This window comes from Hetaerina americana, unplaced genomic scaffold, assembly GCF_022747635.1.
Source record: "Hetaerina americana unplaced genomic scaffold, ioHetAmer1.1.p SCAF_1, whole genome shotgun sequence".
Taxonomy (NCBI): Eukaryota; Metazoa; Arthropoda; class Insecta; order Odonata; family Calopterygidae; genus Hetaerina; species Hetaerina americana.
The window spans coordinates 11,921,306-11,974,461 of NW_027286069.1; the positions used below are offsets into that span (position 1 = coordinate 11,921,306).

Here is a 53,156-nt window from a genome sequence, read left to right on the forward strand (position 1 = left end):
AAAGCCTACGTAACGGCGTAAGAATAAATTATTCCTTCAACTTTTTGTGGAGACAAAATATAGTGAACATTTTTTATGTACTTGATTTGAGTTTGGGTGAAAGCCGAAGAAACGTAATTGGAGATGCCATAATATTATTTCTGAAATATCAGGGACATGGGTTTGGTCAAACCAAAGGAGTTGGCAGAAAGTTCCTTTTGCAGCATTGTTTAAGAAGAAATTAGACTAATAGTTGACATTTTTGTATCCTATAATTTTAAAGTTAATAAAATTTTTGAATATATTCGTGCATTAATGATTCTTGTGAATGATTAAAATGTTAACTAAGACTGCAGTAACAAAGACTATGAAAAGGCAAGTGGATGGAATTGCATTGATACACTGCACCATTGAAACCGTCCAAGGTCTTGAGAAATTTTTGGAAAATGCTGTTATTAACTTTTTTTTTGGATCAATAGACTCCTCTGGCCGATTTCTTTAAAATAAAAATTACTTAAATTACTGAATATGAACTAGAAGAAATTGCAACAGAGTAGGATTGTCGCCCCATTTTTAATTTTTTCATTACATAATGTTTAACTCGCTCACGTTTAAATTGCTAATATTTGAATACATTATGAAGTTCCGGTGCATTCTGTAAGAATGTGCAGGAAGTAATCGGATGGGGGCGTCATATTTTATTAACCATGTCCCAAGTGCGAACGTATCCTATTTAGCAAAATACGAACTACCCAACGCGTTTTACATGGTCATGTAAAAATTTAATTTCGAAATTATACGTTGGTGCCTCTAGTGGGAAAAGGATGTATTAGGATGTGCTGGTATTTGAGGAGGTTTCAACTACTGAAGGCATGCGCCATCTGTTGGCTAAATCCTCAACTAATCTGTTAATTAAATTTTTTGTTCACTAATTTTCAGTAAATTGTCATCAGAGATTTTGACGGTAGGTACAGGATGCCAGGGAAGATCAGGAAAACAATTAAATATTAAATATTTTTCTGAAAAGGACTGCCATTTTTTCCGGCGCCCCGCCGCCCGGCTGGAAAAAATGGCAGCCCTCCTCACAATAATATTCAATATTTAATTGTTTTCCTGATCTCCCGCAGCATCCTGAACCTACCATCAAAATGCCTGGTGACAATTTGGTGCATATTAGTGAATCGAAAATATTTTGCAAAAAAAAAATTTCGGCCGCAAAAGGTAATCGAAGTTACATTCTCTGCAGTCTTGCCACCTCAATCCACCTCTTATCCCTCAGGCTACCGGGATTCTTGTTAATACTTGGTTCAAAACTGTTATTTCTTATACAAAACCACGGACTTAACCGATTTTTTCTCAAAATCAACTCGAAGAACTCGGCTAGGCTCTCACCTGACGAATCCGAGGCATCTGGCTGCCTCGACGCCTCTCTCGCCTGGCACGGGGCTCTGGACTTAGAATATTTTTCGCTGGGTGGACTTGGGACATAACACGTACATTTTCTCGGGGAGGTTCGGGTACCTCACCTTGGGCCTCACGGTACTGCGAAACGGCTCGTGAGCGGTTGCCCGTCGATTGAGCTACTCTTTTTTGAAGCGTGAGCCGGTTCTTGGAAAATATTCGATACAATGCTTTTTCGCATGTGATAGACCAATTAACTCTAATTATTGGACTTTGTTCAGTTCGGTGCATGACGTACTTTTTGACCCGGTGTGAACAAATGTAGCTCGAATGTTTATTGTGATCACTAATTACACCCAAGTAATGCCTCTTTCACGGTTTTTTGGCTTTTAAACAATCAATTCGATGACATCCTGTTTCAAGTAGATATTACCAAGAAATACCGAAATTCTATTCAAGTTGAACACTCTTCTTGGAATTCTTTCAATTCATGACCAATTAAATAACCCGAATTGCCGAATGCGAGTATGGTAGAGTGTAATAATATTCAGACTGCCATTTTTGTAGTTTATCAGAATATTTATTTACAGTTATCTGTACTTAGTTAACAATTCAAATCAATATTTTCATAAAGTGTTAACTTCTGAAAAAAGATTTTTTTATTTTAGAATTCCCATATTTATCTTTTTAATTCTTAAGCAGCACATTAATGCGAAATTAGTCATTCAAAAGTAACTCGAAGAGGACGATTAAAAAATTAGACCACATTCAGTGTTTCTTTAATCTTTATTATTCATAAATACATTGGTTGAGATACATATGTATTGGAAATTGCATCAGAATTCCAAATATCCTTTTTTGACCAAAACTTGTTACTGAAATACCCTTGTACCCACTATCCACAAAGTTAGTGATGGAGAAGTTGCAGTCTATTCAGATGCCTCATTTAAGGCTGACACCCACTAGAAGTGCACTTCTTTTTTAATTTGTTGATGCTGACGGTACTGTCCAACTTGGCACCAGCAAGGCAATGTACAGTCATTCCTTATTCCCTTCGGTGAGATAGCTTGCTGATCAACCTTGATTCCTATGGAAGCTCCTCTTCTCACCTAGGATAAGCATCCAATGGAAGACCTGAGGGAATGCAATTGAAATATGATAATCAGTTTTCATTTATGTGGTTTTTTAAACTACTTGAAGGATGTTGAATCAAAAATATTAATACTTGGGTGTTCCAAAGGTCTAAAAAAATGTTTACTGGTTTAAGATTGAAAGATTGGTTCCCCTGTAAAAATAAAGAAATGGAAACTTTCACTTTAAATCTATACATATAACCACATTGAAAATCAGAAATATTAAGCTTTAATTAAAATGGAAACGAATTTCATACACATGGAATTTTAGTGAAACTGATGTAATTCATCCATGACTATTTATTGGAAATTATTTCATTAACAACTGGTGCTACTTCACTCAATTCCAACATTTTATTCATTTGTGTAAAAATAATGCGTATACATCCTTTAAATGAATATATCTATGATAGAAATGGTTAAGAATGACTAGCTGAAATGAATAACTTCAGCTCATTACTCAAATACCATAAAAACCATAAACACAGTAATTAAACTGCAGGTCGGTTTGGTAAGCGATAGTAGAGAGTTCACCCATTACCAAGCCCGACGACATGTGAAATCAGCACACATCAGGGCAGGGGGCCAGTACCTTTCCCTGCACCGGTTATGGTTTCCGAGGAAGATCTGATACTCGAAAAAAAAAACAGCTTGAGTGGAGCTTCAGGTGCCCAGACTGCTTTGCCCGGGAATCGAACCCAGGCCCCTCCAGTCAGCAGTCCAACGCTCTACCCCTTTGACTACTGTGACCTCATACTCAAATACCATGTAAGAAATTTGAATCTAAAATACGTTAATATGCTTGTGCATGTTGATCAAATGAATTTTTTGAAATCATTCATATTTCCAAGTTTTCAAAATTTATAAATATTGTCATGTGAATGTGGAAATTATAAGATTAAGTTAAAATAACAATGGAATCTCTTTCCTTCCAAGAAAGGGGAGATGAGGTACAAACGGAACATGGAGTAGTAGTAGTTTTGAGGGGAGGCGACCGACAGCTAAGGTCATTTGCGCCATAGGGGATGGATAGGAAAGGATGAAGGGTGGAGAGAAACCCGGCGTCGGCATTAGCCTACTCTTAACGAAAGGCGCCAAGGGGTCCGCAGTTTAACGTCCCATCCGACGGACGGCGTACTCACTCAAAGTGCCCTCCACAAAGCACCTCAAGTAGGGATCGAGATACCTCTGAAAAATATTCAACACCGCCGGGATTTGAACCCGCGCCCTCATGGTGGGAAGCCAGTACGTTAGCCCCCGCACCATCTCGATCCCCACGGAACATGGAAGATACATATATATTTTACTGCATCAAATGTTTATTTAATGGCAAAATCACCTGGGCCAATAATTAAGTTCACTACGTTTTTAAAGACTTATTGATGGTTTCATCATTTTTTCTCAAGGAGCTCCAACAACTGCTTAGCCTCCCCTTCCACCCTCCTCACTTGCCCATGTGAGCTATGAGGAGGGTATGAAAAGTTTCTGACCTAACAAATATAAAGGACATTTTTTCTGAAATTTTCCGAGTCTGAAACTTTTCAGACCACCCATGTATAAATCCCAAAAAAGTGACCAAATATGAACCGAGGAATGAAGAAGATTGGGATGTGAGAATAAGGGTGGAATGGAAGTAGAGGAAGGTGTGTTCAGTGAGTTCAAGGTAGGAGAGGTGGGAAAACAGTGAGGGTAAACTAGGCAATGTCGTGCCAGTTATCAATCATAACATCTGCCTTGCTTAATACCCTTTAACAGAGGAAAGTAGCACTTATTTAAACAAATTATGTTGTTATATCATCGCTTAAAACAGTTGCTGATGCCAGTGGATAAGCATATACCTTAAGCTCGTGAAATGGTATGGAAATGGGAAAAAATCAAATGGGAATGAAACAAACAATTTTGTAGCATGGTAGGGGAGGGGGGAATAGTTTTTGGGAATAGTTTGAAGAAAGCGGAAATTGTTGCAGGGCATATTGACTGGACAAATAAAATTCAATGCGCATGATAGAAGGGAGATTTCTGGGTGTGTGAGGTAGAAGGATGTAAGTTAGTTTCATGTTTTAGGTGTGGGTCAACACTTAAAGTCATATTACACCATTGTTGATCAATTTAAGAAAATAATTCTTACATGTAAATTTAAAGGAATTTTAGATTAAAAGGCAGAATGAAGGGAAAGAGTTGACAACTCTGACGGAAGTGACATAATTGCCATCACAGGAGGAAACCACTGGTAAACATCCAGACCAGAATGTCTCCATAACCAAAGAACATCAGTCACAGTAGAAATTTTTATACCATCTGATGAAATCACCTAAAAAACCGAAAAGAATAAATAAAAGAAATTGAACATACAGTAACTAAAGATATGAGTACCCAAATAATATTTTTATTGTCCACAGATCATATATATGACTTATAGGAGTCTTCACACAAATAAATTTACCAAATAATTATCCTAACTATAAACATGCTTTAAAAAGAGTGCATATGCGCATACAATAAAACTATGCATTAAAATTACTTCATGTGACGGTTTTCATGGCGTTGGATTGCTTGTCTTTGCATTTCCGGGTTCTCCATCCTGGTTAGTTATCATTTGGTAACGCCAGTCTCACTGGCCATCCTACCTGCGTCTACAGGGTAAAGGTATTTTTTGACGCTTTCTTGTCCAAGACCAAGGAATATCAACATAGATGATGGATATCCATTAACTAGCACGTGGAAAAGGACTATTCAATCAGAGTGCAGTACTTGACTACCAGCCCTATATAAAGCAAACAAAAAAGCTTCAAAAAAAAAATTCGACCTGAAGATGCAGGCATGATGGTCAGCCAAACTGTCGTCACCAAAACCAACCAACATGGATGGAGAACCCAGAAATGCAAAGAAGCATTACAATTATTTGCTATTTAAAAATTTATTCAATGAAAAATAACACTTCATCAGCAGAAATTTCCCCAGTTTCAATATGAAAGCACATAATTTATCACTCATCTTCAATCAGTTTGGTATTGTGTTATAAATTATTACACCCATTACCATTGAGGTTTTATAAGAAATTGCTGATTTAAGATAGCTTATGTGGCTGTTATTATTTCTAGTGGAATATGAGTGAATATAGCTGCTTGCACTAAAGATCTGGAAATTATATATGATTAAGGCAGACATGGCAAATGTATATTACATAGAAGGTATGGTAGGAATATTTAACTTTTTCAATAAGGGCCTTTATGGTTGAAGAAAACTTTGTCCAACATGCATACAGATGATCCCCTGAACACTATTCCATTTGTTTAGATGAAAGGACATGTGAATTTTGCAAAACTAGTATGCATAAGTATGCTGCCATTATGCTGGTTTCACCTAAAATGAAAGTGCTAAAAACTTGCATATTTGATTGGTGATTTGCGATTTAATTTATTTTTCTGAAGTCATTTTGTCAGAATGCACTTTATAAGAAGGAACTAGGCAAAAGGTAATTCTTATTTAAATAACTTTACAATACGAAGAGAAAAGATGAAAGAATGATAAGAGCAACTTTAACATGACACTTCCACATTATTTGGAGTAATTTAAATTTTCATTAGCTTTCATAATGATTTATCTCCTAGAGAAATTGATCAAGTTCTTGACATAACATTTACTGTGGGTAAAAATACTTCGGTTGAATGAAGGAGAGGAAATATATCTAATTCTGAATTTACTGAAATTATTTTAATTTGGTTTGACTTAACTCATTTCAAAATATATTACTCACAAACTCAGCAGGGGGTGTGGTAGTCCAATGGGTAGCGTGTTGGTTTACTACCCTGGGGGCCTGGATTTGATTCAGAGTGATGCCTCTTGAGATCCTCCTCTGCCCCTCATCCATGCTGCGGGAGTTTTTGGGTACCAGATCTTCCTGGTAAACCACAAAGTGACACAAGAAAAAGAACTGGCCTCCATTATTACCCTGTTGATTATTGAATGTAACATAAAATTCAGCTTATTAATAGGTGAGGTACATATGGCCAACGTGCGAGTTTATTAATGCTGTTGGATAAAATTAAAATAACATCTCAGTCAGCATAAGCTTAGTACGTACTATGGTTTTACCCAAATCCATGATACCTAAAATTAAACTAACAAAATGATCGAAGAGAGTAACCACAGTGCTCAGCACAAAGATGGATTTTTATAAATATGAGAGTGCAGCTCACCTCACAAAGGCCTAGGGCAAGCAGGATTAAAAAGTTGTACAGATTGCCTCTCACTCAGTTGCAAAAGTATGGCAAATCAGGACATCATGCCAAAATTAAGAAACTCTGATGTCCATGTCCAGTCCATTTCCTAGGGCTGCATGTGGTTCGCATGTTGGGCACCTTAAAAATAATAGAATTATGCTGAGGCTGGGTATTTTCCAAAGTCACCAGGTATCAAGCATGGCATGGCATGGCCCTGCAGAGTTAAACTGAATTATCTAATCCCCTGGCTACCACACCCCCCATAAGAAATAATGGCATGCTAAATTTCCATCATAAGATTGTCAATTTAATGATAAAATTTGAAAAATGGCTATTTTCAATAAATAGCAAGATATCAACAATCCTGCATCATTGGGATGATTACAAATTGGGCTTCCTTGGTTTCTTTTTTGAATTGTTTTCCAAAGATGCGATGCTTTCAACATGGGCTACTCTCCTCTAAAAACAAAAGCTAATTTCATTCTGTAAATGCACCTTAAGTGTCATAAATTTCCTTGTCATATTAATACAAAAAAATCTACATAAACTCACTTGATTTAGCCGATACTACATATTTAAGAAGTGGTCTCTCAAAATCATTTACCACCACGAGACTTTGGTGCCATATTTTACAAGCAGGTTTTCATTGTGGAATTAATATTTCATTTGGTCAGATATTTCACAATAAAAGGTAAAATATACTTTTAACTAATATTACTCAATAACAAAACTGAAAGTATAAAGTTTGTATTGGAAACACTCAAATGCAGCCACTTCACTTCTCAACCTTGCCAAAAAAGAATGCCCGACACCACACAGGACAATAAGTCCTTCCGTTCCACATTCATCCTACCTCCCTTCATTCCACCCAACAACCCTAGTATGTTCTTAAGGTCACCTGTCTTGACTAATGTTCTCCCCTTTAATACACTCAATATCAGGCTTGATTGCGTGGATATTCATTTTTGAATGAAAGGAGAATGCGATGGATTTCCCACAAAACTTATTCGCTACATCTAATTTAAGCACACAGACCATCTTAAGATACCCAAAAATTATGACTTTGCGTTGAAACTGGTTGTCGTAAATCGTTCCGCCTCTATGACTCAAACTAGAACCCTGTGGATGGGAAGCCAGTACGTTACCCATCGCACCATCCTGGTCCCCAGTGATGACAATTACGGGAACATCATTAATACATCCCCAGGACAATAGCCAACAACAATTGAGCCAAGCTGAAGATGGGATTTACCGCGTACTTCAACCCTTTGCTCAGTGAATGCATATACGGAGACCAGCAGGAGAAAGCAGATTTAAAAATAATTTTTGTAGGCCGACTACATACGACTACAACTTGCAACCGTCAATTTTGGGAAGTGGCCCAAAGATCTAGATAATCGAAACCGGACAATCTGAAACTTGATACACGGAAAACGTTTATGAAGAAGCCTAATCTACCACTGTATGTTTGTACGTACGCTCGTATGAAATCGCCTCTCACCAAAGATATACCCGTGAGAGTACCTCGTCGATATGACCTCGCGGGTTCCACGAACTCCGGGGTAGGAATTAGTCCATCCGCTTCAAACGGCTGGCTCATCCCGGGTCTCAAAGCGAACTGACGAGACTAAATCCCCGTAGGTAAGTAAGGAGTGACTTTGGGGGGGGCGGGGGAGGTTAGGGTCGTTTATCGAGCGGGAGACTTCGCAAAAGAGAGAGTGATATCGAATTGGGACGATGGGAAAGGAAGCTGAGAGAGTTGTTAGCCCAGTTCAATTCCGAAAGTAAGCATTTCGCGTATCTTCGCAGGGCTTTGCACAGGAGCGAACTGGAGTACTGCAGCTAACCGCTCTCTTCTTCGCCAATAGCTGAACCTGAATATTTACTTAGTTTTATTTGAATTTATGACATAAAGAGCATAGCACCTTGTGCATAACGGGGAGGGTGGGTTTGATGAAGGGTCAGAGGAGAGGCGGAGGGAGGGTTGAGGCGGAGGTGAAGCAGCGTTGCCAATCACGCCTCGGAAGTCGATGAGTCAACTGCGTCCCATCCGACGGACTGTGCAGTGCACTGGGATATCCTTGAGTAGCATTCAATTTCTCTTTCGCGGTGACTCTATCATCTCTTTGGTTGGTCTCAATCCTCCTACCCTCATGCGGGTTGGGGGATTGAGAATTCTCCCGCAGTATCCCTGCCTATCGTAAGAGACGACTAAAAATGCGGGGAGACATACCCGTATACTAACCCCTAGTAAGAAAGGGATACTGGCAAACAGTCTAATGGATTTACTGTCTACTGTCCATTTAGCCTGCGATCCACATGGGTGCTTGCCGAGCCTGGAGACCCGCAAGTGAGAGAAGGGGATCCCCTAGGGTGAGCTCTTTGGTTCCCAACGCGGTTTAGGAAAACTGGTATGGACCAGGGAGTAACACTCCTCTTCGGCCCTGTGTTTCGTGAAAACTGGTTTCCGGGGCCTATCCACTCCCAGTCAATTGGCCTTCGTTATGTTAACATATTTTGAAAGAATATTGGGAGTGGGACCTCTTTTTTCCTGAATTCTTTCACTTGGTCCTTGGATTGGAATATTGTTAGTCGTTCCCGGTGAAACTTAGTGCTTAAAATTAGACAAGGAGTATGCCATAACACAGTGCATCTGTGATCAATATTTCGGTTTCCCCGTAGGACTTTGAGAAAACCGCATATTTATGGTTACCATTTCCATCAGAAATCACCAGTGATATGGCCATTGAAACCACTCCCTTCCGGTGAGAGGTTGAATTAGGCATTGTACGCTTATTTCAATTTTTAGCTATGCCGGTATATTAAATCGAAATGCCTACGTACTTATATCTAAATATAAAATACCTACTTTTTTGATGACACTGTACTTTTTGGTCGACCAAAGTTGATTGATCACGTTTGGTAATTACCTTATATTATTAATTTACTTTTATACAAAAAAAATGTTTTTCATTTAATGTTTCAGAGTGTTAAGGTTACCACCTCCCGTATTCCTCTACAGGTTTATCACGTTCTAATTTATCGAGGTGGTCTACCTTTATTCTACAGGGAGCTTTGTTTATCATTGAGGTCGTGATTTTTTTACCTGAGGCACCCAGCCATCTCGAAGACTTCACTTGATCTCTCTAATTTTATTGACATGAACATTCCTACTGCAGTCCGATGGAGGTAATAATACATTTTCAACATCACTGCTGAAGAGACGCCCTTCCATTTGATGCAAGAGATTCAATCTATATTTCAACATTTGATCCGTGAGTAATTTCAGAATGCCTTCAGGAAATTGAACTCGGCAGTGAAGCAGGTGGGTGGTGTCGAGGGGGTTGATGTGATGCTCCCGATCTGCAGCCTCGTCCCGAGGATTGATCGTGGACTTCTGGTTTGCGTGCTTTCTGCAGGCATATCAGGGAGTCCTTCGTCGACCATCAACCGGCGATCCAGTCGTGTATGAACCCTCCAAATTGTTCTGGTGATCACTACACGCTTGAGGCCGCCAGCGGGTAGGATATTCGAGCACTGCAGTGCTTTTTTAGATTAAAGTGTCGGTCAAATAGTGGGTCTATAAAGTGTACTTTATCAAACTTTGTAGCTTTAAATGATGACAGGTTCAGTGCTAGCAAGTGTATTTAACAAGAATTGGATAGCATTGGACGGAAAATGTTGCAAGGGATTCAGTATTAATATGAAACAAATCCTTGTTAAAAATTCAGAAAACCGTAATGTCAAGGAAATACTATCTGTATTGGTAGTAAATTGCCGAAGCTCAAAAAACAAAGTCACAGATTACCATCACGTGGGATATGGTTCATAGTATTGCCTAGAAAAATACTCCACATTATGCTGCCAATCCAAGGAGAAACATTTAATTATGACTTTGGTGTCACATATGTAGTTCATCATATGAATTTCCTTGGAGAAAATAAGTTGTGATATTAATATAGAAGCTTCTTTACTGACATGGTCCGCTGCTGTCTATTTATCAATGAAGAAAACAATGCAAAGATGGTCAATCAAAGTTGGAATCATTTTGTTCTTATTATGTTTTGTTTATCTATCCTTGCAAAACTTTGTGTCAATATGAGAGGACGATGCATAATGGTTTTATATTTTATCTAATTCAGGCCACCAACCATGACTTACTTTTACAAAGTGAAATCTCGCTTAACAAGCACCGCATAGTGATTGTCAAGGAGAGGCGTAGTCCCAGATTGTGCACCTGCTGCATCAGTCTGTTTGGCACTTATTCCAGTACCATCTTGTCATGTTGCTTGTGATCACACATTTTTACCAACTTCAGCTATATTATTTACAAGACTAATTATGCGCAAGACTAATCTTTTTTGAAATCCAACGGCGAGATATGAGCATGGCTGATCTAGCATGCACAATGCACTAGCATGCACTGCCTTATAAGAACGATTAAAGAGATATTCAAAGGGAGAGATTAGCATTTCTACACAATTGTAGAGTATTTTCAAAGAAGCTGAAAGGTTGCTTTTCATAGACATAGATAAATTAGAAGCAATTATAATGAAACACTATTAACAAGAATATAATTTGTGAGGAGGCAAAAGTGATTTTCTCCGACCTTGCTAAGATCATGCCAGGATCATGAACAACAGAAGAAGTATTTAAGGGAATCCTCGGGCGATTCAATTATGTTGAGGGTCACGTGATGGCAGTTCTTGAGTCAATGGATGCTGCTCTGTAAACAAGATAGTTTCATTTCATAGTGTATGGCAGTAACCAGAAAATCATCACTGGCGGTGGCACGATCTTTCAAGGAGAATGTGGAAATGCTCATGAACTACCTCACCAGTAGTTTCTAACTCAACCCTGAGAACGAGGACTGCTGGGATCGAGGAGATTGCCTCAGTAACCGTAGCGGCTGGAAAGGCTACTAAAGTAGTTGTAGGGATGCTGCATATGAAGACCTGCAAGACCTGATGTTGCGTCTGAAGGATGTTCTCAAGTTCTGGAAAAAGGATGCCATCGGGGCAGTATGTTGCCTTCACCCGAGGAAAGCCCCTCACTCTGACAACATTCCCAATTCTGGGAGTTTCCGGTGGTGTACCTGACAAACATCATCAACGGCTGCGTGAGGATATCCCACTTTGAAAGTGGGTCCGGGAGAATTATGGCCCATTTCCCTTCTTGACGGCTTCGGCAAGATAGTCGAGCAACTGCTCAGCAGCCACAGGCTGATTTCGACTGGGAGGGTGGCGTCCTCTTTTGCATTATTAGCCTTGAATTTCTATTTGCCTTAGTAGCCTTGGCAGCGGTCTCCTAATGGATCGGTACAGTCAAGCTGCGATTTAAGCAGTTTAACAGAAGAACTAGAATTCACAGCATTGTGAGGTACAGGGGGAAAACTAATAAATACAGTTATTAATCAGTGATAAGGGGTAATAATTCATCAAAATGCACTATCAGTAATGAAAATTTAAAAAATTTAATTATTACAAATATATAAAAATATAAGGTTTTTCCTTAAACAAACACTTCATGCTGAATAAATAAAAGGACAAAACTAGTCAAATGCTCATTTAGAAGTCAACATCTTTGACTCTTTTTCCTTTCTACGTTTAATAATCTTTTTACAATCAATAGTAATATTCTCCACATCCCCATTGATGACACAAGTGAACAGTAGTGCGTCAGAAAACTTCAGAGAGCGGAGAACCTGAAAGCAGACAATAAATTAAAAATGCAATTAGGTAATTTGTATTCCGACAATTTTAAATCACCATATATTAAACTTTATGGTTCACATAATAAATTAATAACCAGTTCACATGGAGCAAAACTTTGACATCCCTGAGCAGAATCTTGGGAATACATCAAACTTACAGGACAACTTTTTACACTGTTTCATGGGTGCTATATTTTTCTCTCATCCCAAAACAAGTAAATGAGATGCTAAAATGTCTTATTTTCAATGGTGAAATGATCTAACTAACATTTTTTTAATAGATTAGTTCATCAAATACCCGTGCATAATGGTATTATGTATTGAGGGAGAGGCACATTTTGAGAGTAAATTGTACTCCAGGAATCAAGCCAATAACTTCAATTCCATACCTATTTTTTAAAATATCTATTACAGGATAATTTTTATAAATGAACTTTTAATTTATTAAGGACCTCATAGCAATAAACTCATATCAAAATATACCTCAACAAAGGTTATAGCACTCGGAGAGAAGGGATTGAGCACTGAAGTGTTTTTTAAAAATGAGAGCTAAAAAATTATTTTCATGCAAAATAAAAAATCATATTCTTGGACAGTAAAGTTTTCAAGAATGACACAAATTGGTTGAAGCATTTGAAAACTGCCTCTAATAAAAATTGATAAGTAACAAGTTGGCTATAGTGTGTTTGGATGGGCTAGTATCATGCAAATTGGCACACTGATATTCAATTTCAAGTATTAATCTAGAAAAATTGTGTAATAGGTAGGCAATTTGTTTGGAAATTTTTAATTTTTGACTTCTGTTTGAATAATGTGAATGATTCCAAGCAAATCTTATTTTCCCTCATCCCATTAGTAAGAAATGAATAATGCGAAACAGTATATTAAACCTACATCAACACCTTTGAGAAACAATTAGAAATATAAAATTGCAGTTTTCACTCACTTTGGGAGTAAATAGAAAATATTGAGCACCTCCTGATTTGGAGACTATGTCAGAAAGCAACTGAAAAACTGCTGATTCATGGAACTCATCCATTCCCTAGAATAAAAATGAAAAATATAAAGTCCTTTGGCCACATTTTCTCAACATCAATATTCAATTCCATCGTACATTATGATAGGTACCTGATTTATTTCATCAACACATCTGAATGGGACAGATGTTAGTTCCTGCAGGGCCATTAAGTACACAGCAATGGCAACTGCTCTTTCACCACCACTTTGGCGAAATTGATTCAATTCCTGTAATCCACCTTCCTGCCTGAACTTCACTTGAATTTTAAACCCATAATTTGCAAAATCATACTGTCAAAAGAAAAAGCATTGTGATTTTGTATAATTTCCCACGAACAGAAAACAGAACAGGATTTCAAGAGATTAAAAGGCACAGAATGCCCTTCCTATGAGGGCAAATTAAATATATATATATATATATATATATATATATATATATATATATATATATATATATATATATATATATATATATATATATATATATATTTAACCTTATAAATAAAAGTTATGAAGACAGTAAAATTAATAAGGCTGATTTTTACAGATATGCTGAGGGGATTAGATAATTTTGCAACATAAAATGCCAGTCTTCATACATATGAAGAGTCAATTGTTTGACTTTTATTACTCCATATTTAACATCGCTTTTATTTGATAAAATTTTGGAAAAATTCTAAATAGAGGCTTCCATTTGAAACTAATTAATTTGGCAGTTTGATCGTATTTAAGGCCTTAACAGGAAGTCTCAACACCAACTCTTAGCAGAATAAAAATGACAACAGAACATGTTAATCCTCTTCTTTCCCACCTTCCTTGCCAAATCCTTTTTCCACAAGTTAACCAACTGAATTTTTCAATATGGTGGAATTCTTATGGAAAAATGGAATATTTGTTAACTTTAGGCATTATAATCTAACTCTCAAGCATTCCATGTCTCGCTAATTAAACTGCTTTATTGAGTGTGAGCAACATTACTTCCGGTAGAGTGGAAGCTTGATATGTATACCATTTATCAGATTAACAGTTATCAGTCAGGAGTTATCAAATATATGCAATATACTATATAATTTTGCTGGATCTGAGTGACGGGAGGGAAAAACCATCAACATGATTTAACATTAAATGTGAGATATTGCAATTATATGCACATGCATCAAAGTTCATAAAAGACGTCAGGGCATAAACTATAGGAGTCATTGCAATATTTGTTGGACTACCTACTTATGAAATTTATGAAAAATGACAATGAAATAACACATGAGATATGAACTTTCTAAGGATATTTGCAATTATAATCAATAATAATAATGCTCCATTTAATAGAATGATATGCATTGAGCTTCACAGAACATGTCATGCAGTGAATCTATTGTAATGGGAACTGATGATAATGCACAAACCCACCTTATATTAATGTTTTGGCCAGTAAGCCTGAGGTTAAGGCATATAGGTTACTAGTGTTAAGTATTTACGACTTATCTTAATGAGATACTTTTGAAATCAGGAAAATTATCCATGAGCTATCTCAATTTAAAATTATTTATTCATGCAAAAAGTATTAAATTATGTGATCAACCTGGATACTTACTTCAGTCAGGCCTTGAACTAGGACGACTTCTCCGACATAATTTATCCTTGAAAGGAGCTCACCAAATTTTTTATCCAACCTCTTAATAAGATCATTCACCAGTGGCATCCACTTACTTTTTAATACTTCAATTTCTTCTTTGGAATTTTTCAAATCAGTTGAATGATGATTGATAACATTTTTAATGGCAATTATTGCAGTCTGCCTCCTCTCATATTCCTTTATCACCTAATAAATAAATTATGGTTTAAGTAACACCAATCAAAACAACTAAAAAACCAAAAGCTAGAGTAGGTATTTAATATGCATTTCAGTATTCCCAGTAAAGAAAAGTGAGGCAAAATAAACCCTTAATAATCTTGATTATATGGGGTCAAGGGTTGTCATGTTAGGACAAGTCATGATTATCTAGGGTTTTAAAACAAACCATCCCAATCCCTTCTAAATGCTCCATATAATTCACTGGAGCCCATAGGGATAAGGAGAACCTATTGCAATAAAATACCAATTTTCTGCAAACATTGGATAGGTAACAGTTCAGAAGTACCTTTGAACAAACAATTACAATGCATACTCAATTGTACTATATCATTTATTTAGCCTATTTCCATTTCCTGATGTGCCATGAACTTCATCCTACTCGACTATGATCTCTTTCAATGTTAATCCTTTTGAATAGGAGTGTTTAATCACTGCATGGAATGGACTTTTTTCCATTTTCCCAAATGAAATAAAGCTTTTTGCTTCAATTGGCTATGAAAATAAAATAATGAGATCGATATAGCTAAAACTTTAACAGCAATCTAGTGAGATATTAAGCTTACTAAAAGCAACACTTTTCCAATACTACGAGCACTATCTCTTGGATTTTCAAAGGACTTATTAACTTACAAAGAACTTATTCAAAGGATAAAGGACCCACATATTATCACATGTCAACACTCCTAAAGTTGTGGTCCTATCAGCATTACCACACAGGTATACACACTTTCTTTTTTGATTTTTCATCCTCCATTAGGGCATGAAATTTTTCCAATGGAATCACTATCAACACATGTGAAGCAATTTTATCACAAATATTATATATCCTCCTCAAATGCCGTTGATGACCACTAGGTACTTGAAACAAAGGTTTAGTGCTAGATGACAGCATTGAGGAAAATATCAACAAACAGATAGGATCTGACTGATTGAAATATTAGAGGCTATGTTTGTCATTTCCTTGCATGGGCTCATTAGCATCACAGTCTGTTCGATCATTAGTTCCACAACTTCCAAGCAAATAGCATTTCCTATTTGTGATATCAAACTACTGAAGTCACTGTTTAAAATGAACAATATATCATTATAAATAGTTTCTCAGTTCATCTCATTACACTCAAAACATAAAAGAAACCACTGTAACACTTATACAATTTTGAAACCTATAGGAACTAGGCTAGTGAGTGATTATAAGCTCTAGTTAATCAAGAATCGACTGTACGAGGGGCAGTCAAAAGAAAACCGAAGACCCACTACAACATGACCGCAGGATAGTTTCATTGAAAAGTAATGACCAAAAGCACTGAGAGACGAGATGATCAAATCCAGTTTTGTAGAAAGAGGCAGGTCACTGATTGATCCAAAACCACACCCACTCTTGCACTTCCTCATCCATATGAAATCGACGCCCACTAATGTCTTCTTTAGGTTGCCAAAGATGTGAAAATCACATGGTGAAAGATATGGGCTGTACAGAGGATGTTAAAGTGCTCCTGGATAAGCTCATCAATCCATCATGCTATGACATCAGGGATAATGGCTCGATTGTCCTGGGCACCGATCATCTTGATCATCTTGCAGTAATGTGTACCCTTCTTGGAATCTCCTACCACTCGTCAGGAACATGCAGTGTTCACCATGTACAGAAGACAAATGATGAGTTTTGCGTACTCCAGCACCCTCAGCCATCACAAAATGAACCACACCTCACCGCTCTTCTTTGCTTGCCTCCATTTTTACAGATGGACAAATGCACTACACCAGTCCGTGCACTAACAAGCACAACCCAACAACTGCTTGTGCCTGTGAGTTGTCACTATGCAGTTATCCTACCACTGAATGGCAGTATCAATACGTAACAACAGTGTTGCCACCTTTTGCACAGACTGTGTTTTATGATGGGTGTTCGGTATTCACAGACTGTGTTTTATGATGGGTGTTCGGTATTCACAGACTGTGTTTTATGATGGGTGTTCGGTTCATTTGACTACTCCTCATACTACAGAAAAGCTTATAATTACAAATATGTACAGTTTCAGAGAATACATTTTTAATATGGTATTTGCTCTTTGGACACTTAACAATGGTTGTAATGAAAAATAAGCAGCGAAACCCATTGCAACCATAAGTCAGATAAAATATTGATTCATGTTACTAGTATTTGTATGTTCTCTGCTTTCCCTCAGACATTACAATACCATATATCAGAAACCTGAGGTGAGTTAAAGAATATTTCATGGTTTAATTCAACTATGGCCCCATGAAATTAAAGGTGATGCTACAAAAAGGGGTGTAAAATTTTAGAGGAAGATCACATTCTGTTCACAATGAAAAGAAAAGAAGTTGGAATTGACTGCCATAGACAATCACAGACTTTTTTAGCTTAAGTTTAGTTTATGGGCCTCCTCAATTGAAAAATATTCCCTCAAATTTTAGGCAAAATACTTACGTCACCATCTGAATGCCCTAAGCATTCTGCTTTAGTTTGAGTTATATGAATCTCCTTCTCTATGTCTTCAAGAGTTTCAGGAAAATCTGCATACTTTTTCTTTATTTGTTCGAAGTCTTTGCTATTATATTTGACACTGGCAAGTTCCTCAAATTGTTTTAAATACTTATTTGTGCGCCGATTAGCTTCTGCAAAGATGTCACGAGAAGTTTTTTCTTCTTTCTGTTAGGAAGACAAAGATGAATGCTTTTTGATTAAACTTAATAGTAAAAATACAATTTTTACAAAAAATAAATAAAAGGCAATGAAAAAATCCTTAGTCCTGTAACCAGGGTTGCCAACTTCCATTCTTGATGCAGATAAAATCAAAAATCAGGTCAACTAAATATTTCCATGAACCAACTAGGCAACATTTATGACTTTAGTGAATCAATAGAACAGCTGCAAAACATTTTAGTAATAGCAATAACACAGGATAACAGGGATCAGCTAAACCAGGATGCTCTCACAGAATTAACAAGGATGCTCTCACAGAATGGACTACACAAAAATTGACATAAGCTATCAATACTGGCTAATGAAACAAGCCATATCTTCAATTGATAATATTTATAGACTTGGGAGGCTAATCTGTAACTTGGGGTGATATTTCTCACCCACTTTGAGTCACCTTCAGCAATTTCTGATCAGCTGGGTGACTCTGTTCTTGCTGGCGACTTAGTGAAACTCATAGGTGGTAACTAGAAGTGTGAGAATTTCATAACTGTCTGCTACAAATTCTCCTTGCCAATGAGTAGCTAGATTAATGTAATGCGGTTGAACAGTTGGCCAACAGAATGAGATAATTGAAATGGTGAGCAATTTTTTAAATAAATTTAAAAAACAGCAGAAAATAAGGTAAATGTAGGTTATAACTTGACCCATAAAGAGACAATTTTCAGAGCCTCTATTACTAATTATTTTTTATCATACAGAGTTATCATATTATCTGGCCCAAAAGATTTTTTTAAAGAAAACTTTTTAAACTCCAAAATGTGCTCTAAAATCAACCTTCAGCTTATGGGCTGAGGGTAAGCGGGTATGAGGTCAACCTCTTAAGACACACAGGAAAAACTTACAATTAAGTACTTTTTTACCCACATCAGGCAGAGAAAATGGTTGAGGCTGATACTTTGTGTAAATCCTTTTGTAAAGCATGAAGAAAAAAATCAAAGACTGCATTTCCACGGGAAAGAATTTATTACTGTCTAGTTTCATTACACTGTAGCAGCATCATCACTAGAGCAAATAATTCTACAATATAGCGTAACTAGGAGACAGTAATAAATTATTTCCTGAGGAAACAAAGTCTTTGATTCTTTCTTTGTACTTTACATATGGTTGCATTCATTACATATGTCATTAATATCTATGTTTTATGCCAGTAAAAATCAATGGAGCTTAATATTTCCTAGACAGTACTTCCTAAAAAATTCCCACACAAATCGTAAATGCATACAATGCAGTGCATTTAGTTTCATCTCACATGTGGTGCTCCTGTGAATCATTGGGCAGAGCATGTGAAGTTTGGGCTAACAGGATGTCATCTCTCTGCTCGAACATTGCATCTGTTGCAGTAAACTTGGGAATCTATAACAGGCATTCAACTCTAAGAAGTGCGATAGTGTCATTTCATGCATAATATGCTCCTTTCCATTTAGGGTTCATATCTGCTTTCATACACAGAAAATAAGTCTTGCAATATGTTAAAAATGGAATACCTTTATCGGATTTCATGTAGTATTACCTGGGTGAAGTTGAGAATTACGCTTCAGAATACAGAAACGGCAGCTGAAAGGCATTTTGGCCCACTGACTAAGAAGATGATATGAGAATGGAGGAAGCAGAAGATTGAGTAATGTGTTAAGTACTGGATAATAAATCACAGGAAAAATGGGAATATTGTTTCAACAAAAATGATTTCAACTGAAGCGAGAAAATTAGTGATGGGTGTCTATTTTTGATTTATCTGGAACAACATGGCCCGAGAGATTGATTAAGTGGGTGAATGCATGCCAGAGGTGTAATAGAACAAAAACTGCTACTTGAATACAAAAAAAGGTTACCGAATTCCAAAAATACATTTGGGACTTATCGAGTGGTTTTTAAGTAATAGATAATCAAATATCCCCATGAATAGCATCATCGTAAGAGAAAAAGTATTGCACATTTCAATACAATTAGGAATCTAAGATTTCACAGCATGTAATAGTTGCTTGGATAGGTTTAAAAATATGCACAATCTTGTATACAAGGCTGTGTTTGGTGAAAGTAGAACTGTTGATATTGAGACTGCAACTCAGTGGAAAGTGTCAAAAATTAATAAACCTAGGTTGTTTTAAATAAATAATAAAAGATGTTTTCAATGCAAATGAGACAGGTTTATTTTTTTATTTTGCTGCCAGCAAACACACTCGTGCTTTAGAGGGGAACGTCATGGAGGGTTGCTCAGCAAATAAAGACTTACTCTCTTATTAATCACAAATGAAGATGAAAGTGAGAAGCACCAGCCACTAGGGGTTGCTAAACCAAATGGTCCTAGGCCTAATATGTAAAAACATTGCCCACATACACACACACATGACATAACATACCTCAGCATCTTTCAGTTTCTTAGAAACAGCTCTTAATTCAGTTTCAATTGAGGACATATTATTTCTTGCCTTATGAATTTCACTTTGAGATAACTTCATCATGATAATGATGTCCCCAAATTTTTTCAGGTTGTCAACATTCTTACTCAGAGCTGAAATCAACTTGGAGGTACATTTCTGAAAAAAGAAAAAACATACAAAATACATATTATAAACTGAATTATAAAAATGATACTTGATACCATAGAAATACAAAGAGTGTGCACTGTTGACTTTATGTCAGATAGGGTATGTAGAATCTATTACTTTTACATTCTGATTCGTGGGTCAACAAAATGAAGGCCTGCTTTCTGAAATAATTCTACAGAATAGGAATAAAATATGAAAGACTAAATTAAAATTTAGCCAACCGTTATACAAAACTCGCTAGATTGATCAAATAAGACAGGGGAAAGTTTGATTTTAAATATAAGCTGGATGTAAAACTGTTTCTAACAAGACAGTTACAGGGTTTGTACAATAAATACCGTGACTGGTTTGCTGTAGCCTCAATGGAATGGTGGATGGGGGTCCAACCGGTCGGCTCGGTAGAGGGGGCCCCCAACACTCAGGCACACTATAGTTCAGTCGCCTCCGGGCATGCATTGATACAGGAGGTGGATTTTTGTGACGTGTGATTGTTTGTGGTGTCGTCGCGCCAGCATGGAGGGCACCGTTGAGCAATGCTACGCTGTAAAGTTATGCGTTAAACTCAGGAAATCCACATCAGAATCCCTTAACTCATTAAACAGGCTTATGGAGATGATACCTTAAGCCCCACAAGAGTTTTTGAGTGGCACAAAATGTTTAAGGAAGGCCGGAAGCTCATTGAAGACGAGCACCGCGCCGGACAACTGCTCAAACCGATGCTCAGGAGGCCAAAGTCAAAAAAGTTTTGGACTCTGACAGGCGTTTAACCATCGCCCTTATCAGTGAGGAGACCGGCCTTTCAGTCGGAACCATCCACACCATTGTAACAGAGGATCTTGCGATGCAGAAAGTGTGCGCAAAGCTGGTGCCGAAAGTCTTGAGCGAGGAACAAAAACTGTTGTGGGTGGAAATTTAGCTACTGATAAAATTTGGTGAGGCAACATTGACTCACCACACCTACAGCCCCGACCTGGCTCCATCTGACTTTTTCTTGTTCTGCGAATAAAAGGGAGCTCAAAAGATATCAGTTGGACTCCATCGAGGCAGTTCAAGCAGTGACGACAAAGGCTCTCAACAGTATTCCAGAAACCGACTCAGGCCGGGAGCTTGTTGAAGACGAACACCGCGTCGGGCGCCCAACAACCGCTTGAACCGATGCTCAGGAGGCCAAATTGAAAAAAGTTTTGGACTCTAACAGGCATTTAACCATTGCCCTTTTCAGTAAGGAGACCTGCCTTACAATCGGAACCGTGCACAGCACCTGTCACAGGTTGAAATTTCTCAAGAAATTTTGGACTGCGTCCAGGAAGATGAAGATTTTCTCGATAACGTTATTACCTCAAAGGAGAGCTCAGAAGTAGCTCAAAGGATATCGGTTCGACTTCATCTAGGCCGTTCAAGCGGTGTTAACATAAGCTCTCAACAGTATTCCGGAAACCAACTTCCAGCAGGATTTTGATGAGTGGCAGACGTGCCAAACTAAGTGTATCGATGCAGGAGGAATGTATTTTGAAGATTATTAAGTAATTGTAATGATAACTGTGATAAATTTTGATTTTTGGAACCAGTCCCAATACTTATTGAACAGACCCTTTATATCTCCTCATAGGTAATTTAATATTTAACATTCCCATTATGCCAACACTTTTGAACAAGTATTTTGCCAAGGAGAATCCTGGTTTTCAGGAACAAATGCAAAGGCACCTATGGGATGGTCAGAAAAGTGTTGACGTTTTAAAGATTTCATATGGTTCAAAGCAGTATCATCCTGAAATTGAGAAAAGAAAAATCCAAGAACTCAGCATCCAATGTTGATTCAGAAAGGGCATGTTCCCGTTGCTTGAAAATCATTTCAAAAGCTTTGAGGAAAACTTAAAAGACAGAAAATATTGAAATAATGGTGGCTTCAAGCATGAAGTGGCATCACATTTCCAATTAGAGTTTATTTGAACATTTATCAGTCCTTATTAGCATTTTTTAATGAGGAGATTAGAATATTAATGAAATAAGTAACTCATGCCTTGAATTAATGATTTAACTCACCCTTTTAAACTCATTTCACATTTGCTAATGTTTTTTTATTCAACTTTCTTTGCAGCTTATATCCTTGTACTTATACATCCTTTTCAACATTTAAAACATAAATAAGATATTATTACTCTATTTTGTTAACTTCTTGAACTGCATTTTTACTGCTCATATCGGTGCCTAGCAAAACTAATTACTAGTATGAAAAAGGCATTACTATTGCAAGTATCTCTTAGAATAGCAAGGACTTTCAAGATAATAACAATTTTAAATCACTTATCACTGTTAACGAAACAATTTTTTAAGCAAATCACCCATTATGAAAATATATAATGCTCAGAATATTATGAGTGATTGTAAATAATCATATTTATTTAACTTTATATACCACTTTTACCAGATTGCTATGCCTATTCACTGCATACTGAAATGATGCAGTGAATAGGCATAGCCCTGTACTTTGTGAAGTATAGTATAATGCAGGTATAGTGACTAAAATCAGCCAATCAGGACTTTTATTTTAACTCCTAAATTTAGGCTCCCAACTGAAGAAGCTATAAAAGTTGTACTTGAAGAAGCCTCCCAAACTACTTATACCCAAGGCTTTAGTCAATGTAGCAAAACTCATAAAATGATTGCCAGGGGCAAGAATGAAGGGTAAAAACTGCTAACAAGAGGAAGGAATATGATAAAAATAACTTGCCTAAGTTTTGAGTTGACTGCTGAAACTACTAGAAAAAGAATTTACCTGATTTTCAATTTCCAAATTTTTCTTCATATCCTCTTCTTTACATTCCTTTCCCTTGGTCTCTTCTATGTCTCTCTGTAATGCTACAATTCGAGATTTGGTTGTCTTAACTTTACTTAGAGTTGCTTTATATTCTGATCTATCTTTCACAATTTTTTGGACATTTTCATCATAATTTCCCTCCCGAGATTCTAATCGACTGAGAATATTTTTTAAGCTAAGAAGTTCCTCCTTCAATTTTGATATCCTATAAAGCAATATACATGGTATGAATAAATACACTCTTCAGGAACAAACATGATGATTTCAACTAATATTTGTATTGTTAGAAAGTGTTTTCATTTATTTATTTCTGACAGTTAAAGATGTCATAGCATATTCTAACCATGGATCTTCTTGTGTGCATCATCATTGTCTCGCTCAATAATGTGACTTTCCCACCAAGATCAGCTGGTGATCATAGATCTGATGACCCAGCTCTAATGTTTGGTTTGAGGATGTAAAAATTGTAAAAGCTATCAAATATTCATTATCCATTGCCAATATAGCAGTAATGAGAACTCATGCACATAATGATCAACCATAATGTCCTCCATCTGAACTGGTTGGGATCTTCAACATTTTGGATGAAGAATTTGAATTTAGTAATGAATCTAAACTTAACCTGTGCCTTTGTATTAAGTGTCCGACCATAATGGTTAACAAGGCATTATAGCAAAAACTATAAAGCCACCTTAACCACTTCCACCATCATGGTAGTAATCACTTACGTGACCAAAAGTCAGATCAATATGTCAGAGTTTTCGGAGGCACCTCTATTTCTGCTTAGAGCATGCCACTATTTCATATAAAACAAAATAATATATGCACATGAATGAATACCTCAAATGCACAGATATTGTCTTTTTAGTCAAAAAGGTGTTATCAATATTTTTGAAGTTATTTTCATTTATGAATGGTGAAGTTGAAATTATGCTTTGTGTTTAGCATGATGATTAAATTTTTAATGGAGATATTGAGCAGGTAAGTCATTTATATCCCAATGAATGATCAATTTAATAAATGGTAACCGGACAATCAGAAAGATGAATATGAATAATAGTTCAAAGGGCTAGAGTGGAGAGCAACTGACTGAGGGTCAGGATTCGATTCTGGGGATTCCTTTGGGAAACCTCAGTTTCATCCAAGCTAGTGATTTTCTGGTATGAGAAATTCCTGGAACGCAACAGGGAAATATGCAAGTGATTCCACGCTCCATTTAGCAGAGTATTAAGTGAGGTAATGTGCTACCCTCACTTCTCAAACCACCCATTAGGTTCATTACTGTGGTTGGGGCAACCAGAAGTCACTGCAACATTATTGTGATCAAGCAAGTTTTAAAATAACTACCATCACCCGTTTTCTAATGACTTTTTAATTTTTCTCCTTGCATGAAATTTAGAGAATTAGTCTTCATTTTTGGGAATAGTATTGATCTCTAGTGCACTTGATTGAATTTTTAGACTGAATAATTATTCACTTTTAATGCATTTGTCACATACATATAAAACACAATATGAAAATCACTACAACATATCTCAAAAGATATGTTACAAGTGTATATTATTTTGAGTAAGATGGAAACCATAGGAATTATGCTTTCTTGTAATTTAAGCTTGAGCACTTTCATCATGAAATTATCAGGGAAAAAATATAATACCTAGTAAGCAGAAAGGAAGGAAAGTTGGATTATAATACTTATGGTTGCAAACTTTATTCATCACATTGAAACAAGTATGATAAATATTGTTAGTATTCCCATTTTTGCATCACAGTGTATTTACCCAATTCCATATATCTATCACTATCATGGGCACCAAGCATCTATGTATATATTGACTAACAATACTCGTTTAGTCTGATGTTATTCCATAAACTGTCAGTGAATACAAGTTATTATTCACAGATAAATTATTAATCACAAGCATTTGGTTTAAGTGCATTATCCACAAGAAACTAAAAGTGGACCTTTTAGCAGTGGAATCAACCAGGAACAAACCTAAACTCTTTCCATTGAAATATGGGGATATAATTAAATTACAATTTCAACAGGCCATTTTTATCTTTTTAAGAATATGAGATAAGATCCATCTAATTGTTTCTTTAAACCTATGTCTTAGCAAAAAAAACCGTGGACTCAATATACTATCTATAAAATGAATACTTCAGAGTGATAAAATATTTCCTTACCTCACAGTGTATTCCTTCATATTTGCTTCATTGACTGAATTGGTCAATAAAGTTGGTTCTTTTATTTGAACCGAAGTAGATATTGATTGTTGATTGTATTTTGAAGTTCTGATAATAAATTTTTTATCATCTGTAAAAAAATAGACATTCATAATGATTGAATTCAGAGCCATTTGAAGCTTTAAATAAGCATGAATGCAGTGAAAAAATTCTCCAGCATTACTTCTAATGTTATGGAGTAGCAACATATCAGGGTGAAAGTCACAAATGGAGACAGGTAGCAAAGCATAAAAAGGAATTTATATGATCATATGTTCTTTGTTTATTCATATTATAATGTACAATAAAGCAATAGTACACACAATATTTGTGGCATTGGAAAAAAACAGCTTACCCTCCCTCCATAAATTGAGAGGGATAGTTAAGAGTTACAGTTTATACTGGTGTTACATTACTGAGAATAGAGAAGTCCAATGTTCCATTCTCCAAAATACCACCAATTCTACTCCCTTCTCTATTCCTCTAACCCCGTTCTAAGAGTGTGTGGGTACTGTACACATCCATGCATCCATGGGGTACGCGCCATTGACAAATAATGAATGAGGACATGAGAAGCATGAATGAGGATACTATGAAAGGTTCTTAGAATCACCATTACATGTCAGCACTAGCACAATGAGTTTCCTGTGTAGTAATAGGTAATCGTTTACGAGTACACACATAACACATCAGTGTTCTGGGACGAGATCTATTGTGTGGACAACTCTCGGTTGTTGTTCCTATATAGTGATATGTGAAGATGGAAAAAATTGAGATTCGAGCAGTGATAAAATACTTTGTAAAAAAAGGTATGAAAGTAAAGGAAATTCATGCCGATTTCAGAACACTCTGTGGGACTCAGCTCCTTCAACTGTTTCCATGGGGACAACTATTCAACTGTTGCCAAGTGGACAAGCGAGTTTAAGTTTGGTTGGGACAGCTTAGATGATGATCCATGAAGTGGTCGGCTCTAATGTGCCACTACCCCAGAAATTATTGCCTAAGTATAAAATGGTCATAGAGGGTCGCCAACAGATAGTGCTAGAAAACACTGAAGCTGAAGGGATGTCATCTGAACAAGTATATCACATTTGAACTATGGAATTGGATATGACAAAATTATCTGCTAGATGGGACTCTTGATGCAGGGTCAAAAACGCATCAGAAAGGAAATTTCAAAAAATGTTTAAACCATTTAAAGGGCAACCAACAAGATTTTCTTTCAACAAGTTTTGTTGCCAGGGAAAAAGATAGGTGAACAAAAATATGAATGGTTGCCACACCTGCCTTATTTGGTTCCATCAGATTTTCATCTCTTCCAAAAGCTCAAAATTTTCCTTGGTGAACAGAGATTCTCTTCAAACAAAGAACTAACAGCAGAAGTAGACAGGTATTTTGCAGGCCTGAAGGAATCTAATTTTCAAGATGGGATCAAGATATTGGAACACTGCTGGACCAAGTGCATTAAATTACAGGGAGACTTAATTAAAAAATGTAAAAGTTTCACAGAGCTAGGTCTTTTCGTTCTACTCCAGATAAATTTTCCAATTACCCTCATATATTTTTATTTTATTTTTTTTTATTTTACACAATTACGTTGCAATTAGGCAAATTTCCTGGTGGCAACGGTCAGGTTAGGTCAAAGATAACTACTAACAACGAAAATTACATACGAACACATAAAAACAGATGAGACAAAATATTTTTACATAATGACACTTCCACATCACATACAAACAAACTTCCACACCACATACAAAATGCCGTCCACATCACATACAAACAATATTTTCAAAACTACAGTGAAGTTTATTACCCAGTGGCTACTTTACATTTCAACTTTAAACTTCTAAAATTGGATGGAAAGGGCTCAAACAAACCTCCAGGCAGCTGGTTCCAATCAATAATAGTTCTATTTAAAAAAGAGTATTTTTTCTTATTGGTTTTTTGAGTCCTTATTTTTATTTTGAGGCTATGGTCGTTTTTTCCCTTAAAGTTAGGCTTTTCTATCCCTTGCCATAAATCTTCCCACGCTTCGTCCTTTTTAACAATTCTATACATCGCGCCTAACCTACTCCTTTTTCTTCTATTTTTCAAACTCGCCCATTTCAGTACATCTAACATATCCGTGGCACTATCTGTTCTTTTGTACCTTCCGAGTACATATCTTGCTGCCTTTCTTTGAACTTTTTCTATCTTTTTAATACGTCCCACCTCATATGGATCCCATACTATGGAGGAGTATTCTAGGATAGGGATAACCAGTGCCTTATATTGTTGTTTGCTGACAAATTTAGAGACAAGTTAATGAAAACTTATATTTTCAAGAATCCCAAATGTAGAGAAAAGAACATCAAGATGCTTGATCTTAGCTGATGCTTTTTTCATGGCAATAATAGCTTTCATCATACTTGCATTGGTGGCCTAATTTATAAAAAAATTGATGCACCCACAGCATAACAAAACAAGAAGAACTAAATATACATTACTAACTCATGACTAAACAGAAATCTCAACCAATTGTGTACAATTGAATTGCACCAAAACATGATCACTTGGGAGATTTTTTAAATCATAACTGATATTAACAAAAAGGTCAGAATAATATTCTAACCCAGGATTAGTTGAAGGTAATTAGACATTAAAAGAGCATTTCTTACCTGACATAAAGACCTTGATTTCCTTAGGAACTTCATGTGCTTTCAAAAAAGTTGAGTGATCTCCAATTGGAATACGGTGAAGGTTGTAATTTTTAAATAAGTACCTCATTATACTTTCAGGAGCAGTAAAGATGTCTGACACATAAGAGTGAAATCCATATTTCCTGAAACAATTTTCAATTAAAAGTGAGTATTCCTTGTTTATAGGAAGAAACTACAAATTTTTCACTATCAGGGTGACCACTAGACTCAGTTCAACTGCAATTTATCAATTTGAAGGAAACACCAGGCACTTGATTCAGACATTCCACTATTCTGAATAATAAAAATTCATGACTATTTACAGTATTTGCCTGAACACAATTCTATCTTGCACTCTTATTGTTATTCCAAATTAGCTTCATACCAGGTGGTAATACATGTAGATGATGTAAACACAAAAATCATTCGTACATCTCACACTAATAAGTCAAAATGGATAAACAGAAAACAATAAAACAACAATCTAAGTTGTCACTTAAAATATTAATTATCTTACTAGTTTTTACATCTATTCTTAAAAATATTTACACTGATTGGAAAGGGCTCAAAAAGCTATGCAGGTACACTTCCTATCTACATTAGGTTTACTGAGGTACTACATTTTTTATGTAAGTTCTTTCTGACTATCAGTGTGTGTTGATGGTCATTCCCACCTACGGAATTTGGCCATTTTTTGGAGTACGGGCCTGTGACATTCCTAGTTTTCATACACTTCTGATAACTTGTGTAAAATAACATAAAAGTGTCTCATTATGAATTTCACAACTTGGATGAACATTCTACTCCAGAGCCAACATGGTTGCAGGCCATACAGAGTGACATGAGTGTGGGGGTAGGATGTTGTATGGTCCTAATGTGACCATTTTACTGCTTCTTGAATTGCTTTTCAAAGGATTTTGTCATGTTTTAAAAAGTTTATTGGAATTTCTGGCAGTGAGAGAATATTTCCTCATTTTTTTCAGGTAACTCTATGCTGCCTACAAGGTTGCAGGTTTTGGGGAATAAAACAGACACTGTGCATTTTATCCCAATAAACATATCTCAATAAATACAACAAAAAACCACCTTCACCATCATTTTTTACAATACTATCCTTTTAAAACCTCCATGTGAGTTCAAACTAAGCACTGAGGTAAAACACCACTTCAGATAGCTCCTCTGATAGTAAATGATTTAAGATGGCAGACCATGCAAAGTAACTGGTTAAGCTTTAAGGTAAGCAATGCTGTATTGTAACAAGTGTTATCAAAATATGTATTTCATATTTTCCAGATAAATACATAATTAAAATAAAAAAGTTTCATCAATAACCTTCCCATTATGTCTTTGTGTTCATCATCTGGATTGTATCTGAAGATTTACCCTTTTATACAGTATCATAAAATGATTGATTCATTCCTTAAAAATTGCACTGAAAACTGCAACACACAGATATGATTTTTGATGTGTAGTTCACATAAAAATTTTCAATTTCAAAGAAACTGCAGGACAGCCAAGACAGTAACTTAAGGTTGGGATTCAAGATGGTGGCCACTTACTTTGCAAGCCAGTGTGGCTCCTGCAATATTTCACTTAATTCTACAGATAAAGTTATTATTCATTGCGAATTATGTTCACACTTTTTTCATTCTAAATGCACTAATCCGAATGATCTCTTTCTGAAAGCCATATTTGAATGCAGAGATATTTTTTGGAAATGTTTTTCTTGTCGTGCTAATAAGCTTGCACTATCTAACATGGCGTCCGATATCGTCATGCTCAAACAGGAAATGATAATTTTAAAAGATTCTCTCACAACGAAAAAGGCTAATAATATATGTAAGGGTGTATCATTTGCTAAAACTGTAAAATTCAACCCTGAGAAAGACTTTGCTTCAGATAAATCGACCTCCAATCGGACTAAATTTAGCAGTGAATTAATGGGCAACAGGTGCAGATCTCGAAAAGTGTTTGTGTTACTCCCTCAATCATTACCAGGCTACCTTGTATTGCTGACGAGAAATGTGAGAAAAGTGGTGTAGAAGAACTTTCTGCTGAGGGAGGCGATGGATTTGTTACTGTGAGCCACAAACGTAGGCACCGTAAATTGGCGATCATCGGAACATCTACAAAAGATTGCTCTCTTTCGGGGATTACTCGTCTTTCTAATCTCCATGTGTGGAACTTCACCTCCGATACTACAGTTACCAAGTTGGGAAACTATGTGAAAGATGAAATCCCGGAGATTGATACTTCAATGGACTTGGAGATCGAACAACTTAAGGTAACATGCGGAAATTATACATTGTTTCGGGTATCCATACACCAAGATTTTCGCGAAACCCTCAGTAATCCTGCCTTTTGGCCTAAAAATGTGTTAGTGGGTAATTTTTCTTTTTAGAAGCCACACCTGCAACCAAACCGGAAGGATAACCCATTATTCGAAGTTCTTGCAATAAACATTCAGGGCATACGCAATAAATTACTGGACCTCGAGGTTCTAGTAAACGATTACAAACCCCATGTGATCTGTGTCAACGAACATTGGTTAAATGCAAGTGAACTTGACTCTCTTCATGTGCCTGGGTATGTTATCGCTTGTGCCTTTTGCCAAATAGTTCACAAAAATGGTGGTGTTTTAATTCTACTTTCTGAATGTTTTCCCCATATTCCCATTGGTTTCCCATACGAATTTCTCAATGAAGAACAACCATTTGAATGCTGTGTTTCCTGCTTCAAAATGGATACTACTGTTTTTATGTGCTGTCTATTTATCGTTTGCTTAAGAGTGACTTTTGTGTTTTCTTGACCAAACTAACAAAACTCTTGGAAATAATCCATAGGTCAATCCATGAACCTTGCATAATAATTACAGGTGACTTAAATTGTAATTTTATGGCCGATTCTAAAGCTAAAAAGGAATTCATGGATTTACTAATGTCATTCAACATCAATGCTACCGACAGTGAACCTACTAGAGTGAGTGCTTGTTCTCAAACAGTTTTAGATAATGTATTAACTAATATTGACCTTGAACTACTGCAAACAAATACCATTAATGCCCACCTATCAGATCACTGCCCACTTCTTTCAACAATTGCTGTCTACATACAAAGAAAGTAAAAAATACTACAAAAGGTATTTCTCTGATCAAAATGTGATCGCCTTTTGTTACTTATAAAATTCCCACAAGTGGCCCGATTTGTTTTCCTTGTAGTCCTCTGACCTAAGCTTTGAATACTTCAATTCCACCTATCTACATTACTTAGACATCTGCTTTCCCCGTGTCCTGAAGCATACAAAAAACAAAAGCTTGCCTGCTAACTAAAAAAGTCAGTAGGTCTTTGATGAAGAAAGGGAAAGAACAGTGTGTTTCGTGGCACGCATAGCCAGAAGAAGAGACGAGCCACATGGTTGCATAAAGCATCGCCTATCTCAGTGTAAATTATGTTTCCTGGATAGCACAAGTGGTTAAGAGCCTCCGCCTGGCAAGTGGAAAGATCTGGAGTTCAAATCCCGGTCTAGGAAATATTTTTATATTCGTGATCTGCTGGATGCCGCCTTCCTCACCTCTCCTGTGTTCGTCCTTTGTGTATGTTCCTATCCCTTTTCCTTATATCTGTTTCTATATAAATGAGTATATATATATATACTACCTTGATCAAAAAGTTCCCGGAATTTATTCAGAAAATTAAAAATACAAGTTTATTCATCTAAATCTATATTGTCCCCTTCAAAGTAATCCCCATCGACTGCAACACACTTATGCCAGCGCTTGATCCAATCCTCGAAACATTTTTTATATTCGGTTTTCGGTATGTCCATCAGTGCTTCCTGCGATTTTTCCATTACTTCCTCTCGGCTGCTAAAACGCGTTCCCCGTAATGGTTTTTTAACTCGATTGAACAGAAAGAAGTCACAGGGAGCCAAATCAGGTGAATTCGGTGGCTGTTGGATGGTATTTGTTGCATTTTTCGTCAAAAAATTACGAATAATGATAGCACTGTGCGACGGTGCGTTATCATGGTGCAAAATCCATGAGTTTTCTGCCCACATTTCTGGTCTCTTTCGGCGAATCGCTTCACGCAAACGTCTCATAACGCCCAAATAATACTCTTTGTTTACTGTCTGGCCTTCTGGCAAAAATTCATGATGCACTACACCGTTGTAATCCATGAAAACCGTCAGCATTGCCTTCTTTTTTGACTGAAAACGACGTGGTTTTTTTGGTCTCGGCTCATTTGGTGAACGCCATTCACTTGCCTGATGTCTGGATTGCGTGTCGTACTCATAAACCCACGTCTCGTCTCCAGTAATGATCCTTTTGATGAATGTGGGATCGGATTCAGCCTCGCAAATCATGTCTTTTGCGACGTCAACACGGTCTCTTTTTTGCATGAAATTGAGGTCTTTTGGCACCTGCTACTTGCTGCTGCTACACGACGGAAACCCAAATCATTAACCACAATGTCTTGGGCGGATCCATAGGCAATGTTCAAGTCCTCCGCTATTTCTCTGATGGTTAATTTGCGGTTATTGACCAACATTTCTTTTACTTTATCAATTTTTTCACCGACTTTCGATGTCGATGGTCTGCCACTGCGTTCATCATCTTCGATTGACTCACGACCACTTCTGGACCGCTCGTGCCACTGGTAAACGACCGTTTTTTTTTAGAGAATCGTTGCCGAAACACTTTTCCAACATTTCCAACGTCCGTGCGCCACTAAATCCGTTTTTTACGCAAAATTTAATACAAGTTCGTTGTTGCAAATTTAAATCCATTTCTGCAATTGTAAAAAATCGCCAACACACACAGAGATAGATGTACTCTTGGCTACGTAACTTTTGCAAATGTCAAGTTATGACACTAAGATTTAAAGGGAATATCAACAACAGATGTACCAATTTAACAAAAAAAACAGAACTCAAATCGGAACGATGGGAGCGCCACACGGTGGTTATTCCGGGAACTTTTTGATCAAGGTAGTATATATATATATATATATATATATATATATATATAAATATATATAAATATATAAATATTTATATATTTATAAATATATAAATATTTATATATATATATGTATAAATATATATATATATATATAAATGAGTATATATATATATATATATATTCTATATATGTGAGTGTGTATATATATATACACACACATACACACACAGAAATACATATATATAAAAATTGTGAAATTTATATCTGATGTGTCCTATATTTGTGTATGTATGAATATGTAACAAATCTCCAGACAAATAAATGTATTATTATTATAAGGGTAGCCATCTGCTGATGTGCCTTACAATGTAAAATTTTAAAGTGAGAAAACCATTCGCCTTGACCAGACTTTAAACCCGGATCCTTGAATTCCAGCTGAGTGCTTTAACCAATTAAGCAACAGTGGCATCCTAATATACTAACATTTTTTTCCTGAATTTAATAGGACACCTTAGTAGCTTCCTTGATTAAAGCACTTGGTCAGAATTTGGGGGATGCAGGTTCGAATCCTGGTTAGGACGAATGATTTTTACAATTTAAAAGTGTGGCATTTTCATCATAGTCTCCTTCCTCTAAATTCTGAAGATAAACTATGCATGTAACAAAAATTTATGATGCATATACATATTTAAAAAAATGTTAATACTCACGCAAGAGATTGTAATTCAAAGGGGCGGGTGAATGATGACATATCCACATTAGGTTTTGATGTTATCACATTAACTTTATACTTTAACTTGTCCCTTAACTCTGTCATCATAAAGTTGGAATCTTCAGGATTTTCACAAACAAAAGCTATTAAGTCACGGTAAGAAACAACACTCTCTAGATACTTGGCCATGTTTCTGGATTTCATATTAATCTGGAAAAAAGTTCAGAAGTTATAATTTACATGGTAATGATTTTTTCAAATAAAAGATAGAAGAACAACAAATACACTAACACAAATTAATTGCACACAAGTAAACCCCATATTTGCATTATCAGAATTTATATTTTCCTGCAATCTGATTTTTATACAGTCCCGTAAAATTTACTAATATTCCAATGCACGTGAAACCCTATATTTACACAATTTCAGTTTCAGTGTTCCTGCCATTTATATAACTATGTACTGGAGTAAAAAATTTCACATCCTAAAACAGTTTCTCATGTACATCAGTCTTTAGAAAAAAAGGGGCGCTTCAACCATGTAAAAACACTGACCACTAGATACACAGCAAATTCCAAAGCATGGATGACCTTAGAAATAATTGAGGATCAGCTTCATGCTCTGGATGCTAAAATGGGGTCACAGAATAGGAAAACTCTACTGTTGATTGATAAGTTTCCAGTCTATACAACAAATGTCCCTTGAGAAATTTACAGTTACAATATTTGTAAACAGGTTACTATTGAGTTCCAACCTAAGATTCCCTCATTTCATCAAATATATGCATTTATGATTTTACACAATTTGATGTCAGGGACACAAGTAAATCTGAAATTTTAGGACCAAATGGATTTCTATATGTCATTGGTTTTAAGTGAACTAACCACACTAACTTTTAAAGAGCCATAGTAAGCACTGGTGTAGAAATATTTCTCGCCATTCTGAGCTATCAAAGATTCTTATTTGTACTTGAATGCATTCAATTTGATTAAAAAGGGAAACAAGCTAGAGGTAAGATGAACACTAAACTAGTACCAATTTGAATATTTTTGGATATATTTGTAGAGACATTAATCCCACAAGTGAATTCTTTACTTGGGATTGAAACTATGGATAAAGTATTAGGAGGGAGATGGACTCTTATTCAGGACATTCCAAAAACAGCCATGAAATCGGGTCTTAAAATATTAGCTCTTGGCTACACATGAACAAACTACATTTGAAAGTTGATGGTATACAGGGTGCAGCAACATAACTTCCTTTTTCATAAAGCAAAACCCTTTAAAAAAAAAAGAAGTTATGTTGCCGCACCCTGTATTTAGGGACAGCTTGTTGGTCCATATATAAAGATACCAAGATCCTAGCAACATAGATGATAGGTTAGCTCACCATCTTGAGAGCTCAAGTGCAATCTTACCACTCATAATTGGTATTAAAGTTATCTGACTGCAAAGCCACTTCTGGGTTTAGTACTTTTCTTGGCACTGTGAAATAATTATGCTATAGCTTACTTTTTAAGTTTTACCAAAATAAAACTCGATCAGTTCAGTCAACTGAATTCTGTTTCCAGATAAATATTAATTTGTTGCCACACTGGTAAAAGCATTAGTAGTAGTTATGTTAAGCCATTGCCACCTAATATGCAAGCTATGAATCTAAAGATCATTTATTTATTTATTTATCGACTTATTGGGCGAGGTTGGGACTAATAGTCCCTTCTTCCACCTAACCCTACATTACAGACATTATGGTGAAGACAATCACATACAACCAAGCCCTAGATGGAGGGAAATCCACCTAGGCAGGAATCGAACCCGCGACCTTTGGGATAGTAGGCGAGGACGTTACCCCGCCACCACCGAGGCCGGCAAAGCCTCTAAGCCAATGATGGCTTCGCCATCATTGGCTTAGAGGACGAAAGTGAAGTGGCTTGTAGAAGTACAAACAACTTACAAGAGACGGTACAATGCTTGCGAGTCAGGTAAATAAAAGAAAATGGGACATTTTCGACCACTTTGAAGAACAAAAATTAATTTTATAACCTAGATGCCTGATAAATGTATAACATTTTTGTGTGCACCATAATGCATCCACTAAATGTCCAGGTAAAAGCTGCTAAAAAGAAGAATTGTAATGCTTGGTTAATTTCCAGCCATATAAGCTGGTCCTTTTCAATGGACTACTAAGTTTACAACCATCATATTTGAGTGCAAAAGGTGAGAATATGTAATTTTGGGTTAACTATGATATGCTGCTTATAAAATGTATAAATTGAACAAAAAATTAAAAAATGTACAGAATTTAAATATATTTGTGCACATGGCAAAATATAAAAGCCCAATATAATTTGGTAGCTGAGTTTTTGGTGTCAATAAAGTTAGGATACATTTTAAAGACCTTTTATACCCTAAGTCAAACCACAATGACCTTTGCAATGTATAGAATGAATAATGCTAACTCTAAGATTATAATATGACTGCATATCAACTGCAAATTTCATATAAGTTGACTCTGTGGAAACATTTCTATTAATTGAAACTTATGAAATAGTGTAAATGATTATTTAACAAAATAAAAAATGGCAGAATTGCCTAAAAAACTAAGTTTGCTAATAAAAAGAATGAGTACCATTACAATGAAGAATATCACGTTTACATTTGATAAAATAATGAAATTTAATATATTTGTAAATTTAAAATATTTCTCTTACCACCATGATCATTGGCTCATATGCTTTACCACGGAACTTGTCCTTATTGCTTCTAAACCACATCATAGGTTCATATAAGCCTCTGCTTTTTAAGAGCTGGAACTTTAATGAGTTAACGTCGTTGGCCTTAGCAATTTCTTGTTCAACCACTAAAATTTTGAAGAAAATATTAGTTATTTTAATTTTAAAGAAAACTATTATGCCACAACAAGTTACCATTCTTAGGAAACAAGAATAATCATCAAAATAATATTAACAGAAAAATTCAATCAAAAGGAGAATCATTCTCACAAGGCTATTAGTTAATTTATCCACTACATATGATGATCTTGATCAAAATCAAGATATTATTACACATACCTCTAATTATCTAACTGATACATAAACAGGAATCAGTCCACCACATTTCAAAACTGAACATACCTTTAATCTGGTTTTCTACATTTAGAATTTTCATTTCTACTGACTGCCTTTCTCTTTGAATGGAATACATTTGCTTCATTACCTCCTTCTCTTCAATTGCAAGTTTCATTTCTTTTTCTTCTAAACCTGAAAGTAATTAAAATAATGCACTATAGGGTGTCAAACTAAAAAAACCTGCACAATTACTTCTTTTTCTGGCAAAAATATTTTTCTGGGATATTAATTGAAGCAATATTTAGATTTTCAAGGCAAAAAATTGGTATTCACCCTAATACCTAAAAAAATACTTCATACATAGTTGGGGTTTCATGCCCAAAACTGCATTTCTGCAGGACTTAAAATGAGCAAAATAAATATTCAAAGAACCAATTAAGCAAATTTTATAAAGCAATAAACATTGGAACAATATTTCTATACATTAATGTGTGCCATTAATAAATGCCAATATTAATCAATTTGTGGTAAGGATATTGACTGAGAGACCTTTGCATCTACTAACTTATACATTACTTATAAATTTCAATCGCGTATAAATTGATTAATAATAAAAATATTAAAATCATATATAAAAAATTAATACATCGCATATAAATTATCAATTGATTGGAATTAATAATGCACTGTTTCAATGTAGATACAGATTTAATTTGGCCTAGGTTTCAAAGTTACTGTGTCATCATCACAAAAATAAATCTAAATTAACAGTGGAACACAGCATTATTATTGGCTATGCATCAATCACAATTAACTTCCACAGCATCATGCCTGATTTCACACAGTTGACTTACACATTGAAATGAGGAATTTACTTATACATTGAGTTGAAAATTTACTAAAATTTAGTGATATGCAATCAATGCATCACGTTGGCTTTGATATTGATGAAACAAATTTTTAAGACATACTAGTCAATATTGAGGATGGATGAAGTGATGCTTAGTAAAAATAGGAGGATTGATTGCTGCTTACAATCAAATCATACCAATGACAGGTCCCTAAACTCAGTAATGTTTGCTATCATGCGCACAATTTTATCAATACTTATATATATGTCTATTTGTCAAAAGTTACCCAGATGAAAATATATTTTAAAAAAGAAAAATAAAATTAGCATTCCCAAACACTAAAACAGAGTTATTCCAAAACTTAAACTAAATTTCATTCTATATAACATACAAACATACATATGGGCCTTTTCCCCATTAAATTACATTTATTTTTGCAATAGCTCTAGTTTATTCAGTCTCCTCTCCAGAAAAGGAATACCTTCATATCATTCTTATTTGAGAAAAAACTTGAATCATACAGAAAACAAAAATCTACCATTTTCAAAAGATAAAACTTTTTGTCAGTATTTTATAAGTTTTAAAATGTTTTTAGTATAGTACACTAGTGGTACACTTTAATTACAACATAAATTCATTTTGTAATTATAACCTCCTAATTTAGAATGAATTTGAAAAAAAAATTAAAAATCACTCTCAGAAGATACTTCTTCTTGATATACATGCCAATTACCCCTGGCAATACTGTTGGACTAAGAAATAATATTTAAATGCTTACTGCCTAAGTGTAGCACCAGAACATTTATGCTGTATATGAAGTACATTATGCAGTGAAAAATTTCCCATCATTTCAGGGCAATACATTTTCAAGAGATGTGAAATCACCTCAATTAATCACTCTAAAGCTGAATGAATGAACTTGATCATTGTTCAGGTCTACATGCTCCAAAGCAATCAGAGATGAAAAAAGTGGGCAAGGTATTAAATTAATTAGAGGAAATAATTACAGGTGTCCCTGGAGGGAAACATTTAATAGTGATGGGGTATTGGAATATGACAATAAGCAAAGGAAAATATGTCAGCCTTTTGGTAATAAGTAACAAGTAATGATGACAGGTAGAAAGCAGGAGACGGGGTTTAACCAAAACGGCCACTTGGTTAAAACATAACAATAGGCATACATGAAAAATGACTGGGAATTCAGGAAAACATATGTGTTATCTTTAGTTTAGAGATAAGTGCCAGGATATAAGCACAGAAAATGCATGGAAACTATCAAATATAAATTAGGAAAACTATTAACTGAACCACCAAAGATTCAACAGAAATGGCAAGAATACAAAAGAGGATCTATAAGGAAAAGACATTAAATCAACAGTTTTGGACCTTTTAAAGAAAATATGATGCAGGTGGGAGTAACTTAGGTCCAGGAATTTTGATGGTGAAATAGAAAGACTATGGAGGAAATCCCAATCAAATAAGACCTCTCGGAAGTGGATCATTTTTGGGCACAACTACTTTAAAGTTTGCGAAAATGAGGCAAGAAGTTTTTATGAGGTAGGAATTTTGCCAGAAGATATCAGATCAGTGTTGGCCCCCATTCTAAAAAAGTGACAGGCAATCATACATGAGGACATGAACAATTCATAAAATAGGTTTGCGGATGATCAAGCTTTGACTTGCCAGTGCTAGGCAAGGTGGGGAGGAGAGGAGATTTTTGGGACAAATCCAAATTTTGCAGGAAAAATGGATTCAGAGCATTTTGATTGCTGATGGGATGCTGAAAACTGGAAGCACAAGCGATGGAGGGGTGAAGGATAGACATATTGGATGAAGGGAGGAAGAAAGTAGAAGGAATTAAAGAAGGATTTATTGTAATGTGGGATACAGGTGATGTTTTTTTTTGGATAGGCAAATGATGCATCGTTGTGTCATAGTATAATCTCTGTCCATCAAAAATCCACATTAAATGATAGAATGCTAAATAAAATATTTTCAATTCAATTTAAGGTATTAAGCTTATTTCTACTGTCATATGCATTCATTCTTATGCCTAATTTCTTTTACATGGTAGGCCCAGAAGTACTTGGCCTGACCTAGAGATGGTGGTAGTTGTTTGAAAAATATTACTGTATTACAAAGTATGCAATCTATAAAGCATATGGTTCAAGTTTGAAGATGCTACGTTGTTTAGTATTTGTTTGGCAGCCATCAATAGTGAACGTTTTTAGTGAATTTTTGAAAATGGAGAAAATTGGTCATCTGACCTGGATCCTACTCAGGGTGTCTGTTCCTTTGTTTACAACAGTAAAATATTGGGTAGCATAGTTTAAATGAGGCTGTACAAGCTGTCAAGACAAGCATCGCATTAGTCGACCAAATGAGGTGATGATTCCAGAAATGGTAAAGAAAATCCACAAAGTGATACAGGATGATCGCCGACTGAAAGTGCACGAGCTAGCCGACATAGTAGGCATTTCAAAAAGTGTGGTACATTGCATATTAACTGAAAATCTGGACATGAGAAAGCTGTGTGCAAGATGGGTGCTGCGTTTGCTCAAACTTGAGCAAAACCAGTGTCGTGAAGATTTTTCAATTGAGTGTTCAGTTTCAGAGCAACAAAGCATAATGTTGGCACCGTTTCATAACCATGGATGAAACATGGGTCCATTACTTCACACCTGAGACAAAAGAACAATAAAAAAAATGGATTAAAAGGGAGAAGGTGAAGACCATTTCACCTGCAGGCAAGGTCATGGCGTAGGTTTTTTGGGATGTGTATGGGATAATTTCCATTGACTATCTTGAAAAAGGAAAAACTATCTATGGCGAGTAATATGCGAACTTATTGCAACATTTGAGTGAAGAAATCAAGCAAATGCTGCCACAATTGGTTAAGAAGAAAGTGTTATTTCATCAAGACAATGCACCAGCTCACAAATCGATTATTGGAATAGCCAAAATTAATGAATTAAAGTTTGAATAAAGGCTACCTCATGCACCATATTTGCCAGATTTAGCCCCCTCGGATTATTTTCCGTATGCTACCTCAAAAAAATGGCTCCATGGCTAATGAATTTGCAACTGTGAAGAAGTGATGTCGGCAGTTAATGGCTATTTTGAGGAGGAAGACAGTTCTCATTATAAAAAGGGTATCACACTTATTGAACACCACTGGGAAAGGTGTATAGAGCTGACAGGAGATTATGTTGAACAATAAATACATTTTTTTTCCAAAATTTTTGTATTTTCTTTGTTGGGTCAAGGACTTCTAGGATTACCCTATTAGACATGGTGTTCTTCTTTTTCCTCCAGAAAATTAAAAATAATGCACCTTCTTTTAATTGATGATGTCATGTGACTTGACCATAATGTCGGAAAAATCTTCACCGTTTTAAGTAAGTATTAGACATGGTGTTCTTCTTTTTCCTCCAGAAAATTAAAAATAATGCACCTTCTTTTAATTGATGATGTCATGTGACTTGACCATAATGTCGGAAAAATCTTCACTGTTTTTAAGTAAGCGGAAATCACCTTTTTCATCCATGTCCTGGAGCAAATTTTCCAGATATTCAATTTGCACTTTCATATTTCTTAATTTTTCCAGCCGCTTCTTTTCATTTGCAAGCATCCTTTCATAGTCACTGATGTTTTCTTTGCATCGGTCATTGATTGTCTCAGGGAGTTCAAAGTCAGTCTCAGTAGATGAGTGGCATTTCGTATATAATGAACTCTGAAAGACAACAGAGACAACTTTTCATGAATAGCACAAATAATATAATCCATACATAATACAACTAAAAAAAGAATGCACATTTTCATCATTTTTGACAGATGAGGTAGTTCCTTTCATCAGAATTATGTCTCAAAAACATAACCACAAAATGGTGTATTAGGATGCAGACTAGTTTATGAAAAAATACCATATTCAATTAATAACAAAAGTGAGACCATTATGTAATAATAAAAACTTCTAATTGAAACATCTTTGAAACACGTTGTGTAGAGACAAGTCCAGGCTAATTTATTTCAGAGTGAAGCAGCTACTTGTTAATAGAAAGCTATCAATGAGAAATTTTGACCATGGGATCTAACAACAACTTGAGATTAAAAAAAAGCTGAAAAATATTCTCTTGGTTCTATTGTTAAAATGAGTTACAATGCATATACCACTTACAACAGTTATTAGTTTATCTTCACAAGCTTTGAGATTCAATTTGGCTTTGGCTAAGTTGCCTTCTATTGGTTTACTTAGCTTCACTACAGCCTTCAAAGCCAACGATTTTCCTTTCAGTATTTCCTCACACTGTAATAAACACAAAAAAGTGTAAAATAAAATCATTAAGAGCATTATGCAAGACATAGTGAATAATATAATAATTCTTTCAAGGGTATAAATAATATAGATTTCATAAATCATTTAACTTCAACTCCATGCACGTTCATAGCCACTTAATTTCTTGGGTAAAACCTAAAATTACAATAAAATTCACACAAAATATCAGTTCCCATATTAATCCTTATTTGAGTAATTTTTTAAAGTGAATGCTAATAAGCATTTCTGGATTTATTTTTCATATTAACATTAACAAATAGAGATGAGTGGACAAAGCATTTCAGGAGTAAACTTGGAACAGAACAAAAAAATTTCTTGATATTTTTTCTCTCTATGAGAATTCGGAAATAAACGCTATCTTTTGATTATCTTTTTGACCCCTCAAAGATCTTGAAATATAATCTTTCTTCTACAAAATATACTTATAATGAAAATCATTATTTTACGCAGTTTCATTACATAAGTCTTTAACTAAAGGCAATACACATGATAATGAATGAACTCCATGTCCATGCTCCATGTGTATAAAGAAAATGATTTTGTAAATTAATTTTCAAATATTGAGTATAAAAGGGCATTACTTATGGATGTCCAAAGGTGAAGACAATTGAAGCCAGTTATCTGAACCTCTGACTTCACACTAGAGCAGATTGCTTATTGCATGCTATATTTTATAACTTCAAGAACATCTTGTAGAAAAGTAGATGCTAAGAATCACTTATAGATTGATTATTGATTGTAACCATTCTATGTCCGAATTGTGTACAAAGGCTGAACGTACTGAGCACGACTTTAAATGTGTAGTGGTGTTGTTAGAGCATGCTACAAACATAAACAGAATGGCTGCTCCGTCTGACAAAAAATCTGAAGACATTTCTAGGATTTTCCAGGCGTGCATAGTAAATTTACAGATCCTTTTTCCAAGTTTTCCACCATGATACTATTTTTAATATTCCCCAGGTAATATACAAATACTATCCCTGATAGAAATACACATTATTTTAATAATCCTGTTGGTTTTCTACCTAAATACAAACAAAGGGACCAGGCTTCGCCTGATCGTAGATTGTGATTTTTCCACAGAAAAAAAGGTGATGTTTGCACATGACTTGGCACAGATAACTACATCATTAGGTACCTAGGCATACATGTTACAGCGCTCACTTATCTTCCTCTTTAAACCATTTATTCAATTGAAAAGCACATTGAATGTATTTGACTGCATACTGAGTTGTTGCCCTCATATTGTAAGCCACCAACTCATAGTCAAAGAAAGCCTCAAAATATTTTAAGATATAGTTTTCTTTAGAAACGATGAAGTTTTCACTAATCTCAGCATAAGTGCCATTTAAGTTCAACTCACTTGGAAAAAATGTTGACACTGATTACTATAAATGTACTGAAGGGCTACTATGGCTGTGCCCTTGCCTGAGACTCTATGGATGTGGAGGACATTTAAATCCAATCTCAAGGTTGGAAGAATATTTTTAATAACTTTTTTTATACATGTTGATTTGTGATTTTAAACTTGTAGCTTGAGCCTTTTGTGCTCTTTTCCTGTAATGTATGGGAGATAAATTCAACTACTGTACCCAACCTGAAGGTTTGGTTCGCCAGGTGAGGGTAGGGCTCACCTGATCCTAAGCATGTGAAATTCACAGCAGGGTAGGGGGCCAGTTCCTTTCCCTGTGCTGCCTGTGGTTTACCAGGATTTTCTGGTACCTGAAAAATCACACAGCTTGGGTGAAGCTGAGGGTATCCAGAGGCATCACTCGGATCTGAAGCCCAGCGCTCCACCCACTGGACTCTCACAACTACATACTAATTTTAATCAATAATGATGTTAATAAACTGAATAATTGAAACTGAGTGAAGGGAAGGCCTCAGGTTAAAAAAGTCACGGGGTTAAAAACTCCTTAATTTTATTCCTAAAACAACTTTTCTCAAGACTAAAGGAAAAATTGCTGTACTTCACTTGTTTTCAATACACCGCAGTAGCCACCATAAGTCCCAAAAGTAAACTTTGCATTCTAGTCATTTCATCAAGAATTTTAACTAATATCATTATTATAAGTGTAATTTAATCTTAATTGTTACCATCTTTAGTTCCTGATTTGAATTGTCATACACAAACAAGGCTTGCTTTTGTTTCAGTAATTCAACTTTTGCAATGAGAGCTTTTTTAGATGTCATTTTGTCCACTGCGACCTGCAAACTGAATATTTAAAAAAATATAATTAGTAAAGAATATTATAATTCAAATCAATTAAACTTAATAGTTCCTATTTGGTTAATAAAAATATAATACAAAATACAGTAAAACCATAATCACAATTAATCCTCCTTAATATTTTAGGATTCTATAGAAGTAAAAAACTTGAGAGATTTTATGATGAGGAAACAAATATCTTTTTCTTTTGTCATCGCTTTTCAAAAACATTTCTAATTATATGGACATTTACAGAATTTGAGAAAAATTTTATAACTTATACACCACATTAAATTTATTGTAAGTTGAAAGTCACTTCTCAACAGCACTCAGAGGAAAACACATTTACTTTCAAACTACGGAAAAGTCAGCAAAAACTGTCTTAAAATGTGAACAATGGGTATGCTTTATTCTTATATTTCCAGTAACAGCAGACCTTGAGATCAAAACCCAAACTGAAATAGAAAAATCAGTCCTAGGATTGATATTTATATAAAAATAAGTTAGGATTTCACAACCTTAAATCTCACATAAAATCTCAAGCAGAGTATTTGAGATTAAAGGAAATTTCAGGAGGACAAAACCTGGAGTAAGTAGAACATTTTACCTAATTCGGAAGAGTTTTGGACAAAATTGGTCAATGTAGAAGGGACATTAGAAAAATTGGATTAGACAAACATGCTTTCACAAGGAGGAAGTTAATGACAGGCACATGTGAATATTTAGAAAAGAAAGGATAAAAAACAAATACTAGAGAAACGGTGGCGGCAGGGTAATGTCTTGTCCTGCCTACTCAAGAGGTCGCGGCTATTTTCCCCACGTAGGTGGGTTTTCCTCCATCTAGGACATGGGTGTTTGTAATTGTTTTTAATGTAATACATATGTTTAGGTTAGGTGGAGAGAGGGATTATTAAGTCACAATCTCACCCCAATGAAGTCATTAAATAAAATAAATAAGTAATAAGACAGCCAACTTACATTAATGCAAAACTTAAATAAACCTTCAATTTCACATATATCTTTCCTCCCTTCATACAATCGAACATGTCTATCCTATTCCTAACCCTTCCTCACTTACCAAGCATTTTCCCCTCTACTACAGTCTTCAACATCCCATCTCCAATCAAAATGCTTGGTAACCATCTTTCTTGCCTCAATTGCCCTTTCCCCAAATATCCCCTCTTCTTCCCCACCATGCACTACCTCTTTTGTTTTCCTTCCTGTCCATTTCCATCCACCTGATTCATACTTACATTCCAAAATTCTTCAATCAATGCCTGCCATCTTGCTTCAACAACTATGTTTCCACACCATATAACACCACACTCCATGTCAGTTTTAATGAGTCTTTCCCTGTCACCAATTCCCTCCTCCTTGGGAAAGATTCTTAGCCTTACACAACTCTTTTATCACTGAATCTTTAATGCTACAACAGCCAAGACTGGGCACTCACTCAGATGAATATGTATTCGGGGGATCATTATCTATTCTCCATACAAAATTGAATGTAATGGGAGTACAAGTTGTTTATCTAATTTATAATTAACTGCTTTCTGAGTGTTTAAAATTTAACAAGGTAGCCATTACCATGGCATTCAATCACAACACACCACAATCTTGTAGGGCTATGGAAAGATAAAACTCCACTCCTAGAGAAAGCTGGTACTTTTAAACTTACTTAAAGCTCTAGTCAAAGCACAATCTGCCAAGTTCTTGACAAGTTCATTCAGATGAGTACCTTCACTGCGCATGAGACAGTCCAAAGGTTTCTACTACAGTGTCTTAATTTTAGAAACTCATTTCTGTGCGCAGTAACTTATTGCTGTGCACTATTGTCAAAATATTTGAATATCTGAGACTAATATTGGTTTTTGATTCTAATATTTAACAAATTTAAAGTAAAAAAAAAACAAAAATTATTAAGCTGGATTGTATATAATTGGATCAGAACTGGTTTCAGGTCTGGATAAACAATATACTACAGTACCCACAATGATTCATTGAGCTATTGAATTACCTCGAAAAAATCTGCTCCTCGTCAGCTAAATGCTCCAATTTGGAGTTTAAAACTTTTTCACTTTCCATGTAGGCAGCCCCTAACTTTTTTAATTGCATATGATTTTCCCACATTTCCAGACCACCTGAAACAAATTTACAACAAAATAAACTTCATAAATGAAAAACAATAAACATCATGCAAAAGTCAGTTATTTGCTTGCAAAGGATTTTCAAAAGACAATCACAGTCATATAACTTGCAGACTTTTAGGATGGATAATTCCAAATTCAATGAAGCCACAAAAATTTACACAACCTGAATTTACAACTTTTTTACAAGGCTTCAAGTGCCCATTTCCGGGCTTAATTCTGAGGGATTTTTGCGTTACAAGTAACCATTGTCCTAAGCAACTTTCATCATCATAACCAATGAATGAAAATGTAGAATATAGATGGTGTATACATTACCAACACATTTCTCAGTATTTTCCATCAAAGTTATAGAATTCATTTTGGCAAAATCTTGCACTCTGTCCTGAGGCAAAAACTGACACAAATTATCAACTTGAATATTCAGTTTGGATGCCAGATTCTCCACCTGAAAATATGAAAAAGAATATCATGCAAAGCCAAATGGCAGCCTGAATGAGAAATACCGTGTTTTATAGATTAACATGGAAGAGGTAATCCAAAGCACTGAACTAATGACCAGAGGGAGCAGGTTCGATTCCTCGCACCCTCAGCTTCACCCAAGCTCTGTGATTTTTTTGGTACAACATCTTACTAGAAAACCACAGGTGGCGCTGGGAAAAAACCTGCCCCCCTAACCTCATACATGAATTTCACACACTGCTGGGATTAGTATAGGGTGAGCTCTGCCCTTACCTAGCAAAGCAACCTTTGGGTTGATAACTTTGGGGGTATTGGTTACCATGAGTTTTTAAAAAATTGCATTTCCAATGACGACAGTTATGAGCTAAAAATATCACATTAGTTGGCTTCAGTGAAATTGGAGATCATAAATAAAAATGATATATTTTAAATATTATGTATTATCAGATTTTATAATAAAATAAGATTTTTTCCCTAAAAATATAACGCAAAGAAAAATAAGAATGCCATGGTGGAAGGGAAAAATGAGCATAATTTGTCCAATAAGGTATTATGGAAACATTCCATGAAGCCCAGCATATGGAAAGATCATCATAATATCAGGTACAGCTTTAAGTAAACCAACTAAAAGTAATAAAATTATGCCAGTAAAATGTGGATAGGCAATCATTTGACATTTAACTTAAACACTAAATATAACCTGATTATTATATCCACACTTACTTCTTTTTGAGCACAGGAAAATCCTCCAATGCTCCAAGATGACTTATTGTCACGATTAATAGTACGTGATACTATGTAATTTCGCCCTTGAGGATTAAAAAGTTCAATTTCAATTGTTGCCTTCTCAGCATTGAAGCGGATGAACTCACTAACCTTTAGAGAGAAACAGAGGATAAAGCGATGCTCGCACTACTAATTAATGCAAATAATGAACAGCATAAATAGTTACACTAGATGCTCTCCCAACAACTTTTGTTTTCCCTCCAAGGCCTAAGCAGAGGGCACACATCAAGGATGATTTTCCTGATCCATTTGGTCCTGTGATTAAATTTAGGTTCTGGTTTGGCAGGAGAGTAGTTTCATGGAAAGTCCTGGAAATGAAAGAATTAATCTCAAAAGTTTTTCTAAATAAAACTTTTAAAGAACAAATTATGAGGCCCAAGCATTCGGTTCACTAAATGATGAATGCACAGTTTGAAAAATTTTGAACATCCATTATCCTACTAAAAGGGGTTTCAATGATTTGTCTACTATATTCCAATTGATCAACATGAAGGTCAGTGAATCTTTTGCAAAGTCAAATACAGTTAGTGTAGTTTTAGGGGAGGTGACCGACAGCTAAGGTCATTTCTGCCATTAGGTATGGACAGGCTTTAGCCTACTCTAAACGGAAGGCGCCATGCAGTCTGCAGCTTAACGACTCATCCGAGAGACGGTGTAGACTCGAATACAATTAAATAGTCATAATTACCGAGTTGAACTGAAATGAAGATAAACATCACTTCTACCTATTATGATCACATATTATCCAAACTACTAATTATGTAGTCTACATTCATGACCACAGCCTATAACTATACATTATACACACAAAGCTTCATTACTAGTCAAAATTCCACTCATATTTTATCTAAAATGAAGAAAAATGAATAGCTTAGCACAATGTTTACAATAAAAAACTCATTGGCACATTAGAAAGAAAAGTAAACCGCTGAGCTTTTCAGTTCTTACTGACCCTTCAAAAGATTCCCCAAGGTTAAAAGAAAAAGTGGCAAAGGTTACCCTTCATTGGGATTATCACATCCACAGGGGTGAGTTAACATACACCCCTACCATCCGGTTAACATTGTATAAATCTTTTATGGTTTATTTATCAGACAAAAGGTTTTGCTACAGTAGATCATTGTTTCCTCGTTAATAAACTGGAAATAGTTTAACTCACTTAAGGCTTTTTAATCGATGTCTTAAGGAAATTATAAGGACAAAAATCATGGATATCTATTTTTAAGAAGCAGGACCAGTTTAAAAAAGAAAATACTAATTGTAGCTTTAATGCAAATGCACGATTCAAATCGTGATATACATGAATTTCTAATAACATTTGTTTGATAACGCTTTTAATAAAAATATCTCTTTGTTACAAGACACGCAAGATAACCCAACAATTGCTAGTTAGGAAGAAAATGATTTATTTCTTCAAATTACGAAGGTCGGACTGAGTTTCGGGCCAAATATGAGAAATAATATAGATATGGGAAAAGATATCTTGTGCCACACGTAAACTTACCTATTTGGAGTTAATAAAGTAATTTTAAATAAAGCATGCATGTTGTAGTTCTTACACTAGTAGTCTTACCAACAATTTGAAAGCACAACTTCACCTTAATAAAAATTTACAATACTTTTTCCATTTAAAACATAATTATTTTTCACTATTGGGATATGGAATTTAAAAATGATGAAGATTTTTCGCATCTAAGTAAAATATTATCTGGTTCCACGACACGGAACAATCATATTTAGTGCATATAATACTGTAACGGGGTTAATTTTATAACCAACACCACAAATCCAAACCAAAAAATGTCTGCATAGTTTAGTTTGTCACCAAAATTGTGGCAATTTTTATTTATTAACCATCTTTTCAAAATTCGTGAAAAGAATTGGCCGCTTGAATCTCTATTTTTTAATTTCTCCAAATAATTCTATATATACATTTCGGTTTTCTACAATCCTCGGGCACCACCCTCCCGCAGTTCATGAATAAACGAAAGCACTTCGGAATCACTCGTGATTGAAGAGCAGTAGGGACATATGGCAAAGCTTAATAAGAAGCATAGCCGTGTGACACTGAAATGTCTAATTCTTGTCCCATTTCAATAGAATGCTTTAAAAGTGTTTAAATAGACTATTATTTAATCATAAATCCTCTTATGTAATACATAACGCGGATCACACTAATACTGAAGGAAGATTATAATAATGAATCTGATGTTCTTGGCGATCACATAACGATTAACTCACACAAAATTTGTGACGTGAAGTCTAACGATGCTGCCTTCCATTTTCAGCGTTATGTATCCATTTTACACACTGTTATTAAAAATAAAATATTCAAGGGCACTAATCACACACTAAAACAACAATATAAACACAATTGTAACGAAGGTAGTGGTGCACCCAATCTCAAATTGCGCCAACTCTCACATGTCCTTCGAAATGCTAAACAAAACACACGATCAGGCCGGTGTCAGTGGCCCGCCCATTGCTCGCCCTTATTCCGAGTCATCTGTGAGAGGATTCCCCAACTAAGAGAAGCCAACAGACCGGGAGGAGGTGGGGGGGAAGGGGTAGCGTCTTCCCGGGAAAGGATGCACTTTCGCTTCAAGCTGTATATCGCTAGCTTCGAAAGAAGTTAAGGTTTTTGTGGTCATTCGCTGTTGAATAATCCATACATCGACAATGGCACATATGTCAATGTGAATTGATTAGCTATTTAAAAACTAATAATATCATGGTTCTAAATCGATATTTTTGATTCCCTGTTTCTGTTGCTCTAATGATCTAATTGGGAACAATAATTGTTGCGTGATGTATTTATTACCTTTATTATATTTTTCCATTCATGAGGTTATTTAACATCACAGGGGCTCATTTGTCCCCAACGTCACTCCATGATCACTGGCAATCAGCCCCTGCCATAATCAGGTCATGGGTCCTGAGAAAGAAAAAGTTAACCCACCCTCATTTGCAGGATGGGTGGTTAGCAAACATAAGGGCAGTATTAATGTTGTATGCTGAACTGCAATCTATGCAGGTCTGGCACCTCAACAACAGAAACCTTATTCAAGATCCCATAAACATTTTTTTCATTATTATTAGGTAAAACTGTGTGAATAATCACAACCCAACATGCCAGTTCCGGACTGCAATGAAAACTGCATTAATTAATAATTTGCGTTCCAACCAGACCCAAGGATGGGCCAGCTTTGGATCTGGTTGGCTGAAAATTTCTCAGCCATCATCCAACATGGATGATAGCTGAGATGATTTGGGTGACTAACGCTCTATTTTTCATGAAAGTATTCAATGCAGTACAGGAGAACCAGCTGTGGGCAAAGAAAAGTTGATGTTCAGGAACAAAATAATAGTCTCTGCTGCATTTGTAGGTGTTCTCATGGTGCAGACATTGTTCAAGGTACATCCTTGTGACCAATGTTGAGCAACACTTACAACAGAACCTAATTTACTACAGGATAACATTTTATATTTTCTTTTAGATGATGGTCATCAAGACACAACCTGCCCCTCTGAAGAACTTCCTTTCACAATTGGCCAAGGTATCACTGCAGCAAGGCATGAATTATCACAATTAGATCACAGGAAAAAATTGTCCAATATACTGTCTGAAGCGGTTGGTTTTTAATTTTTCAGGTTTCACTCATAGACTTGTTTTGACTTTTTTCTTTCAGTTGTCACTGAAATATCCATAAAGCAGTTTTGTGTAGATATGAATAAAATGAACTGATTAATTATTTTTACATTGCCTATCTTCAACAACCCTGTAAATCAATTCACTATTCGTTTCTAATTCTTCCGATTGTCTTGTTATTATTCCGCATATTCTAAAGACCGGGCATGAATAACATCGGCCTGTATTTTTTCAGTTGATATATATGTTATCTTGTGCTGTATCTTTCGTATTATTCATACAGTGCACAATGTACTGGCACTGTTTGATGGGTTTTTCATATGCCTCCTGTGGATATCTTTTCCACATGTCAAAAATTTGTGGCTTTTGAATTGAATGAGCAAGTTCAATTAAAAAATCGCAAATTATTAATGAAATAATGAACATAACGTGTAAATTCATATTTTTTAGAACACATCTTTACAAAAGGAATGCCATTTTTGGTAGGTAGCACCAAATCTTCCATGAATGCTTCCTAATTTTGTAGTGCCTGATTCTGCAATGGCTTTTAATGTCGGAGCTTCGTTTTGATGATAAGTTATAAAAAATTATTGAAAAAATTACAATATATGTACGGTAATATAAAAAATAAGAAGAATATGTAATGATTAGTATTAGTCGCGGCACAGTAGCGACGCCAGCGTTATCCATCAACCAAGAATGCAACTGCATCGTAGTTGCATTGTAAAACCCTCTTCGAGCGGGTTTTCTTAAAAAAACAAAGTTATGAGGTCTTAACATGGCAGTGGGCAATCCTTGCTTAGTACTGGTCGTACACGGGAATGTAGCGGTGAAATTGTTCCGAAACTATCGGCTAATTGTTGGGAACATTAGGAGAAATATCTTAGTGTACTCATCCATACCGTTGCTTTGATGGCCATTGTAAACTTCTGTTGACTTTATAATGGCTAATGTTTCCGAGAAGTTTTTAGCGTATACTTTGCAAAACAACTCTCAGTGGCGTGCTTGGAGGTGCACCTACCTTTAAAAATATTTTTCATTGTCCTAAACCATTTTCCTTCAATCTTAAATCAAACTCCTGTCCAAAGTATCAATCGAAAAGTTTAGAAGGGGTGAGAAAAGCTCTTACACTACACTTCATATCATGTATCAGAGTGGAGGATGAAAGAGATAAGGTTGATAGAAAGGAAAACAAATGGGAATGTTCTAAAGGAAATAAATGAGAAGAGGAACCTAATTAAAACAGTGGAAACTAGAAAAATAACAAATTTGGGCTACATATTTAGTCAATTTTGTTGTAAGTGGGGAAGGTGCTAGGGAAGAAAGAAAGACTGGGTCTGCAGGCTTTGAACAGGGCATAGGAAATTATTGAGACCAAGGGCTCAATTATGTATGTACAGCTTAAGAAAGCAGTACCACTTGTTAACTGACTGCATAAATCATCAGCTAGTCATGTACTGGTGTACATTAAAACATTATGGCATAAGAGGCACATCCTACAAATGGATTGAATCATGTCTAAGTGAATGGCATCAGAATGTGGAGCTCTCAATAAATGGCTCCAAGTTTGTAGAGAAGTAACACTGGGTGTTCCCCAGGGTTCTGTACTTGGCCGTTTTATTTTTAATTTATATTAATGTTTTACCAGATAAGCTTCAGTCAA

At 35.6% G+C, this 53,156-nt stretch overlaps 1 protein-coding gene and 1 long non-coding RNA gene across 3 annotated transcripts; both read right to left on the reverse strand.

Moving 5' to 3' along the window:
• Positions 1 to 2,223: 2,223 nt before the first annotated feature.
• On the reverse strand, positions 2,224 to 8,333 carry LOC139700086 (uncharacterized). Its single transcript, XR_011703662.1, has 5 exons — positions 8,261 to 8,333; positions 6,713 to 6,874; positions 6,271 to 6,414; positions 4,642 to 4,824; positions 2,224 to 2,514 (listed from the first exon to the last, which is right to left on the reverse strand). It is a non-coding gene; the product is annotated as an uncharacterized lncRNA (long non-coding RNA).
• Positions 8,334 to 12,258: 3,925 nt separating this feature from the next.
• SMC5 (structural maintenance of chromosomes 5) lies at positions 12,259 to 50,324 on the reverse strand. 2 transcript variants are annotated; one of them, XM_071598599.1, is made up of 20 exons: positions 50,086 to 50,324; positions 48,011 to 48,152; positions 47,782 to 47,934; positions 46,915 to 47,044; positions 46,467 to 46,590; positions 44,338 to 44,455; positions 42,082 to 42,210; positions 41,439 to 41,637; positions 37,120 to 37,245; positions 36,697 to 36,845; positions 33,985 to 34,196; positions 28,294 to 28,457; positions 25,595 to 25,724; positions 23,366 to 23,612; positions 20,401 to 20,577; positions 17,768 to 17,989; positions 15,058 to 15,285; positions 13,578 to 13,757; positions 13,396 to 13,491; positions 12,259 to 12,440 (listed from the first exon to the last, which is right to left on the reverse strand). In XM_071598599.1, exons 1-20 carry the CDS (start codon positions 50,124 to 50,126, stop codon positions 12,300 to 12,302), a joined length of 3,108 nt encoding a protein of 1,035 aa, XP_071454700.1. In that variant the 5' UTR covers positions 50,127 to 50,324; the 3' UTR covers positions 12,259 to 12,299. The 2 variants fall into 2 exon arrangements, with proteins under 2 accessions (XP_071454700.1, XP_071454709.1); XM_071598608.1 differs by lacking the exons at positions 12,259 to 12,440; positions 13,396 to 13,491 and having other exon boundaries at positions 13,703 to 13,757; positions 15,174 to 15,285.
• Between the last annotated feature and the right edge of the window lie 2,832 nt (positions 50,325 to 53,156).

What these genes read in the sequence shown, in the direction of transcription:
- SMC5 (XM_071598599.1), bottom strand. Translation starts at nt 50,126, where the DNA reads ATGGAAGGCAGCATCGTTAGACTTCACGTCACAAATTTTGT. An exon ending in CAAATCAGGAACTAAAGATG is followed by an intron (nt 42,211 to 44,337) that starts GTAACAATTAAG and finishes TGTTTATTACAG; the next exon opens with TGTGAGGAAATACTGAAAGG. An exon ending in AGAAACTGAAAGATGCTGAG is followed by an intron (nt 17,990 to 20,400) that starts GTATGTTATGTC and finishes TCTTCCTAACAG; the next exon opens with AAAGAAGAAAAAACTTCTCG.